Here is a 71274-nt window from a genome sequence, read left to right as displayed (position 1 = left end):
CAGTGGAGGAGATAGTAAGAAGAAGAAAAACGTTGAATTATTCAGTGAATTCCAACAGTCAACGTCTCCGATGCTAATTCCGCCCCCCACAACCACCGCCCATTAATCATTTCTGTTTGTTTTTCCGGATGAGGAAATTCATATCCAGCGTATTCCCATTAAACGGCTAAGCATGTGTGATTATCTCCACTCCTCTCCCAATTGGCTGGAGGGCTTGTGGGCTCGTCTGCTCGCCGCTCATCAGCTAATCGCACCACCGTAAATCACCCGACGCCTGGCAATGGTGCCCTCGATAGGGGGGGAAAAAAAAACCTGAATGACACTGGGGTGATTCACTTAAGCACGTGGAAGGTACAAATGTGGTCAGATATATATATTTTTTTCTTTTTTGAAATTGATTTTTCAAGACGATGATAGCATAACTTAGCTTTTAACCACTACAAATGACAACCTCTGTAATCGACACACTGACTCACACGTTTAAGCCACAGTAAGCTGCGATAGTATTTGTCAGTATTCACAGAGGTCGCTAAAAGGTTATCCGGATTGATTATCCCGTGGTGTGGTGATAATCGCGCCTTTGATCGCAAATTTGGTCTGATTATCAGTTAGCGTGCCTTTGCTTTAAAACCACACACACAACAGGATAATTACTCAGAATAATTTTTTACAGACATCCGATAACACTGATCAACAATTTTTTACAATTTTTTTTTTTAAATGAGAGATGCACCGAAACTTTTCTCGATTTTTTTTTTTTTGCACTGATTCTAAATCTTCCCTCGCTTTTTAATCTAGCACTGGGTTTGATAATAACAATCATAAAATGTATTACATTCAGTAATATTTATGAATTAGGTTCAACAACAGGTGGAATTTTTTTTTTCTGAAATTTTACAGCTATAAATTACAACACATGGGATTATCCATATTGCGCAATCTTTTAAAGGTCAAATTTGATGTGCCAGAAGTTTTTTTTTTTTTTTTTTTCAAATCAGCATCAAAAATGCGTTTATGACCATTTTTGATTAAAATTTGCTCTTGACCAGTGTAATCTTTGAAAAATTCTAAAATTCTGCTAAATTAGTGGTGGTTTGACGGCTAAAAATCCAACCTCTGTTATAAAAACATTGTATGAATCAGTAAAATCAAAGCTGAGCATAATCAAAGAACAAGAGACAACTTCTTTGCCCCTCATTACCACAAATAGAACTCAGGCCTTACCTGCACCTCATTCAGAGAACACAATTGATGCCTCTGTCAAATAAATACCACGCGTACCACAAAAACGTCACATTGTATTTAAAAAATGGCTCCGTTTTACAATTAATGATCTTGGCCGGTCAGTGGAGAAACTTAACAGGCCGCGCTGACTCAGCACCTGTGTTAAACTTTTAATTCAATTACAAAGCCAATGAAAAGGGCCCCCATCCCCTCTCCACGCCCTCCCCCCAAAAAAACTCATGTCGCATTAGCGCGTTTTTCATCCGAGGCGACAACGTAGCCTTTTTGTGTAAAGGTCGAGCTAGCCGAGGGCGCTAATTAGCACGCGGCGGCGTCTCTTCCCTAAATGCTGGCGGACTCTTAACGAGTTTAACAAGTCGGCGAACAACCGTGATGGACAGCGGCGAGTCGGATCTCCACTTGCAGCATTTTAAACGTTTGATTGACTGGTCCTTTTTTTTTTTTTTTTTACACATTTCATGGAGCCAGCGCCCAACCCGACATCTAAGCACAGTGTTTTATATCTGTAAGACACCATGTTCCTCACAATGATTGCATGTTAATAATGCCCTAAAATCATCGCGCGGCCCACGGGAACATGCGATCGTAGATTAATCACGCGCGTTTCATTTCCCCGAGCACCGCCGGCAACACTCTGGAAATCCGCCATCGACGTGCGTGATCGTCATTCGTCAGGCCATCGCTGAGCTTTCATTTTGTTTTGTTGCCGTCTTTTTAATATCTGACTCTTGTTTGCATATGTAATGCCATCTAAGCTCATTGTGCCGCTTCAGATTAATTTCGGGAGGGCCCGAGATGCCGCTCGAATTAGAAGTGAAGCAGATAAAGAGGCGGGGAAACAAAAGCAAAACACAACACAGAGGAGAGGGGAGTATTATCGCCAAAGTGTGAAAAGAGGGTGCAGGCGCCGCCATAGAGGGAGAAAAATAAGACGAGGCCAACATGGCGAGGCAGCAAAAGCAGCCCATTGTTTCACGCAAACCTCGGACACGCTCAGACTTTATGACGAAAATCTGATATTGGGGGGAGAATGAATGCCCAGTTTTCATTTTGTTTTCATTTTCACGGTTGATTGAAAGCAAGTCAGCAGCTGCGAGCAGCGCTGCCTTGCAACAAGTGAAATCATGCCAAAACAGCGCAACGGAGCTAGTCGAAGCAAGGAAGAGTAAAATCAGGTTTTCATTTCATTTTGTGTACATTTTATTCAAATTTAATGATGTGACGGAATGACGTTTATTTCATGTATTTCGAAATGCTAATTTGAATGTCTTTTCAGGATCTAACAATGCGTTTCGGTTCATGATTTCTTTGTTTTGATGTCATCTGTATTATGGAAGCAAATTAAAGCGAAAAAAACCCGTTTATTAAATTAATTGAATGCAGATTTTTTTATTGCATTATATTTCAATGTATTTTATTTCACAAATTTATCAATTTAATCCTTTGATAAATGGAGTGATTCGTTTAATTGTGTTTTTAATACAAAACTTGAATATTTTGTTTAATTGCATTATGGCATGATTTATTTCCTTAATTTAATTAATTCACAGATTTTTTTTTCAAATGTGTTTATTTCAGGTCATTTCTTGTTCATAATAAACTTTAGTGAAAAATTTATTCTTATATTTAAATTACATTTACGTGAGTAAGAGTAAATACTCGAAGGGGAAAAAAAAATAAAACTCAGATTGAGCAACTTCTGATTTAGTTTTTTTGGTCAAAGCGTGAACATCAAACTAACCGAAAAATCAATATGGCTCACTGAAAAAAATCCTAAATATCAACTCGAAAAAAATAACATCAATTAAGACCAATTCTGCTGCAAGAAACTGTCTGAAATGTTTACACTGATGAAGCAGCACAATTGGCTCACCAGCTACAGATGACATCGCCGTTCACTTGGAAAACATCGTTTGCGTGTGAGACTGCAGGGACTTTGTGGGTGGTCATGTGACCTGCCTTGCTCCGTTTGATTGGTCAAATAGAGTCAAAAATTGTTGAAGAGTTCCCTTAAAAAGTACTGCTTCCTCTGAACAAAAACACTCGAGTAATAATAAAACACGTGTTGTCTTAAAACTACATTACGATCCCATAAATTAACTTCCTGTCAGTAAGTGTCATGCAGTCAATGTAGTTAGCGCCACTGACTCGAATTAACCGGTTGCGTACCTGCATGTACATACATTCCGGCTTGAGTAATCGTTCCAGAGAAGACGTTAATAAGTGCGCACATGCAGTGAGAGCGTCGTACATCAGGTGACGAACAAGGTTAAGCGGTGAAGGAGAACATCCTTCTCCACGCGCCATTACGCGCCCACGGCGGCCTTGCGCGAGAAAACATGGCGGCCGATCAATTTGACACGTGTCGCGTGCGCGCTCGTTGTGTTTGTGTGTCGCCGCGTCGTTGATTAATGATGCGCCGGCGCTATTTTTAAACACGACGAGCAGTGGAATGAGCGCGGCGAGCCTCGGATGTGAAAAAAAATGAACGCACGTCACCGTAAACATGGCGGCTCATGACTTAGTAATGACGGCAAATTGAATCGGAAGGACGACGAGAAGATTACGCTTGGAGGGGAGGAATGTGCGTGCGTGTGTGTGCGCGCGCGCGCCCGTGCGCGAGTCTAGCCGATTTGCGCTAATGCATTTATAACCATTAGCCAGCAAAATCATCCATCACCGACAACCAATGCAAAATTAACAGCAGGAAGTGTATGCGTGAGTGTGTGTGTGTGTTGTAATGTGTTTTGGTGTGTGTGTGTGTGTGTTGTAATGTCTTTTGTTTCGTGTGTGTGCGTGTGTGTGTGTGTGCGCGTGTGTGTGTTGTAATGTGTTGTTAGTGTGTGTGTGTGTGTGTGTGTGTTTTGTGCGTGTGTGTATATAAGTGTATACGTGTGTGTGTTTTGTTGTATGTGTTTGTGCGTGTGTATATAAGTGTATACGTGTGTGTGTGTGTGTGTGTGTGTGTGTGTGTGTGTGTGTGTGTGTGTGTGTGTGTGTGTGTGTGTGTGTGTGTATGTTCACTTGAAACCCTACTTTGGAGCCCTAACCTCAGTTTGAAACCCTAACTCTGAAATGAAATCTTAATTTGAAATCCTAACCTTTGCTCGAAACCTTCATTTGAAACCCAAACCCATCGTGCGTAACCCGAAGCTGGACATTCACAGTTAATTTTGAAACCTTAACCCCAGCTTGAAACCTGACTGTACTTTCGAGTACTAACTTTTGGCCTCGTATGAAGCAAGTCGGTTTCAGCACGGCGCGGCTTGCAAAGCTATCTTCCAATGGAAGCACATTTCCACACGGTTGTTTACAAGTGGAAACGGGCCCTTCCTCAACAACACGTGTCGCTTTTCTTTTGGGTTTGTGTCTCGTCTTGGTTTGAAGTAGCAACTGGTTGGCGAGGCGAGGACGACGACGACAACAACAACAAAAATGCACAAATCAGCTCAAATCTCCCAGCAGCCCTGTAACTTGCTTAGACAGCCATGAGAAGAGCAGCCACAAAAGAGAAGGAAAAAGAAAAAAGAATGTTCTATGCTCTTCAAATGCTAATGTAGCCTCACAGCACATTTGTGTGTGTGTGTGTGTGTGTGTGTGTGTGTGTGTGTGTGTGTGTGTGTGTGTGTGTGTTCCCCCCGTTTTGCTGCCCTGTGATTGTAATTAGGGTTGCAAGATGTCCCCCTTTTCTTGTCAGGGTTAAAATGATTTGTCCACTGGCAAATGTGCTCATTTGCTGGCGTTGGAAGGCGTCCATCTGTGGATAATTAGACACTCACATTCCCATCGCAAGGAAAATCCGCGCATAATAGGACGCAAGAAGAGAAACTAAGAGGACAGATTACTCACTTTGCCCGTGTGTGTGTGTGTGTGTGTGTGTGTGTGTGTGTGTGTGTGTGTGTGTGTGTGTGCTCGCGCGTGTGGAGTGAGAGTTTAATCTACCTTCCATTCGTGGTTTAACCTCATGGATTGACTCGTCGTCGGGTCAAATAGATTATTTGTGATGTTTCAGGGTGAAAAAGTTCACATTTGTGACCCAATTAAAAGACCCCACAGTGTGCGCGCTTCCAAGGTGGGAAAGGTTTAGGAGCGAAAGCTAACTTGACGTTAATGAAGACGTCGTTCGGTGACATTTTAATGATGAGCAACTCGAAATTCAAACTTGGAGGCTGAATTCGAGTCTGAAACCTAAACTTGAAACCATAACCCTGACTTGAAACCCTCATTTGAAAAACATGACCCCCATTTAAAACTACACTTGCAACCCAAACGATGTCGCGAAATCCTAATTCGAAACCTAACAAGATCTTGAAACACCCATTTGAAATTCGAACTTTGAAACAGTAACCCTGACTTCAAACCCTAAATAGAAAACGCAACCCCTGACTTGAAACCTGACTCTGACTTGACATCTTGATTTGAAACCGAAACCTTTGTGTGTGCATGCCGCAGGTTTGACTCAACTGGGCGCCTCAAATGCTGCCTCATTCCGACTATTTTTTTGGGCCGTAAAAACATTGCCCCCCTGTGGAAACATTTATCCAGCTGATGACCTTGCGTGTGTGCGTGTGGTGTGTGCGCCATCCTCCGATAAGAGTCTTCTTTATTCAGATAAGCTCTCAAGCGCCACCAGGTGATTTCTGAGCACTCCACCCGGAATTGCGATTCCGGAAAAACATGTAGCTGAAAAACAGCCGTCATTACGCCGACCCTGTGGCAGCGGGCGGGAGAAAGGAAAAAAATAATAAAAAAAGAGGGGGCCAAATGACTTTCTTTGACTTCCTGTGTGGAGTGAAGCGCTCTTGACTGAAGCGTGCGTACGTGTCTCGGCATCCTAATCTACTCAAGATACATTTAGTTATCTGCAGCAAAAGCACGGCTTCATCCATTACTTTGGATTATTTCACATTTGCGTTATGTCTGATGGAGGGGAGGGGCTTCATTTTGCGCAAAGTTACAAGAAAGACGTGCCACAAAAGGTGTCCTCCAATGTAAAAGGAGTCGTCTTGATTGAAATTGAACCTTTACGCACTTTTCGGGGGTAAATATGACCTGTTTTGACATGTGAAAGTGCTTAAAAATACAGAGTGGAACGTTTTGTGATTATTCGATTCGAGAAGGACTGAAGAAAACCAAAACCAAAGCAAGAATTCCCATTGGAAATAATGTAAATCCAATTAATCTGTTACAGATAGCCCAAATACAACAAAAAAAATGCAAAACCTGGCTGCTCCCCTAACCCTCATTTTAGCAGCCATGTAAGTCAATTCATTGAATGCCCCCAAACATCACTCGAAGAGTGGAGTGCGTTTTAAACATCTGAAGATTTTTTTTTAAATGTAGTGTTGCAGAAGTACTTTTTTCTTTTGTAGTTGTGTCCTTCAAGAGCGTCAATAAACATACACACACACACACACACACGATGCATTTTGCTCATCACTGGATTGACTCAATTTGCCACTGATTTCTTCCCTCCCGCCACCTCCTCGGCCTCTCCAGATAATAAGGTGCCACACTAGGCTCATTACGGCATCAAAGGAGGTCTGCATGCAAACACCCGGATCGCCCCTTTGATTCCCGCTAACGCAACAAGACGAAGAAAAAGAGGACATTTTATTCTCCGTTTGCAGCCTCCGTCATCCATATTGTCATTCAAACTGACTCGTGGGGGGGAGATAACGAAGCAAAAATCACAGAACTAGTCGGAAAAAAAAAACAAATATAGGATGACAAGTACAAAAATATCATAAAAGGATATAGAAAATGCATTCAAATAAACAAATGAACAACTCCTTCAATATAAAACAATAGCAGATGGAAGACGGCAAACGACAGCCCCGAAGCTGCTGTTCACGACTATTTGAAACGCCTCGCGCCCCTGGTCTACAATCACACCACCTCGCACAATGGAAACAAGCACGACGACCGCGCCGCAAACAAGCCGCCGTCGAAGACGCTCAGATGTGCATGCAAGTGGAGCAGAGAGTGTCGCGAGGGGCAAGAGAGTAATGAAATGTCTGGAGGGGTACACAAGACACTGCCAGATAAGTGGACAAGACAAAGAAAGAGGAAGAGGACATGTTTAAGCAGAGCTGAGTGCTTTTCCATTGAGCAGATGAGCGAGCGACAACTTCCTACTTTTACTCGCTATGTTTATATCCGTACTTTTTCCAACACCCCGCTGATAACAAGGTGAAAAGACTGCAGTTTCAAGTGAAAGTTTCAAATTTGGGTTTAAAAGGCAGGCTCACAGTTTTAAATTAAGGTTGTTCAACAGGGTTAGGGTGTCAAGTGAAGTTTTAGGTGCTGGAGCCTATCCCAGCTGTCTTCGGGCAGTAGGCGGGGGACACCCTGAACCGGTCGCCAGCCAATCACAGGGCACACAGAGATAAACAATCGTCCGCACTCACACTCACACCTAGGGAAGATTTAGAGTGTTCAATCAGCCTCCCATGCATGTTTTTGGAATGTGGGAGGTACCCGGAGAAAACCCACGTACGCATGGGGAGAACATGCAAACTTGTTGTTCGATCGAACCCAGGTAAAGAACCACTGAGTTAGAGTGTTCAATCAGCCTGCCATGCATGTTTTTGGAATGTGGGAGGAAACCGGAGTACCCGGAGAAAAGCCACGCAGGCACGGGGAGAACACGTAAACTCCACACAGGAAGGCCAGAGACGGAATCGAACCCTGCAACCACTGCACTATGAGCCGGACGCGCTAACCAGTCAATCACCGAGCCCAAAACCTGAGTTCGATTCTTCAAAAATATTTCCTACTTTGTAATATCACCTGGACAAAAGAATCCAAGAACTTTTGTGTACGTCATCAAATTTCGGGGTGAAAGAGTGATCTTCTTGTTATTGCTGTCAAATGTCAAGACAGGTCAATTTAGAGCCAAACAACATTCAAGAAGTGAGCATTTTCGTTGTGTCATTCTGCTCTTTAAATGATCGGGCGGCGAGGATGCAAGAGGGACGGGCATCATTGGGGGGGGCGGGCCGTTCCATCCCAAGCTATTATTGCACCCGGGCGAGATTGATGGCACGCAGAGCGCTTCTGTCTTTTTCGCCGCGTCCCTTCCGCCTGCCTGCCGCATCCAAATTACAGTTGAGGTAAAGCAAAGGCAATGGGGTCAGCGTGTAATCTGCTTCGGCGTAATCACGCTCATGAATAAGAGAACGGCAGCGGTAGCGGCGGAGTAATCATAGTAGCGCTGATAGCTACTTGGATGGTGATCAATTATGAGCAACTGTTACAAAAGACACAACAAAGGCTATTTTGCAAAAGTAAGGACTAAATCGCACATGTGGGGGTCACAAATAAGTCTCAAATCGCCTTACTTAACCTTTAAATTTCCTAAAAGTTACTGAGGTGCAAATTGAGCAAGTGGAGTCATGTCATACAAACTTGTTTGGTCATCACATATTCAGCTGCCAATTTTGGTCCATTAGGGTTTCAAATTAGGGTTTCAGGCCAATGTTTGGGTGCAAATTTAGAGCACCAAGGCAAGGTTAGCTGAGTTTCAAGTCATGGTTCGGGTTTCGAATGAGGCCTCAGGTTTCAAAGATGAGTTTGGGTTTCGAATGAGGGTTCTGGTCGCCAGGTCATAGTGTGCAGTCAAGTGTAGACTCAAACAAAATGTCTCATGTCTCGTGCTCATGTTCCTTTTCTTTCATGTCTACTTTTATTTTGTAGTAACTGCGCTTGTTTAAAAAAAATTGACTTCCTGCCCTGATGTTTGTTTCCTGTATTTTTGCATCGTGTTTTGCAGATGAATACATAGTTTTTACCAGCTTTGCTGAAATTTGGAGTTGTTGCTTTTCTGGCATTGTTTCTTTCCCAGCTTTGCTGTCATTTTTTTTTTCCGCTTTTACTCCTAAATTAACTATTTACTTTCTTGCATAGCAGTGATTTTTGTTTGTACTTTAAAGATCGCTGTTCACGATTCACTAAATCTACTATTAATTTTTTTTTAACTTGTGAATCTTGCTTTTGGGGCCCTTATTGCGCTCCTTGTTATTTGCTTTGACTATTAATAAGCTGATCATCAAGTATAATAATCAGCAAAATGGAGGCGAAACGCAAAGTGTAACTGTGGAGCCGGCACAGGATTGAGCCTGTGAGGAAAAGTTCTCAAGGACTGCCTGAGCTCCAACAAGCTTCCTTCCCTCGCTCGCTCGCTCTCGGAGAAAAAAAATGTTCTCCAATAACCCGGAGCGCCATTAACTCAAGAAAAAAAACACAAGAAAAACACAACTAAATGGCTCCCCGGGGTGTCCTTCCTGCTCTTGATTTGTACAAGGCTGATGCATCAAAGCAAAATCATACAGACGTCGAAACAAGCAAGCAAATCAGTCACTTTGAAACGCACAAATATTCGCATCCAGCACCGGTGCGTCCGATTAACACGAGATCCAGCATGCATGTTCATCATGATGAGACGCAAGTAAATCAATGAAAGAAGCTATTCTGTCAACGATGCTGATCGTCAGCTATGTTGGGTCAAAAGTAGCCTTTTTTTTGTGGGATTTTGACCATGACAAGAATTCACTGCATCCGGCACGGTGCATCCAAGTGAAGCAAAATCCAGCACGCACGTCCATCAAGGCATGATGTGTGAAAATCACTCCAAACCTACAACGCGTTTATGGTCATCAAGTTTGGTTCAAATGAGCAAATTTTCTGGGTTTTGGGCATTTCAACCAAATTCAATGCATCCGGCTCCAGTGTGTCCATTTGACAAGAAATGTGTCGCACACGTTCATCGTAACAGGACGCACAAAAGTTAATACGGAAATTCTTCTGCAAACGTGGGCCAGTCAGCCATTTTGTTTTGAAGGCGCTGGATTGGGGCCATCCAGCAGGGGAACGTTGCTATGAGTCAAAGTCAAGCAAGCAGCTTGAAAGGTGGGTGAACCGAGCAAGAGGAGCGAGACTCTCCAGTTCGAAGTTGACGTGGAAATGAATACCATGAATAAAAATGCCATGCGGCGATCAAGATGTCAGACGCGCACATTAATTACAGTGGAATGGAAGCCATGGCCCATGTTGTTCACCCTGGCGCTGGTGTCACCGCTGAGGACGTCCACCTCCACGTCTGGTGGCTCCAGATGTGCGACAGGGGACCACGACGGGGGATAGGGAAGGGGGGGTTATTCAGCAGGTGAGAGTGGACGCTAATGGAATCCCGGGGCAGGAAATGAAGACTTTGGAAAGCGAGCGACAGCATGACTGACAGCTACATTAGAGCGGACGACGACTCCAGCTAAGAGGCAAGAGGAGATGAAACGAGATGAGGGATGGACACGCAAGACAGGTAGAAGAGAGAAGTCGTCGACAGCGGGAGATAGATGACTCGCTCAACTTCTCAACTTTCAATAAAAATTCTGGATCATATACCCTCCTGGTCACAAGATCAAGGTATAACATTCAACAACCTGACAAAAGTTGGCGCACCCTTATTAAATAGCGCCACAACCCAACCAAAGTAGAGGAAAAGTAGAAACTTATTAACTGCTTTATTAAATACGTTTTACTGACATCTGATCGTTCTGTTGGCGTTTCGTTGAGCGTAGCTCCATCTAGTGGATGCATTGTAGATCGCGTCTTATAACGCGGTGCGTCCAATATATGGAAAAAAATTACAAAATAGGCCACTCATTGAAGGTGAGCCTCATAATCCAGTGCGCCTTTTAGTATGGAAAGTACGGTACGCTGATCGATTCCTCTTCCAAACAGATCTGAGAGCCAGCACTATGATGAGGGCTCTGCCGCTGGTGAAGCCGCTTCAAGCGCCTCCATCTGGGCTGTGGTTATTCTCCCGTCGTAGAGCAAGCATGAGAAAAAAAAAAATTCTAAAGTGATGTGAACCGGCTGTCACAAGGTGGGCTCAACTCGCCTCCGGCTGTGCTCTGATGCAAAACTCTCCCGGGTGTGCCTCTGGAGGTTGTCGTTTGTAAAAAGTGGGTTTCTATAATGATTCAGAAAGGATTTTGCAAAACCGGGTCATTTTTTTTTTTTTTTTTAATAGAACAATTCTTGGGTTCATGTTATTGAGATGACTGCAAGGGAAGCATTGTTGTCAAATGCTAGAAGCCAAAGTGAGATCGTAACATTGGGAAATGTATCCAGTAACATATATTTATTTTAATTCTCCGACAATCTCCGATCGCACAACCCATATCAGCCCATGTTTTGAATTCCCAATGAGCCATGACCCCCACCCTCCCCACAGAAAAGTGATTTTTTTTTTCCCCCCGGTGTACCCTATTACTGCAGTGACACGGTGGCCCTGCAACAGATGGAAGGAACACGGCAGTCACTCGCAAATCTGTTGTCGTCCTGATTGGGCTTTGATTGTTTGATCTCCACACATGACAGCGGAAGCCAGAACATTTTCGACCGTAATCCCGCCTCTGAGAAAACAGCGCTTTGGTGCAATAATGTGGTCAGATTAATCGGCATCTTCTGAGCGTGATGGATTGTATTTGTAGCTTTTAACAGGATCCGGAAAGCCGGTGCGACAAAAATAATAATCCTGATGTTTATCACCTACAAGGAACATTTATCTTCATTCCCCGCTCCTTGTACTCCATTCTATTCATTTATACTTATGTCGGACATTTTTCATAAAAAGCCATTTTTTTTTTCCATTTGCCTGTTAATTAGGAGTTGTTTTACCTTCCTTCGCCGACTTCAAAAAAAAAAAAAAACAAGAATTTTCTCATTCCGCAGACGAGCGCTCCCCTCAGATGCGGCGACAAATTAGGAAAAGCGAGTGAACAAAATTGGACGCACTTGACCTGAATGCACGAGCGAAAAAAGAAAAAAAAAAAAGATCAGAATCCCAGTCACGTTCAGTCCAACACGACGAGACTACATCTTGATTCAAGCAAGACGAAAAGCGGGATGTTTTATTACGCCGCACTTGTTTGCCAAGCAAATACGGAAGCGGAGCCTTCATATGCATTTCAAAGGCGTGTTGATATGCAGAAGCTCGAGCAGGTAACTTGACACCACAGATGTGTCACTAAAGAGTTTAGGGGTCGGGGGAGTGGGGGCAGGAAAAAAAAATGCATGGAAAAGAGCAGCCGCGATCAGATCTACAAGTTGCTTGGCGGAGTGGGAGAATGAACAAGCCAAAGTGGGTGTTTTTGTTGACATTCTTTTTTTAAGGTTTCACATCCAGGTGATAATGTTTTTACAATTATTTTTTTTTCTCGCAAAGCTTCAGAAAGCATACTTTAAGATTTTTTTTTTCCATGTTTTGACAGGATGGATCGTAATTTTCATAACTTTCCACTTTGAGACACGGTTTGTATTCATTCTCGATACCCCTAATGTGAGCTATACACATATCATACCAATGATTGGGCCAGTTTGAGCATTATCACAATATTAAGAAAATCAAACTATTCGATTGAGCCATATTGAACCACCCCAAAAAAAAAAAAAAAAGGGGGCGGGGGAATCGAACCCTGCACCTCTGCAATGTGAGGCCAATGCGCTAATCCGTCGACCGCCGTGCCGCCGATAAATAAGAACTCACCAAAGAACGAAATGAATTCTTCTCAAATTTTTGGGTGAATGAAAAATGATGGGCTCGACTTACTTTGTGACAACACGGTGACCTTTTTCTGCATGCAGTTTTGCACACACTGCTGATCAAATATGAGCATGATTATCTTTGGAAAGGGGAGAATTTTCAGAGTCAAAATGCGTGTTTCCTTCTGATATGACTTTGATGTTTGTTGTTTTCAATTACCGCCGCTGCCATTTTTCTATCTTGGGCTCGTCTTGAAACTGTACTTCCTCTTTGGGAAGATTACACATGTCGTCTATTTGCCGTCTCCACCGAGCTTATTCCAAACGTAAACATCGTTTTATCAGCGCTCGCCTCCCCCTCCCCCGTCTTCCTCACGCTTTGGTAAATACGACTTTGCGGTGAGATGAGCAAGCGTTGTTCTCCCTAACCTCGGGGTTGTCAAATTCTCACTTTTATTTTACTTTGCACTTGTTCCCTCCTCGTGTTGAAAATATCATTTCTAGAGGAGGTTTTTTTCTTCTTCTTCGTCTTGTTCTTTGGCCACACGCTGCTCAGCTGACAGCTCGGGTCAAGCGGAGCGACCCGACTCGCATCGCTAATGCCGATCGGGGGGGAATTACAGTTAAATTATGCTTGCCGCGGGAGGGTTGGGGGGGTAGCAGATGTGGAACACTCACATCAAACTCCTCAAGGTCGTTTGAGGCATACACACTAAGTAGTAGTAAGTAGTTTGTTAGCCTCGTTTTCAGACACACAATTTGGGGCCTTTAGTTAGTGTGTGTGTGTGTGTGTGTGTGTGTGTGTGTGTGTGTGTGTGTGTGTGTGTGTGTGTGTGTTGTACGCAGGGGCGGAGCTACGTGATGGCCGGGGGTGGCCTCGCCACCCACGTCACTTACGGGCCACCCCCACATTTACTGTATGCAGTATTCTGAGACCCGTCGTCGTACTCAGTCACAATTCAATTTACATTCCGTCGAATCTTGTTCCAACATACCTCGAGGGACATATTGTCTTGTTCCTGCTTGTATAACGGCTGTGTTGGGCAACATTCTGCATGTAAAGAGTTTGATTCTTCTTTTTTTCTGTTCTTTTGTAATCAACATTGGACAAAAAGGTAAGTTGAACCAAATGCAGCCATTTCACCAAGTCCACTCACAAACTGATCTCATATCTAAAATGTTGCATGCATGTATTAAGCAACGGCAATGGATAACACAAAAAATATTGTACAAATAGTGTAACAGTGAACATATCCTTTTCTGTGTTTTCAAGAAACCATTTTTTTTTCAAAACTAACAAACCTATCTCCTAACAGATATCAATAATCACCCTCAAAGATCTGCATTGTTAAATTAACGTACCTTCTGTCAGCGTAAAATGCAGGATCACGGCAGATGACAATTTTCAAACAAAAGCTAGGCTGTGTTGAAAGACAGTACAGCAATTCTTGTTTGGTATTCAAATTCACAGCATCTCAAAGTAAATAAGCATACCACCATCAAGTGCTCAGTGGTGGAATTACACCTGATATAAATCAGAGTTACACAAGTAAGTGTTATGAGCTGAACAAAAAAAATAATCCATTTAATACCTGCACCGCACACCTGAAACCCCCAATGGAGGGGGCTTTACTGTACATGCTTTAATTTGACTAAACATTTTTAAACACTTTCGTAATTAATTTTAAAAAAATTACGTTTGTGTATTTGGGGGGGCCGCAAACTGTTGGATAGTTTCAAGTGTCGCAGCACATGGAATTAAACTGGTAGGTCAAGATGCCACTGTATTTACTGCATGTGTCTGCCTTTTATCATCTCATATTGATCCGCAGCAGTTAGCGAATCCATGACATTTGAACACAGTTCAGTGACACGACATGCTTAACAGAGGGGGCTTGATGACGTTATTGATCCACCCAGGCCAGCCTTGTCTCACACGCTGCCAAATCGTCATTTCTGCACACAGCCAAGACCGAAATAGATCAACAAAGAGACATGTGAAGCCCCCCCCCCTGAGGGGAAGACGGAACGACGCGGCGAAGACGATCACAACGCATCCGTGTCACAAACCAGTGCTTCCACAACTCTCTCGCTTGCTTGCTTTTTTTTTTTTCTGGAGTGTCTTCTTTAGTGCAGCTACTCCCCAGTCTGCCACCTTTTGTTTGCCTGTCATAACTGTCTCCTTTCATCAAACCGCATCACTGCCGCTTCCAAGTGTAGGAAAGAAAAAGTCGAGTCAAACATGTTTTGGGGGAAACATGGAGGCACTGCTCCAACTCAAATTGACGCCACCGAATCAAGAGAATGTTGTTATAAGTGTCAGAACTCGATTCCGACAATATAAGAAGGCCACAGGGTTGAAGGGGACAAGCATTCATTTTCAAGAGCGCCTGTCCTTGTTTGGGTTGCACGGAGCTGGAGCCGAACATGAGAGCTGTGAGTGTCCTCACAAAAATCTGATTTTAATCAATTTATTTTGTCGAATAAAAGCAAGCACAATGAAATCAGCCAAAATCTGTTTTTTTTTTTTGTAACCGTCTTCTGGAATTTGCTACCGTTTAAATGTTTTTTTTTTTAACTTGAAACAGAGTGTACGAAGATGACCTAAAAAGGAGCCACATGTTGCTTCACCAATTCCAACATACACCGTGTCTTCCTCGGTTTGAAGCGCTCACCCAAATCTTCATTTTAATCCATCGGGAGGCTCACCTTGTGAATGTAGGCGAATTCAAAAGCTCACCGGCGCAAGTAAATATAGACTCGTATAACCCAGAATCCTCATTAAAATATTCAAGGACGCTTATTATCATTAAGGGACGCCAGTAATCGCCTCCTCACCTGGAGCGCCTCCAGGGGGACGTCTGTGTTTGGAATCGCCTGGGCCAGGGATTTCTTTTGAAACCGGAGAGTACAATAGAATAGAATAGAATAAGTCTTGACTAGTCCCGAAACTGGGCAATCGAAAATAACGTGGCTGACATTAATCTGCTTGGTGTCATTCAGTAGCAATCTGTTGTTGTTGTTCTAAGCGAGCTAAGAAAATGACATTTCATTACATGCGTGGCAAATGTGACGATTTTGCATCTGCCTCGACGTCTCCAACCTAACGTCAAAATTCGATCTGCGGGGATCTTCTAGAATGAGACGTGTTGATATTATCTTGTCTTCCCAAATGATTTGTGAGGACCGGCGGTGACAACACAAAGCTGAATTTAGGCCGTAAGAAGATGACGGGATGATTCGTGTTGTTGCCGGCAAGGACGCAGCAACAACTTGGAAAACATGGCAAGGAGCTCCGAGCTTTGCGGGTTTATATTGTCGTGACATGTGCTTCAAAAAGTACAAACCCTACTTTGGAACCCTAACCTTTCTTCAAACTTTAAACCAGGCATGAAACCCTCATTCAAAACCTTGATATTTGCTTGGGACCTGAAGTTCAAACCTAAATTCCTTCTTTCAAACACCGACTTTTGCTTGAAACCCATTTGAAAGCCTCATGTTCTCTCAAAACAGTCATTTGAAACTCCAAACCTGTCTTGAAGCCCTAACCCTTTTTTCAAACCATAACTGAGAACTCTGCCAATCAAAAACAAGGCTCACAAGAATGCAAGGAGCTCCCTCTGGTATAATTGTGTCTTGATTTGGACCAAACACGTCCAGAAAGAGACCACGGCGCAAAAAGCCACACCGCCGTGCCCTTGGAAACTCCATTTTAGCACGCTCTTCAGATCATTCACTAAGAATTTACTCTGCACGGCTTCCACTTTTCACCAAATGCGGAAAAAATACTTGAGATTTGACTTTTTTTTCTCCACCAATTGCTCCCAGTGGAAGCTATTTTTCATCATCTTTTTCATCTCCCTGCCTCTAATACTCGGTGCTTCTCACATGTTAGTCATAATTACAAGAATCTGCATCTTGTGTATAATCTAATTTCATGTACACAGCAGGAGATTTCCTCCTCCCATCAACAACTGGGGGAATTCAACCCTCGTGATGCACTAAACCGCTCTCTAAAATCAAATGTTGTCTGGGTCGGAGGACATCATCTGTGTCTGATTATCTCCTTGGTTCCAATCAGCCAGCAGGGCACGTTCAATTACATTTGTTTGTCACCCGTAAAAGGCGGGAACTTGAAAACATGTCCTTGAGACACGAGGAATGGGGTCAAGTCTCAAGTAAGTGTTATGTTGGTAGCATTCAAAGTCTCAAGCAAGTTCCGGGGAATTTTCTTTTGGGTTCTTGAATCAAGAATTGCCTAAAATACATTTTCCAGACTCTGTTTTATTGTCCCATTGAGAGCCAACCGTTCATTGGCTGAATCAATTCCTGATTCACCCCCCGCCCCCACCCACCCTCCATGGAAAATTTCCACATTTAAAAATTCCCAGAATTTGGAGAGCCTATTTTTAAAGTCTCATTCTCAAAACAGTTAGCAAGTCATTTTGTCTTGGGCAAATCAGAGTCAAAGTCACGGGTTACCTAAAGTCAAGTCCTGTGATTAGTTTCATGAAGCCACCGTATCAAACTCTTAGCTAAAATTTTGCAGGTATAAAGCAAGAAGACCAATACGGTCACATCATGCTATTATCGAAACCGTACGCATATCGCCTCATCGTGACTCAAGTCAGGTCAAGCCTGCAGTCTTTAACTTCGAAGTCAACCCGAATCAGCTGGCGTCCGAATCACGACTCAAGTTTGCTCTTTCCACCCATCTTTGCTTTGTACCCCCAGAAGCTTTTTGTGTGTCACTTCTCTTTCCCCCCGTCCTGAAAGTCCGCCGTCAGCAGAGGAAAGTTAAAATGAACTTCTCGCAGATACGCATCTGCAGTGTCAGAGGGGCCGCCGCTGCCAAGGAACAAAATGGACCGATATTATCAGCACTATATTACAGATGTATTGAAGGACTCGGAGGAACTATTCTCGGCCACAATGGGGAGAATTAAAATCTGCGTATGGTATTATCGTCACGGATATTACAAGTTGGGTGACTCTGAGGGGCTCTCGAAATGTGATGCATAGTGTTTCTATTTTTGGGAACGTGTGACAAAAGAGATGTGACAGATGTGTTGTAGTTGTGTGTAGAAAATACACACTCAAGGGATGTTACCAGTGGTGAACAGTTTAAAAAAAAAAAAAAAAAAAAAAAACAGAACCTACATTTCAAGTTCTAATACTTGCTCCATGAAATTGAAGTTGTCTCTAAATGTCTCTTGGCTATATTGTTTCCATTATGTGTGTGTTCATTTTAATTTTTTTTCCCATCTAACTAGATATCAGCCTGTTCAAATCAATAGGTCAATCTTATCTGCTCAGGGCATTCACAATCAGGAGTGCAAGCCAATGTAGCTTCAGTTATATGAGCAACTGGATGGCATCTTCAGCCATGAATATTTCAAATTCAGTCAACCTTATTATTTTTCCATCCTCCGATTGGTCGGTCAGAGCACAACCTTTTCACTTCATCTGTCACATGAGTATTGAGGGTTTCCATTCTAGGGGTGTGATTATTAAGGGTTGGCGTAAATCAGGTAAATCCCCACTAAAGGTCCAGTTCCAAAAAAAGGATTATCCAGTCGAGTGGCGGTTGAAAAGAAATAGCATACTTTCACAGTGCTGCACTGACATCTAGTGGCCACAATTGGACTGACATGAGGAATCTTTGGGTACGAGCTCATTGGAAAAACACCAACGAGAAACTAAACAATGATTAGGATTATCGTCGTACGCTATCAACATTAGTGGGCATTAGTTACTACGGTAAGATTTAAGTCATGCTGTTCTAATCAACAGGAATTCGGATGGATCCTGAGTAACTTTAGTAAGTATGTTTTGGGAAAGTGATGGGCAATATGTCAATCAAATATTGTTCTACCATTCACTGTTTTACATGATTACCTCATATTGTTGGATTGCTAACTAGCTATATAGCAAGCTATATAAATAAATATAGCTCGATATTAGCTTGCGGCTTGTCCATGGCCATTTTTGATCACATATACTGTAGATAGTCGGTCATTCTTACACGCCAAAAAGAATTTCAACTAAGATCGATTCCGGTCATGGGTATAAAATATCCATTCACGTTTTAAAAAAATGTATCGCTTCAAATTTCTGTTTGTTTGCAAAATGTGCAGGTTATAAAACGATTTAAAAAAAAATACATTTTTATAAATTCTCAGTTTCACTTCAAAAAATAAAATTGCTAAAAGTATACTTTTTCAAAAGCCAGCAGAGGGTAATTCGGCATCTTCAATTAAAATGTAATTCTTCAGCAGAGGGTCTCTAAATGTCTTAAAACTGAACTGTTGTCCATCCACTCTATTGGAGTGCAGTGAGTGAAAGCTTCTTTCAGAAGACTTTTACGCAAAAGTGCTCCCTTGTCCAAAAACCGATTGCATTATGAAGTCATTTGGGTGAAAACATAAAAAGCTACGTTTTTCAAGAGCTGATTCTCGAATTCATCTAATTTCACCCAAATTGTATGAGTCAATCTAGTAAATAAAAGGGAATTGAAAAAAATAGATATTTTCCATAGGTTAAATCGGCCAAAAGTGTGCACCATTGCACCAAGAGCTCCAATTTGATGGAACAGCATATCAATGTTAGCGAGCTGAAGTTGGAAACTATAAAAATCAGACAAAAGTCCACACCACTCTTCAAATGTTATCACATTTGCATTCCCACATACAGTAACTAAAATGGTTGCAAAAAAGGTAAGCGAGGTAAAGACAAATATACAGCCCTGAGGGTTCATATAGTTTCATTCTCCACTCATGGGATGAATGAAGTATCCATCCATCATCTATCTAGTGAAATGAGCCAAATGTTATTTTTAAACACAGCACATGCTGTACACGGGCAACGAAGTGACTCTGAGTGGTTGTGCAATGTTCACTTTTCTGCCACAGTGCAAGTGTGTGTATGCGTACATACCTCCCATTCCTGCAATGAGAGCCCTCAGCTGTCCTCCTGTCGGCCTCCATGTCTGTCATCCATCCGTTGGTCTGTCTGTCTGTCTGTCTGTCTGTGTTGCCCAGTCCCTGTAGCCCACATTGTGTGTGGCATGTGTGCTGTTCTGTGGGATGAGATCAGCACAAACCACAAAATGAAGTCACATGCGCTAGAAATGTTCACCTCATTGAATTGGCACTCTCAATTTGAAACCCTACTCCTTGTTTGGAAACCTAACCATGGCTTGGAACCCTGATTTGCAACCCTAATTGGTAATCGCAACCATGTCTTCAAACCCTACTTTGTGAACGAACATCCAGTCCTCGGTTTGAAAGCAAAACTTGAGATTCTTCACACTAGCTTGAAACAAGAGTTTCAAAGCCTTATCCTCGCTTGAAACCATAGTTTGAAAGTCATATGATTGCTTGAAACCCTAACCCTCGTTTGAAATCGAAATCCTGTCTTGAAACTTAACCCTTTGTTTGAAAAGTGAACCCTTGCTTAAAACCCCAATCATATCTTCAAATCCTAACCATTAGCTTGCGGTCATACTTTAAAACCCTAAACCTGGTCTAAAACCTTATTTTGAAACCCTAACCTTGTCTTAAAAGTCCTAATTCAAAGCCCTAAACCTGTCTTGAAAATGAACTTTAAAAACTTAACTGTGGTTGGAAACCTTAATTTGAACCTGAGAACACACATGCACACACTTTCAGCTGTCTCCAAGCATGCTGAGAGGTGTGGATACTGTCCCGGTGGGTTCGGGGCAGGGCGGGGGGGTTGCAGGGAGTAGACAGACTCATGCCCTTAGAAACCAGAGCTGCCTTCCTGGCTTCTCATGACTCGCCCGCAAAGCCAGCAGAGGCCTCCTGCTGCTGCTCAACTTAAATCGCGTGGAGGCCGACGGGAGGCGATCGTTCCGCTTGCCCTCTTATCTCATCTTCGCTTTCTTTTGTGACTAACGTGGAGGAGATATGAGGCTGTCAAAGTTTGACACGCTGCTGGTTTGGATCCTCTGCGCAATGGCTGGTGAGTCCATGAGTGAACATGTAAAATGTCAGTCTGTTCTCCAAGCAGGGCGTGGAGCCATCACAGGCACTTAAAAGGAGTCTCATTTGTCAGGTCAAATGACAAAACCAACAGTGAAAGTACCATATGTTTGAGAGTTTTTTTTTTACACTTTAAACAACTCAGTCACAAGCCTGACGCATAAGTATATATTAAAAAGCCAATTCCGTTCGGAAGGATTTTTACCTCTTTTTTTGTGGCATTAGTTCATAATGCGCAGTATGGTCACGAAGCCCTCCCATATTGTTGTCACGTAGGGACAAGTAGCTTTGGATTTTTTTTTTTTTTTTGTGCCTGAATAAATTGGCATTTAGAAACTGCATTTTGTATTTCCTTGGGTAGTCTCCGCTTGATATTAAAATAGGTTTGATGAACTGAAACCTTTGTGTGTGTGATAAATATGCAAAGAGTACAGAAATCAGGAAGGTGGCAAATACTTTTTCACAGCACTGTACATCGTAAAAAATGACAATGAAATAGAATGTAAAGAAAAGAGTGCATCATGATTAAGTCAATGCTGGTGTGCGAGACATGGCCAGTAGGGGGCTGTATTATACAGTCATGCAGACACAATCACAAACTATTTCACAACTACTCTAAGTGACTACGTAAACTACAGAAATAGAACGTGGTTTTTTTGTAGAGGATAAAGATTGGCCTGTGACTTTGTCTATTTAAATATTTTGCTCCACTATTTGTGGTCAATTATCACTCACTTAAAGACCGCTCTATAGATGCTATGTTCACGAACCCGTCTCTGCAGTTCCCCGTTACGCATTAGCATTGAGCTAGTGGACTTAAACGTAAATACAATTTGTCATGGTCTTAGTTTGATGTTTGGCTTGACAGTGAACTCCAACCGGTAATGGCAATTAACAGCTTGAAGCTCTTTTTTGAAGAACTGTTCACTCTCTACCAAATTGTTGCTTGTTGAGCTCACTGACACCATAGCAGTCATATCTCGGTTTTTGCTCACGTTAAGGCAAAAATAAATAAACAAACAAACAAATTAATGAATTAATACCAGCCGAACCATTCCTCGTATCTAAAAAAATCATAAGTTATGGTCAAGTCACTGTATACAAAACTAAGGATATCATGACTACTGCTACGCCTACCACTAAGAAGAATTGGTCAAAATTCTCCTTTAGATATGCTAGCATGTGTTTCTTTCAGCAGGGTGGGGCTGAACCTGTTGTTTTCCGCACGAGTTCCCCCCCTTGTCGTCCTTGAGACTCGCGAAAAGCGACAGCTCCGCATTGTCAGCATTCTTACCCATGTTCGTGTTTGAGGCATTTCGTCGGGGCAGCAGGTGTCCTCCGCCTCACGCTGATTTACAAGGCGGAAAAATGCGGACGTTTCGTCATTTTAGACAAGGACGCAGGGACTTTCTCTCCCCTGCCAGTTTTAAAGCTGTGAAATTTAAAAGTCCTCAACACTAAAAAGTTCCCATAAAAGAAAGGGGACAGGCAAGTGTTTGACGTCACTCTCTCATATTTTTAACAGACATTAACGTGTGAAAACGGGTTTACAACTGTTAGTGAGAAAAACAGTATGACGCAGTTTGAACACGAATTGTCAGAGTGGTTCGAGTTGGAAGTTAAAGACTGTAAATTCTGATATTTATTTCTTAATACACGATACGATGTTGCTGAAAACGGACAAAGACTGAGAACTTTGTAGTCCTCAATTGTGGAGAACGTTAAAACGGATTTCACCATTTCAGTTTCCCAATTTTGCGCGTGTGCGAGTACGTGTGTGTGCATCCATCATGAGTCAGCCCTCCTCAGTATTAGGCTACTAAGAAGAGGTGGGGAGTCAGTGGGGTCAGGGATAAAGTGGGTGAGGGTGGAGTGAGGAGTAGTGTTGAAGTCGCTTTGGGGAGGTTAGGATAAGTGAGATTAGGGTTCAACTGGGTTTAGGGTTAAAAAAAATTCTGATCCGCTTTATCCTCACAAGGGTCGCAGGGCATGCCGGAGCCTATCCGCTCTGTCTTCGGGCAGTAGACGGGGGACACCCTGAACCGGTTGCCAGCCAATTGCAGAGCACACAGAGACGAACAACCATCCGTGCTCACACTCACACGTCGGGACAATTTAGAGTGTTCAATCAGCCTCTCGTGCATGTTTTTAGAATGTGGGAGGAAACCAAAGTACCCGGAGAAAACCCACGCAGGCAAGGGGAGAACATCCAAACTCCACACACGGAGGCCGGAGCTGGAATCGAACCCGGTACCTCTGCACTGTGAGGTCGATGCGCAAACCACTTGATCACCGGGCCGCCCCCAAGATTTTATTCGAATTCCAAATTGCACTTCTGTGGTTACCCTCCCTGTATCATGTCATCCCCAGGTATGAATCAAATGCCTTCAGCGATCAAGGCAAGCCCTTTTCCCTGCGAGCGTAATTAATAACATCCACATTTTCCGATCCAGCGCGTGCAGCCGGCTGTGTGACGAATGGAGGCTTGGTGTTTCCTGCCACCAACGAGTGGATAAAGACGCCATAAAAGTTGCTCAATCACCGGTCGGCCTTTATATTTTATCACCGGCCGGCCGCCCGCTCCAAACAATATTTACTAGCCGGCCATTACCAGCTCGTACATCAAATAGAGAGATTACGCCGTCTTGATCGTTCTCTGGTAACATCACCCTGCAGGCTCTCTTATGTAATCAATAACTCTTATGATCCAATATTTCATTATAAACGTGTGCTTAAATGTATAATGAATCATCTATTTCGCTATTGTCAATCGTGCAGATATTCTCCGAAGCCTGTCTGTTCGTGAATATGAAGGTTGTTTTATAAAATACTGCTGTGTTGTATTATAAGCACTGTCATGGTGTTGCCATACTGAGCGTATTGCAGTAGGAGCAATGAAAAAGATCTTCAGGAGAAAAGATGAGCAAAAAGATTCAGTGAAATAACCTGTAGGCAATCTCGACAGCGATTTCAAATCACGCGTTGGAATTGTCCAAGTAAGCAGGCTTTTTCAAGTCAGTGAAGGTATCACGTCATCACTTGGCATATGCCGATTACTGATTTAGCGGGTGTTTAAAAATTCAAGGTTTCAATAACCGCGAAAACTATCGATCGCCGGAAATTAGCTTTTTTTTTTTTCTTTTTCGAGGGGAATTTTTAAGCAGGTAGCATCTTGTTACAAAATGATTGGCTGCTTGGCAAGGTCACTAAATGAGCCTCCTCTTTGAAGTTAATGATGAGAGGCCAGCCGCTTGTTTTACTCCTTGTCAGCTAAGCAGAGAGGGGAGGGCTGAGCAGTTACGCACGCCCCACACAGGAGGAGCGAAGTTAACAAGGTAAACGTTCCTTCATGCACCAATTACTCTATAGGTTATTTTAAAATAAAATAGATGGTGTTTAATGGGAAAAAAATGCTGTTCCTATTTTACCCAAATGTGCAATAATATTTTTCATCGTGAAAATTCATATCACAAAATTGTTGTAGACTTTTTGGAGAAGGCTGGAACGGTTTCATTGCATTTTCATTCATTTCAGAGGGCAAAGATGATTTGATGCAACAAATTCAATTTGTATCTGAAGACACCACTTACTTGACGGGTCACATTTGTGACTGTTTATCAGTCTCATTGTTAGCTAGCATTTATGGATCATGGGGAATAACATCAAACTCAAATTAGACTGAGGGGAATTCACCATTTTGTAAGTGGAAAGAGCTGCAGTGTGTTGTATTGGAGTGATTTTTTTTTTTATTTGTCGGTATGGTTCTTAACACATGCTACATTGAGAATGATGTGGATAAGATGGACAGGACCGCACCATTTGCATTCTGGGGCAGATGTGCACTTTTCAATTTCTCCATTGTGAGACAAATAAAGGTTTTCTCATCTTATCTTATCCATCGTGACTCAAAAAAAAAGAAAAGAAATGAAATGATGTGCCATATTGGTCATTGTCTGTCCAATCGCGAGATTATGTTTCTGGTTTATGGAGAATGACACAAAATGCAGACTAAATGAACTGTACTCTACGATCTGCAATCTGGGCCAGCGGTGGAGAGTTCTATTACTACTCAAAAATATAAAATTATTATAATTATTTTTTTTTTAATGGAATGGTTTTCGCTTAATGCTGCTAACTAGCAAACAAACGGGTATCGTGTTAGATGGAGGGAGCAATTTGACAACACCTCAAATACCAGGAAGCGGAGCTAAGTGTCAGGAAAACCTCCATGTGCCGTTTTATTTGGGCTCAATCCGGAAACGTGAGTGGAGCCAGGCCGGCTGTTGACTGACAGCTGCAAGTGCATGATGGGTCACGCCCCCTTTTCTATTTCAGTGGGCAGCCACATCAAAAGCAGACACCATGACGGACCGAAGAACGAGTAGTGTATCTTCAACTTTGTGGAAAACATTCAAGAAGTAAAAGACGCAATGAACAGCACATGTGCAGATGTAAACCTTTGTGTGCGTGTGTCTGTGTGTGTGTTTTGCAGGCTTCATGAATGAGGACACACAGCAGTCGCCAATCCCAGAAATAACACACACACACACACACCCACACACAAATGTGTATACACATCAACACGTACACACAGGATACAAATTTGCTCCCGAAAAGCATCATGGGCAATCTTTGAGTTTTGTTGGCATACCAATTCTGGAATTTCCATTGTGGAGACTTTTTTTTTTTTTTTTGCAACCATTGTGGAAATAGCATTTTGTTTGTTGTTATCTCCATTTGTACACACTACACATTATGATCATGAACAATTGTTTACTTGCAACAAGGAGGATGACAATTACGAGCCGTTGCTTGGTTAATTTTTTATTTATTTTTTTTCCTAATGGAGCAATTAAGGTACTGTGATGCCCTCGAATGTGGGCAAGGAAAGAGATGCGTAGATATCCGCCGATGACAAATTAAAATATCATTCCATTAAATCACACTTCCCAGTTTATTCCTACATATTCACAAAATTCCCATGGAAAGTTTCCAATTTGCGATCGTTCCAAAATTCCTCATTTCAGTTTCCTGCAGAAATGAATGGGAAACTTTATGAAAGTGGAAATGAGCCACATGCTGCTTCATCACATCTAACTGCCGACATTCCAAATCAAGCGAATTGGCCGAGGCCTGCATATTTCCCATGCACATCACCTCTTAGCACTTGGATTAAGTTCTCTTCTCCATGGCCGTGATAAGGAATGCCAGCCGCTTGTTGATCCCAACTGGGATGCGCCTGTTCTTGCGTGTCTGTCAGATGATAATTCCCCACTCTTCCTGTATTCCGAGCCGTAGTGGTCTCGGATTGCGGGTGGGAAGCCGAGCGAGGGCAGCGAATGTTTATTTCATGACCCAACAGCTTCCCTGTTTCGCGGGTTCCGGTATTTGACAGGACTCGAATATTAGTCGGGTCACGTTTGGGCGCTATGAGTTGAGCCCGAAATAATGTGTGATGACAGTTCAAGGTGGCATCCATGTCCGGAAGGTTGTCTTGAACTCTCCCCTACGGAATGACACCACTTACCGACCAAGTCGTTAAATGACAACTAAGTTGATGCAAGCTAATCCTGAGAAGAAAAAAAAATACTGGATAAAGTCTGGAATTGACTTTCACGGCCATATCACACACGGAGGTTTGTGTCGTAGGTCGGGCGTGGTGCTCGGAGGATGAGACGCGTCTGGTGAATTATTTGTTCAACGGATACAACAAGGTGGTGCGCCCAGTCAACCATTTCAGTGAAGCGGTGGTGGTCACCGTGGGACTGCAACTCATTCAGCTCATCGAAGTGGTAAGCAAAGACACTTTTGACACACCGCAACCTTGAGAAAGTTTGGCTCAAACTTTGGAAAGTTCATTTTATTGTACTTCAGTCCTCGTCTCAGTGTGAATGCATTTTGGGTCTCATTTTGCGTCATATTCTTCATTTCTGCTAGCTAAGAGTATAATGCTACTGCTACACTATGACATAAATTCTTTCCATTTCTGCTGCATAAACTTTTTATCGAGTGGAACGCCTACGTCCAACTTGAAGCAATACTGATTGTACAGAAATCCGAATATTTCCTTTTATGTCCTCCAGGATGAAGTCAACCAGATTGTGACCAGTAATGTTCGTCTCAGACAAGTAAGCAAGCACATTTTTCCAAAAATAGTTGATGCTTGTGAAAATAATCACTTCATGGTAGCCATTCTTTCCCATATTTTCAATTTTGTTTCACAATGACAGTCATCACTTTTACTTACTAACATTTTTGATCAGGAAATGTAAATTATGGATTCATCCACGTAGCCATAAAAAAGGAATTCTGTTGCTACTCGCAAAGCTTTTGTGACAAACCTTTTTGCACTGTGGCGCACAGCAATGGACGGACGTGAACCTGAAATGGAACCCCGACGACTACGGTGGCATCAGGAAGATTCGAATCCCTTCCATGGATATTTGGAAGCCTGACTTGGTGCTTTACAACAAGTAAACATGCGATTCGCTAGTCCCATTTTTTTTTCCAGTGAAACCTATCATTTACCTTCCGATATTTGTGTTTTTACACGACATCACTTTCAGTGTGTCTTCAAGTGGGCTCGTGCGGGAATGTCGCCAGTCGACACGAAGTAAAAGAGCAAATACTGAAAAATACAGTAAACTGCTAGAGGGGCTGGTGGCCTTGCGAAGTATTGTGTCATTGCCTCTAGTCGTGGCTTGTGAATTTTTTACTTTTTTAACTAAAAAAGTTACATAGCACAGCTTTGATAACGACAATTCTAAAGATTTTCATGAAGGGTGTCGATTTTTGCAAACGGCGGCTAGGCTCTGTCGATATCCTTTCCCTCTACATATCCAAATTACATCCATCCAGATCTTACGCCGTGCCTCCTGTCATCGTTTTATAGTGCCGACGGCGATTTCGCTATCATCCACGAGACCAAAGTGCTACTGGAGTACACTGGCCAGATCACATGGAACCCGCCCGCCATCTTCAAGAGCTACTGCGAGATCATCGTCCTCCATTTTCCCTTCGACCTGCAGAACTGCAGCATGAAGCTCGGCACGTGGACGTACGACGGCCTGCTGGTTGTCATCAATCCGGTCAGTTCGTGCCGATGCACCGGTGATGACCGATAGGCTTGCAAAATTAACGCTATTTTCAAAGTTGGGATGGGAATTAACTGGCGTTTATGGTCATGAAACAAAAGTTTCCAAAGAACTTAAATACAGTTGGGTGACGTATAAAGTACTTTATCTTCATCCGGAAACAACCAAGCAGATTCTTCACCAAGAGACATCACAACTCCTCAGCAGTAAAGTTAGACGTGCTTCACTGAGGATAAGGAATATATGCCTATGAGTACAATTATACTTGTATTATTCAAGTCTTATGAAGTACACATTTGATTTGGTTTGTACATTGACTACATTAAAAAGTGAACAGGAGCATTCTTCTATGGTTGAAAATGAGCATACAACCTGAATAAACTGTGCACATGCAGGACAGCGATCGTCCGGACCTGAGTAACTTCATGGAGTCCGGAGAGTGGGTTCTGAAGGACTACCGGAGCTGGAAGCACTGGGTCTACTACACGTGCTGTCCCGACAAGCCCTACCTGGACATCACCTACCACTTCCTGATGCTGCGACTGCCGCTCTACTACATCGTCAACGTCATCATACCCTGTATGCTCTTCTCATTCCTCACCGGCCTGGTCTTCTATCTGCCCACAGACTCTGGTATGTGCAAATGTGGCAAGATTTTGAGAAAATCAGAATTCAACCCCCCAAAAAATGTCTTTAAACTTTAAACTTACGGCCTCGTATGATTCTCTCCAGGCGAGAAGATGACGCTGTCCATCTCCGTTTTGCTGTCTCTCACCGTGTTCCTGCTGGTCATCGTGGAGCTGATTCCGTCCACGTCCAGCGCGGTGCCACTCATCGGGAAGTACATGCTGTTCACCATGGTGTTCGTCATCGCCTCCATCATCATCACCGTCATCGTCATCAACACGCACCACCGCTCGCCCAGCACGCACACCATGCCAGCTTGGATACGCAAGGTAGGAGGATGTCGTTTGATGTGATCGTATTTCCTCAAATAATGGCTGCCGTACATTTGCGAGGCCTTCCTTAGTTCAGGTGGACATTTTTCCAGACCAGTACCAGTATTCACTCAAGTCAGGTTTAGGATTTAAAAACTAGGGTTAATGTTGTCAATATAGGATTCGGGATTGAAACCGGGGTTCGGGTTTCAAATTCAGGGTTTAATGTGGAAAAGTACTGTTTGAAGATGTCCACATTGATTCCTGTGCTGCATTGGGTCCTGCCAGGTATTCATCGAAACAATCCCCAACATGATGTTCTTCTCCACCATGAAGCGTCCTAGCCAGGAGATTCGGCAGAAGCGATTGTTTCCCACAGACATGGACATCTCCGACATCTCAGGTAGTTTTGTAAGGCTTCTGTAACGGACCGTATATTGACGTTTCAAACGGTTGTGCCGGAAAAAGTGATTTAACTCAAAGCTAATGTGGCTCAGGTAACCCCACGCCCACCAGCGTCCCCTACCAGTCACCCATCATCAAGAACCCTGACGTCCGGAGCGCCATAGAAGGCGTCAAATACATCGCAGAGACCATGAAGTCGGACGAGGAATCTAACAATGTAAGAACAGAAGACCTCCGCCATGGCCTGACAGTTGGTACGGTTTGCTGTGCTGTGGGTGCGGCGCCATCTGCTGCCTGTGGAGGGTCACTGCAAGTGGATGATAGTTTCAAGGCTTTTGTAATACTGTACACTCCACTCTACAAATAAAGGCCTTTTCTCGTATTTAAATATGAAAGTTCTTATTATTACGAAGGAGTGCCTTTATTAAAAACCACGTTTAATTATACTTCAAAAACACGCATTAAATGCAGGTTTTTGTGCTTTTAGTCAGCAATAAAAACATGAAAACAAAAGGCACACTCCAGCAAGGGCTGTGAACATACTCAACTGCGCAGTACTGTACCAGGCATTGAAAACATATAAGGTATTTATTTAAATTGTTACTCGTATTCGTAAAAGTTGTAGTATAAACACAAGTGTCCTTTCAAATAGACTCACACTTAGTGTGTGGTTTATGCTAAGGTACGCTAACAAAACACTGACCTCAATTGGACTCCAGAGGCAAGCTGAACTTCCTAAAATGAAGTATTTGCTATTTCTCACCAATCTTTGCCCTGGTTGCAGGCAGCTGAGGAGTGGAAGTTTGTGGCGATGGTTCTGGATCACATCCTCCTGTGCATCTTCATGGCAGTGTGCATCATCGGCACGCTCGCCGTATTCGCCGGCCGACTCGTTGAGCTCAACACGCTGTGAACGAGCACGCGCGTAGACCTCGTCTTCCTCCAGGTCTCACATCAAAGCGGACATTTTGAGTTGATTTAGAGGTTGTAGGATAGAGGTGCATATGTTTTTTGATGTCTTTTTATCGAAAAAAAAAAGTGGTGCTGTGTAGGCCAACGAAAAAAAACTTATCACGGTACATTAAATGGCCGCCGGGGTGGAGTTTGGACACCCCAGTGCTAAAGGCTAACGGCTAACGACGCGTCTTGCGATTCTCGCTGGTCATACTTGAAGCTGTTTTTTGTTGGGGGAGGGGGGTCATGATCATTGCCGTTTTGATTCCTGTCATGTCAAACACACAAAACAGCAATGTTGGGGTTTTTTTGGGGTTTTTTTTTTAAGGGGGGGGATTTCTTTTTGTTTGTTCTTCCAGACTATGAATTTGTTGTATTTTGTAGCAAGTGGATGACAGATTTTTCCTGTCTCGAAGTTGTATTGATTTGTTTTGATCAGTGACATTCAAGAAAGACATAAACCTATCAATATTTTTTTTCATGTGCTATACATGTTTGGAAATAATCAAAACAATATGATTACAGTCATTCATTTTTTTGTAGTTCCTGATTCATTCACTGATTGATGGATGCTAACCAGGTAACAATCAATGTCATACTGGAACAATAAAAAGGAATATATGGCGTGTCGATAAGGCAATTGTGGCTGCGTTGTTGCCGGGCGTTTTTCCAGCAACGTGATTGATTGTGCAGCCGCAAGTTGATTTGATGATCTCAGTCTGCCAGTGAAGTTCATATTGAGCTCACTTATGATTGTTTTTGTTTATATATGATTTTGTGTGTGTACATGAGCAAGATGGGAATAAACTTGTAATGACTGTTTTTTTTTTATTTCAATTATTACGTCAGCAGCCATGTTAAAGCTGAAAAACTTTTATTTTAGCAGCCAGTCTTGAAAACCTGACAAAAGTACCTTTTGAGTCCAGCAGAGCATCAAACAGACATTTGAGATAGGTTAAATTTTAACATTTTTCAAGTAGCAATCGCAGTAATTTAGCATTAAGTTGTTTAAGTGAACGTGCCAAAAATATGCTAAAGACATTGTTGATTGAAAGCAGCGATTCCCAACCACTGGGCCACAGTACATTCATGTCTACCAGAAATGATCAATGAGTTAAATAACAAAATCCATCTATCACAATGCATCCATCTCAGGGGGCGGCCATTTTGCCAGTTGCTGTCGAGTGAAGATGACATCACAGTTGCTCAGGGCTCAGGTAACGACCAATCACGGCTCACCTGTTTTCTGAAGGAGAGCCATGATCGGTCATTAAAATTATGTGCTTTTGGCTCAACAAAAAGTGAGGAACCACTGATTTAAAGCCTCCAAGCCAAACAATGTAAAACTGTACTTATCACAATTGAATAAGTCCAAAACAGTGGAACATTTTGTCTCAGGTGTGTTTATGGAACCAAACATGCCACTTGAATCACTTGAAAGTTCAAATAAAAGTGGTTATCAAAAGTAGCACGCTGGCGGGATGTAAACATGAAAAAAAGTAAAGAAATACAAGTTAAAGGATAAGTCAGTTCATTACACCGCTACATGGAAGCCAGAGAACCTAAAAGTAACAGTTGCATCCATCCAACTATTTAAGGTCAAATATATACTCGGAAAGTCAGTGCAAATGCAGTCAAGAAGACATTTGGCAAACACTTATAAAAAGGGACAAAGCGGCAGATAAAGTGGCAGTTCAAAGTCAGCTCTTGTGAAGTCCTGATCATTATCTATCAAAAATGATCAGCAGCAGTCGTAAAGCCAGCGAACTGACAAGCTACAAAAACAATGTCCGCCATTTCTAAAACAATGCAGGTGAAAAATATAAGAATCGAAAATCCTACATCTCCGGCTACTTGAGAATCAATTTCATGGCGACAGCCGAGTGAGCATGAGAGCATTGTTTTCGGAATTCCTACTTTGTATGTTTGAATGGGGTGATTGGGAATTCTGCCTTGCCACAAATTACCCAAAAAGGGATTGAGAACAATGTCAGCTTGGTCGAAATTACATTTGCAAACTAATCATTTCAGTTATGCTGTGGCAGCACATTTCTGATGCTGTTGCCAGTTCTCCCTGTCCTTTTCCTGATGTGTAGCTGATAGCGCAAGCTCGCAAATTATTGTGTACCACCCCACAAAAAGCAAATGACCCCCCCCACCCCAATTTTTAGGAAGCGGTTGCTGCCATGCCACTTTGTATGTCAGGTTAAACTACCACGAGTTGAGAGTCATTTGTCAAATGCTAACATGCTAAAGGGATGCTAAAGGCAGTTCACCATTTAAAATAAGGGCTGGGCAAAATTTCGTGCTCGAGGGCCATGTTTGATTTTTAACACAGACAGATTGGCCGGCACATTTGTAGAATAGTAAAATGCGTGTGTAAAACAGGAAAATTTGTTTTTCTATTCAACAATGAATTCATTCACTCCAATTTCTTATTTCTTGACGGATAACTACGTTTCATGTTATTTCATGATTTCGTCAATTCAAAAATGATTTGATTAGATACAATTTAAATGTTAAATTGTTTATTTGATGATATGCTTTATATGTGTTATCAAAATAATTAATTTGCCAATGATTTCATGAGATAAAGGAAAAAAACGTAACTTTTTTGATGGTGGAGGTGGGCTACTAAGTTCATGAAACATGTTATTAACATAGCCTTTGCATAACTTTTTACATTCCTGATGATGATAGGCATCAGGAATGTAATTTGCCTTCAAACAGCAACTCACGCATGAAAGACTTAATCATAAATAGGGGCACAAAAAAAAAAAGAAATATCATCCACCTGCCGTTTAGCATTTAGCTTCTACTGTCTGTGGCGGCGAGTGCAAACACCTTTTTCCTGCGCAGCTATGACAGATGAGGTGCATGAGCGGGGGAGTCTTTGTCTCTCTCTTCCTTGTCCTCCTTTTCCTCTTCCTGGACCAGCTCCTCAGATTCTTCCGCTTCGTCTGTCTCCTCCTCCACCCGGCTCTCGGCCTCTGTGATTTCTGCGTGAGCTCGGCGGCCTTCACCCGGCGGCTCCTGCTCGTCTAAGGAGAAACCGCCGCGGAGAGGTCCGTAAGCATACAAGGAGTGTGCGGGTATAGATAGATGCAGGATACCAAAAAGGTAATCGTCGAGAGGATTAAAACTGAAAATGATTTGCTGTTAGACTTGAGGAAGTGAAGTGGTGGATCAAAGGCAGATTAATACACAATTACCTACGTTAGTGATCCTGTATTTCTATAAATAGTGGCCCAGGGGAGTTTAAAAAATAAACTGTTACTTTGGAAGAGATGGAGGGAGTAATGTTTTTTTTTATCTTACGAAATCATGTCACTGCTATAATTCACTTTACACAGAGTGAAAGTGGAATTTAAAACGAAATAAATAAGGACAACTATGGGGAAAAAACGTTGCATCTCTTAAAAACGATTTTACAATTCAAATACATTTTGTCACACCGTTCATAACCTGATGAACGCATTTTTGGACACATGGTCACATACTCCCAAGGTTGTCTTCAATATTCATTGAGGATTGCTCAGATGAAAGACTGCACACGTGCTTCAGTCGGTGCTGCTGGTTTGGTTCGCAGCAAGTGTCCCAGAACTGAGATTTCATTTGCTACCCTTTTTTTTCCCATGATGGGTTAAAACGAGAGCTCTCTGTTTCAGGGAGGGGTTTAATATTTAAGGGGACCAACCGGGGCACTTTATCTCTATTTGTTGAAATACAGCAATTCAATCCCAGTGAATCATAAAACCCTCAGACTTTGTATCATTAAAGAGTTGATCCTCTTTCAGAAAATTTCAATTCCAGGAGGAGCAGGAAGCATCCAATACTTTTCCAACTACTAATTTTGACTTATCGTGTCCAATCGCTGTGGAGTTCTCATGTTACACTCCTGAGTAGCTCATCGTGTAACGGACATTAACTGGTGGGGGTGTACCTAATGAAGTGGCTTGTTGTATAGCCTTCAAACAAAAAGCCCAAAGTTGATCCCAAAAAATAAATAAAGACTCCTCTTAAGAATGAAATCCTATCTGAATGGGCACCAAACAATGACTCAACATAATTGGAGCACTCAGTGAGCTGTGCCATTAGCGCCACCATCTGGTTGTTCCATCACAGATCAAATCAGTTGAAGTGATGTTAGATAGAGGACGAGGAAGGACAGAAGGAGGAAGAAGTGGGGAATGGGGAGGAGGGACCTGGACTCTGCCGAGCTCGATTCTGAGGGTTCTGCTGGACAGGGAAACTGTGGACCAAACTCCACGGCGCCGGCGCCTTGGCTAGAGGCAAGATCACAGCGTTCAAACGCAGCACTCGGCGATGAAGGTCATATGCGCTTGTTACTGAAGCGTGCTCGGTATGAAGCAAAATGTGGGTTAGAAGATGGAGGGAGGTGAACACAATGCAGCAGGAGAGTGCGGCTTAGTCCTAAATTCGCACTTTTAACAAAGAGTGACTAAATTTCCACCAATCTGTGCACAACTTCTTTGTTACTACTGATAAATATTGTTTTAAAATATATTAATTAAATAGAACAGAAACGTTACATTGGGTATTATAAAACTAAGCTATGTTGTATTTGGCAAGAGATTTACACATTTGTTTAGAAAAATATGTTTAGAAAATGGAAAAAAAAGATCACTGAAATGTGTTTTTGTTTTGTTACTGTGAGTATGTGTGATTGTATTTCACCTCCAGAGGGGGGCGCGCTCTCCTCCGTGTCAGCGCCAGAGCGCGGTGTCGGTCCTGGAGACAGCACCTCGGTCCGCAGCTTCCTCTCGTAGCTGAACTCCGGAAGCCTGGGAGCCTGCGGACGCGTCTTCCGGGCGGGATTCAGGAAGTAGCAATACGCGCAGCGGAAGGCTAGCAAGACCGACGACCAAAACAACAAAACAGGAAGCTGGTTAAGTTAGCGAACTCAACCTCCACCCTTTTTTTTTAAACTTCGCTATCTAATGTCGACAGAGCACAGTGCTAAAGTTCCATACTTCTTTTTGCCATTATCTCCCCTTTCTTTAACTCTAAAAGTTACGCCTTACATTTTGATTGTGTTGTTCATACCGAGGTATTGAAACTCTTCTTTCAGGGCCATGCCATTGTGGGAGAAGCACTGCTGACAGATCAAAGCGTATCTGAGGGTGTGGAGAAGACGAGTTCATTCAAGTGAGCTGACAAGAACTAAACAGCACCACCACGCGGACAACGTGCAGGTTGCTTGGCGCTCCAGGTTCCCATTCTTTGCCAGTGCCATCAGTGAATTACAGATGAAATAAACTTTGAACAATATATTTTTTTAAACTTCCGATGATGCAGGTCAGGCGCCACCGTAAGTTAAAGGTGACCTGCTTTTTTAATTGCATTTTTTTCATGCTTTTTTTGTTAAAGTGAAATTGATAGGATGCTTTTTTTGCAATGGTAACACCAAATATATAATATTAATAACACTCACACAGATACACAAATCTTTTCTTTTATCCCTACATGTCCCCTCCATCGCTCGCCATCGACTTGGTACCAGTCCGCGGGCTACCAGACGATAGTGAACTTGCTGTAGCGTAAGTCATTCATTCATTCATCAATACCTGTTCTGTGGTCCGTCTCCCACCAAGTACTCAACCACTCTGTCCAAAGCGCCCCTCTCTCTGGGCAGAACGGGCCTCGCCAGGGGTGGACCCGGAGGGTGCAGGCCTGGACATCGATATTTACATCATCACGCACTTTATCTCTCCATTTTTGGCTTTGACAGTCATTTCAGTTTACCTAAACCCGGTATAGGGGAGGTGGGGCTTCGGGCTACTACCCCCTGGTGGACAGCGGCGGACAGGGCACCTCTCTCGGGTGGACCGCCTGGAGCTGAGAGAAGGACACATTCTGGAGGGAGAGCAACACTGGCTGAAGACACTGCTACACCTAAGTGGCATTGACCTTCCAGCGCTAACATACAACATGACAATACACATTCACTGCAAGCATTACAATGCACTTCAATTTGCATTTGATCAAATGGTCACGATTGAGGGACTGGAAGAAATCTTGGATGAAAACCTGCTCCAAAGGGCTCGATGAAAATAATTTAGTCACTGCTGAAATAAGGCTGGAACATAGCCAAATATGGGAATGTGAAGTGGTCTGAACGCTTTCCGAAACGTCAAGCTACACATACAATTAATGTGAACATGTGAATAGCTGCTTGCTGTTCACCCACCGACAGGTGTCGCCCCGGGGCCCGGCGTGGGTCGACCTCCAGGCGAGGGCGTCATCAGCACGGCAGCAGGGGTTCCCGGGGGTCTCCCGGCCACTCCACGTTGGCGAATGTCTGACGATATTTGGGGATAATCAAAAAGCTGATGCTTTCTAATCTTCCTTGAGGAAGTTTTGGGATTATCACGAGGATCCATTCGCTATTAAACCCAATATTATAGGGTTAGGTTATTGCTTTTAAACAATATCTGTACCCTAACATGTAAAATGTGCTGCTTCGTATTTGTGCAACACATGAGGCAGGTACCTTGTCCTGGCCTGGGAGTCATCTGAGGTCGCACTGGGGTTGACTCCAGCTCCTAAATAGTTAAAATCAGTGGGCACATATTCAAATGTAATTAAAATAAAAATGGGGGGGGGGGGCACCCACTGCTTTCTTCTTTCCGTCTGGATCAAAGCGTTCCAGGATGAGTTTGGCATTTTTGTATGTCTCCGTTTCCATCACTTCTTCTAACTGCAAACACAAAGTAAGAAAAGTTCAATTCCAGACAGGGACACAATTGTGCAAAACCTTTCTTCAAAAAGCCAGCCCAGAGAAACGTGGCAAAAGAGACAGGTCAACGAAAGCGTGAATCGGAACAGCTGACGGAAACGTACTATCTTTTTTTTGGTGACCTTCAATTCTTCCAGGATGTCACCTGAAAAAAAAAACAATGAGAACGAAATATGTATCAAAAGAGACATAGCACAGAAAATAGCAGTTTTAATTGTCTACTTACTGTTCCTCTCCGTACGTTTCGAGAAAAGAAAAATGAGCAATTTGCGGATGAACCACACCCTGGAGGAGAGATAAGACGCTCATTGCGGAGGACAAAGCGGACGACATTTCATGACGATGAACTTTGCGTTTACTCACAGCACCGGATACAGGAAGAAAGGCAGCGCCATGGCTAATCTGCGAAGCCATTGGTCAGGCAGGTAGAGGCAATAGACCACCAGAAAGGTCAGCAGGTAGAAGACTGACGAGTAGAGGAGAAGCCGGCCCACCCACAACTGCACACGAAAACACACCAGTGAGGTCATAGAAACAAAGAGCACCTCCACAGTTGAGCCTCGAAGTGTAGTGGACCTTTTGGAGTCGCTGGTTTTTGGCTCGAAATTCCTCCAGCTCTTTTATCTCCTACAAAGGGGGGGAGAGGGGGGTGGGGGGGGGGATTAATGGTCATTTTAAGACACCAACAGCAGAGTGCAGTGATTACCTAAACCCGGTATAGGGGAACTTGAGTTTTTTTTTTTTTTTGCTGTTTTAATGTCGCTTGGATAGGCTGTAATTGCTAAGTGAATTTCGTTGCTCTGTACTTGTGTCACGTGCATTGACAATCGATTGAATTCCAGTCTCGGTACAACTTAAAACTTTTATTTGCAAAATGCATTTAAAGTGAATCATGTGGTATGAAATGTATTTTAATGTACATTTTGTCATTACGGTGGTACTTGGAGGGCCAAGTATTTTGAGGTGATACTTGGAGTAAAAACTTTTGAGAACCAATGACATAGTGTGTTCGCATCAGAGTGGCTTTAAGAATAAACAACGCGATATTTGATTGATTGTCTCGACAAGTCTCAGGTGTTCATAAAGAAGACATGAGAGGAAAAGCAATCAGGAGCCATCACCTTGTCCAGGTTCTCCAGCTGCTCCACTGCGGTTGGTTTTGTCTGCAGGAAATGACACAGAAATACATCAAGGAGATAAGGAAGCTCATCAATCAAAAAGCAGTTTTCATGGACAAGTTCACCATTTTTTCAATGTTTTTGCTGTCACGGCTGCTCTTCCTTCTCTTGGAGACTTCTACTATTTCTAAACATAGAAATCACGAGGTGGTTCCAGAGAATTGTAACTCAAACTATGGTCCTGCGTGGCAACATGGCACAGAAATAGATTTTGATATCACTATTTAAGGCTTGTGAGGGGGAACATAGCGGAACCTAAAAAGTGGAACGTCCCCACTGAGGTTGTGCGATTCGTGGACACAATTTGCTGGAAAATATGATCCTGAGGTCTTTTTGCCATGTCTTTGCCACTAATCGGAGCATCAGAAAAGCAAATTAATTCGTCATTTCCATCACTGATCATGTTACCCACGTCTATTTTTTAATAAGCGTTCCTGTTGAAATGCAAATCAACTAATTCACCTCATATAAGATATTTTCAACTGCAAACTTCACACATTCAAGCTACAGTGGCTAAGAAGAAGTCTAAAATCATAATTCACACCATTCTCCCTATTTTCTCAACGACTCCGCAATGGCCAAAAGGACATGTAAGTGTTTGGTTACTAGAGGTGCCATCACAGAAAGCTTCACTTTTTGCCACCTGTAATAAGTATGTGTGAAGTTGTGGAAAATGGTCTGTGATTGAAACGCGTGCTTACCTTCCATCGTGAGATCACGGCCCCCATGGCGCCTCTTTGCTGATTCTTTTGGCTCACTGTGGAACAGAAGAAGCAGTGTTCAAGTAGCCCGTTCAGGGTAATTTCAACATGTAATCCTCCTAAAACGATGCTGTGCATACTGCTTATGTATTTAACCACCACCAATTGCCTGCATCGTTATTTAAGGAAAAGCTGATCACAATGGGCTCTGTTGTTGAGGTTTTAAGGAAAAATAAATCTTGGAATACTAGACTAGTCCAAATCTATGCACATATACAGTAACATGCAACACTCTGCTCCGTGCTAATTACAGCAAAGCAAATTAATCTTGATCAGTGATTAAAGTAAACAGATAGAGGTTTTCTTAACCACGCAACACTCATCGTATGCCAGCAGCCTGCAGGATAGTTAAACAAGTGCCCACATAGCACTGTCCTACCTCACCATTAACATAAATGACAATAGAAGCCCAATAATTGGATACGGGCTACTTGCCAGGATGATACCTACATTAAAAGAACCACAAAAAACATTTACTTGTTGACTTTAGGTACACTGCAGATCAAAACTCAGGTTTGCTAATTTAGCTGCTTAGCTTCTTCCGCAACAACAGTTGTCACGCAGGCGCAACAAGGACGAGATTTACAAGATACTTTTGCTATTATCCAAGGTACTTACATTCGGTGATGTTTGGGGGTTTCAACTATCCAGTCATTTCATGAAAGACGGTGTTACAAAACAAAGAGTAGACTTTTTACGTTTCGGTTTGTCTTTGACAGAGCGAACTGACAGAGGGATCTGAGCTGCGCGGAGAGATGACGACAGAGGAAGTGGCGGTTGAAGCTACAAAAAAATATATATTTGCGATGTAGTTTTTCTTCCCAAACAAATTTTCATTTTTGTCAAGATTATTTCCATATCTATTATTTTTTTAGATAGAGGTTAAACTTTACATGACAGAATGAATCTATTGCGTTAAACGACGCTGAAGAATGACGACAACAATAAGTGGGAGTGTTTTCTCCCGACCAACGAACGATCCTTTGCGTTGTAGTTTTGATCCCCCAACACGCTTTTCAACTCCCACTTACGCGTGTGTTCAAAATCAAACATTTAGGATGAGGGATAGTCGCAAGTACAGTCCTGTACTTAATTTATTCCTCGAGATAATAATTCTCACCGCTAGCTGGGGCTATTTGACCATTTCTTTCGACCCAGCACGTGTACATGGGCCACATTAATGGGTTTACACTGCATTCGAGATTCGTCATAATTTAACTGACGGTTTCCCCTTTTCATACTGTATACTGTCTAGAAGCGTATTTCACACACTAATGGAGGCGTTACAACACACGTTTCATTGTCTTTGGATGTCAAAATTCATAGCAGAACCACCTTCCATAAAGCATAATGGCACGTCCCTATCAGTTGCGTGCGCGCGTGCATGCGCGTGTGTGCGACTAAATTGTCGACAAAAGAAATTAACTGATGCCACGCACACGCACTATGGCTCATACGTGCACTGCATGGCGCGTGAATATGGCGGAAAATTATTACGCATGAATACGTGCATGCATTACGATGCATGTGGCCTTGAGCTTTTTAATGACGCATGCTTCCTGTGCGCGGTGAAGAGTTATGGACGTCATAAAAAGAAAAAGCCTCAAACACTCACACGCGTTTGTGTTGCATCAAATTCACCTCACCCAAACTTTTTTTTTTTTTACTCTAACACCCAAACACAGACACACATGCACAATTATCCTGCTTGACTGAGCTGTAATAAGGCAGCACACCTCAGCCAAGGCCATTCAATTATGATGCAAATCAGCACATATTTGCACCCTACTATTACGCATGTTAAAATATGCGCACAGATCCTCATTATTTCAGCAAAGACATTAAGGTACACGCCTGTGTAGCTCCTCTTTATAGCCCTTGTAGTGGGTGAATTAAGAGCAGCCCGCCGTGAAGACATATTTTACACCCGGCAACATGCACGGCCACTTTCAGCCTCATTTGCATGAACAAGACTCATTTGCATGAACCAGACGCAGAAATATGCTGGAATCTTGTCGGCATAGAGCAATCCTGATTTGAAAATAAATTAATATTGAAAAAAAATATGACTCCATGTCTCTTAGAAGTCTTCTTCAAGAGCATTTTTCTAATTGAAAAAAAAACAGATTGTGTGATTACTTATTTTTAGACAAATTAAAAGTCAAATTCAAATTTTTATTTGTTGTAATTTAATAAATAATGTGGAAGCAAATACATCACAAAAATAATGTTTCATACAATCATTTTCCTATCTAATTAATACATGTTTTATTATTAATGATTATTATTTATTACATTTTGCATTATTTTATAATTACAAAATAAAACGCAATTTTTAAAAATGCAAAAATTGCATTTTCAAGTTTAATGAATGGCTAACAGCCTTCTCCAAAATATTCACCTCCATCCATTATCTGATCTGCTTATCCTAACGTGGTTAGCGGGCGTGCTGGAGCCGATCCCAGCTGTCTTCGGGCATGATAGGGGCACACCCTGAACTGGCTGCCAGCCAATCGCAGAAATGTAAAATACTCTTACGTATATTAGATGTTTGAGGAGCACTACATAATTTGGTTCATATTCCTATAAACCCTCCAGTAGAATATTATTTCCAATTTCCAAATTCTAACATCTTATAACAGATAATTTATTATTTTTCGTTTTAGCAATGAATTAAATGAGGTGTTGTGAAATGACACAAACACAAGACTGTAGCTAATTGTGAAAAATTCCGGGGGGTAAAAAAAAAAACTTTTCAACATTGAATAATAATAAACATCACAATAGCTGTGTAAATTCTTGATTATAGCTGATTATCTCACAAAAACAAAAACATAATAGTAAAAGATCATTAGAAATGGTTAAAAAAATCCCACAAAAACAATCCTAGAGACTATAAATATGAAGTATTGACTACAGTGGTTTTTGAAAGCTGACAAACGTTGAACCGTTATTTCAAATGTACAAAAACACTTTAAAATGGAAAAAAAATGTAATTTTCGGTCGCACAACAGTAAAATGTGGCATACTAACGTAACAGCTTCCTCTTTTTCTCAAAAAAATGTTCAATGACAAATTACACATTTTTATCATGCATGTTCCACCATTGTAGCCGACACTTGAATTAAGCGAGTGCTGTATTTAATTCTTATTATTTATCCTTCAATGTGTGTTATGTTCGCACTTTCGTCTCAAAATAATCACACGCAATTTTATGCATTTTCTGAAAATCAGAATTTGTGTGTGTGTATGCGTGTGCGTGTGTCCGTTGAGGAGATAATTTACAGTCCACCATTTGTTTGCGTGCATCCCTTGTAAAAAGCGTCTGCTGCACATTTTGTGGCACTTTGGTTCAAAGTCACTTTGTGCGGACGTAGACGGGGGTGCGGGGGGTCGTTTATTGGACTTGGCGGTCTGAGTGTGTCAAAATAAACCCGTGGACGACAACAGACGCCACTGTGAGGACGACAGATGTCCATATACACACAAACACTCACGCGCAGCTTGCTGTTGTTGGGACTCCAACGTGCAAGGTGAGTGCGAAAAATAATGATAATAAAATACTGTAAACAGAAAATGGTGGAAAAAAGAAAAACAAATGTATTAATCTATTTCTTCATGAGGCGTGAATAGGCTACGTTTGTTATGTTCTTCTATTTTATTTGTTATTTTTACTAACACCGTTCTGAAAAAGGGACACAAAAAAATTCACCCGTCAGTGGTTTTGACCATTTTTAGGCAGACAAGCTGGAAATTACAATATCTGAATTAAAAATAAGATTTTTCTTTTCATTCAAATATATACTGAAAGGTATGGCACGACTTGAGAAACGGATCATTTTGCAGTGGTCTGTTCATATTTTCCGAAGTCATACATCTTGTTCTAATAGTGCAACGATGCCCTTTATTTTAGATGAGCAAGAAGATATCACATAATCAATAATAATGAACATGATGATGACAAAAACACTGAAAATCAATTTTAAGATTCAAGGTAATCTACTCCCGAAACCGAAGTAGGAAAAACAGAAATCAAGAATGAAACAATGAGATCTAAAACGATCACATACACATTAGATTATTTCAACCTTTAAGTGTTTTGTACATGTACATTGTGATGAACGATGACATCTATTGATTTTTTTGTTACTTTCTATTATCATTACCTTCTATTACATGTTCAACAATACAACCAATCTATCAAATCAACCTGTAACATTACATTAAAAAGGCACATAACACATATAGCTCCTGAATAATTATGAAATCACCAAATTCCACCAATGTACTAGCTCTAAAACGGGAAATTTTTTAGGCGGCTCGTATAGCTTATATGTGATGATTCGTTTCCTTTTCGCCGTCGTTGTTAGGTTGCGGCAAAACGATTTTAAAAAATTATTTAACATCGAATTTTGCCTCGTTTCCTTTCCTTTTTTTCCTCTCGAAACTACGCCGAATTTCAAGTCAATTGTGTCGTCCTGCGTTGCGACGTATTCAGACCGAGGCCTCACAAACGTCGATTTTTTTTTTCATATTTGCCGTGCAGGTCACGAGGACGATGAGCGTTTTAACAGTCGAGCCGAGAAAAGATTTCTCATCGATTTGGGCCCAGTCGCACTGCAGGGAAGCTCGCAAGAATGCACGCAAAGCATCATCATTTCAAGTTTTCTCAGATTTTCTTCCAAAATAAACAACGACAATAATTCTCCCGTCTTGTTGCGTACACTTTTTCCCAGGCATAGGACACACGATATTCAATACGAGAAAATCCAAAAGAAAAAAAAAAGTGCAACGCTCAGTTTTGATTGACAAGGTCAGATAAATAGAACATTGCGGCTGTACAACTGCACTGCATCATATTGACAACTGCTCCTAATATTTTAGCTATGCGTTAAAACAGAAGCCCAAGTCCCGTTATTTGTAGTTACTTACTTTTACAGTGTAGGGACATCCCAAAGCAAACAGTTAAGCGAGGCTGTCATAAATGTGTGTGCGTGTGTGTGTGCACGCCAGAGGGTTGTTAAATTTTAACAACAGCGTTACATGCCAAGGTAATGGGCCGTTTTAGTACTGTTGCATGTGTAATGACATCCAAAACAGGTGAAGTTGTTAAAACTAGTTGACCCTGGCCATGATGTCATATGGACTTGTGACATAACCCTGCTCGCCACACACAAATATGACGTCATTTAATTGATACAACAGGCTCGACTTTTGGGAAGGACATTAAAAATTTGCCAAAAGAAACCGAAATGTGAGTTTAACAAATTGTACAGTACTCTTGTGCTAATCTTCATTTTTGTCAATGAAAAGACGCATTTGACACCTGCTGAGATTTCCTGTCTGGGACACAGACACATACACACACACACACACACACACATACATATATATATCTATATATATATATATATACTGTATGTGTGTGTGTATATATATATATATATATATATATATATATATATATATATGGTTACTTAATTAGTTTGTTAGTTAGTTAACACATGACACAAAATAATGCACCAAAACACAAAATCTGTAAAACTTTGTAAGTACGGTTGCAAGCATGCATCATGCGTCCCCCAAGTGTAAAAAGAAGCCTACTGCTGTTTAATAGTAAAGCGTAAAACCAATAAAACAGTCAGTCCCTGTAAAGTGCAAATAAAAAGGTCTTGTAAATTTGACACACCAGAGAGAAGAGTTTTGTTAAGAAACCTGACAAATTTGAATGGTATTTTTTTTTCGAAGTATACAAAACAAAGCATTCAAATTGTTAAAAAATTGTCCTTGCTCCCAAATGCTGTGGGCGTGGCCATTCTATTTCATCTTTCTAATGCTTACAAATGACAACATGTTTGAGCCACAAAAGTACATCCGTCCATGCTGCCAATAGAGACATTAGCCATATTGTATCACAAGTGTAAAAAAAAAAAAATTTAAGCAACAACAATCTTAATTTTGATAAGAAAGGAAGACTTGTATGCTTAATGTGGGAGGGAGGGGTAACTTCCTGTGTTTATATTTCTTCTCTAAACAGCCCTTGCTTCTTTTTGTAAAACAAACAAAACAAAAAATAACGCCAAAGAAAAAGCTCAACACAGAGTTGATCCTTTGAACTGACCTCTTAATAGGTATACACTGGCAACTACCCAAAACTAACTTGGAGTACAAACGTGCGGGCACGTGGCGCGCCCGCACACGCACGCACACACGCACATATACACACATACAGACGAATGAGCCCCTGATGCCGGTTTCGCTGATCAACACGAAATTTGGCAGACATGTCTGTCTTTACAGGACTTGTGTTAATCATATAAAGTTAATCATTTTAAATCATGTTAATTTATCTCAAAGACCCTTCCCTGAAATTGAACAGGAAGTCGGCCATTTTGGTTTGAGGCAGCCATTTTGTGCAAATGCCAGAGTGTCTCTACAGTATTTTAGTGAACTCTTTACTATGAAATTTGCCTCAAAAATAATTCAATCAGAAGCAGGTATTACAGGTAATTGACAGATTAGGTGGCACTAAATTGATTTTTAGTCTATGGCAACAAATGTGGCATAGAGCATGGCGCAGGACTCAACGTGAAGAAAATTAAGTGCCCCCAAAAGTTAGGAAGACTCGGCCCCTGACATGACTTTCGCAATGTCCCACAAAATTGGAGGTACCACAAAAGTGGGTGTAAAATGTCATTCATTACAAGACCAGAGGTGGGTAGTGACACGATATTTATTCTCGTACTTTTCCTACTTTTGTACACACACCTCTGAATAAGATGCATAAAAAATTCTCAACTACCCATTCCTGAAACTGAACAGGAAGTTGGCCGTCCGTCACTTTTCCCTTTTTCGCATCCGAAACTGGAGAATTTTGCGTATTACATAGCATGGATGCCACAAAAACCTGCAAAAAAAAAAAAAAAGGATTAAGTGACAGCTGGAGGGTTTTCCCATCAGAGCGACTTGCATTCCAGCCAGGATGCTGTGTGACGTGGAAAATCCTCCTCAGACTCATGCAACTAATACGCGCCGTAAATCATTGAGAAAAGACAAAAGACGTACCTTTTCCCGCTGTCAAGTGACCAGTTCAACTAAGTCCGGGATTTATTGCTGTATTTGCCCCTCAGCTGCTTTATTAAAGGACTGACCCTTGTATGTAAGGCAGCACCACTGGTAGCAATTTAATGAGGTGCCACATGCCGCTAGCTGCTGTTAGCGCCATGCTAATCAGCAAGATGAGAAAATGCTACACTAGTGTGAATGTAATCACTTATCGGTGCTAAGCTAACTGTTTATTTTGTTGCTTTTATCTGCAGTTAACTTTTTTGTTGCGCTTTTATGTCTTTGTTTTATGTCGTATGGTCTTTTTATGTACTGAGGACCACAATGGAAATACGCCCTTGGGCTTCATTGTGTTTTTATCCTCGGTGATACTTGACTGCATGTCGAGAAGTGCTAATAAGATAAGATAAGATAAGAAAACCTTTATTAGTCTCGTGTGCCCTTTTTGGTATTATCAACCCCCACAGCCACCACACAAAAAAGTATTTACCGAGAAACAGACAGAAGAGAGGCAAGGGGGTCAACTTGTCAAGATGAGACAAAGAAAGGCCCGGAATGCTATTGGTTGAGGTGGAAGTTAATAGCTGATCAGGTGCTAAGGGCTAGCTTCTCACAGTGAACCCTCGCTAGACAGCATTTCGTGGGATCGTTTTTCAAAGCGTTTTTACTGTACTGTACTGTTACCTCTCACTAGATAGTGAGAGGTAACTTTTTGCGGCTCCACACCCACAGATTTTTTTTTTTTTTAATCGCACTGATAGCTACAATTATTTGCTGTGTTGCCAAACTATTGCAAAGTATAAGTGGCTTAAGGTAGAAATTACAAGGATATGGCAAAGTTGACATTGCTAGTTACTTTAATGTAGCTTTCTACCGCGAGTTAGAACAAATTGTAATTCTTCCAAAGTTGGTTACGATCAAGGGAGGACTGACAGCCTCTTTCAATCGCTTTCCTGAACAAACAGTAAGAAAATAAAATACTGTAAACACAAATACAACATGACCTGCTGATGGCCTGAACTGACACCGCCATTCAACAGCACAGTGGTCAATGATTTAACCAGTTAACAGAGAGCCAACTTTATATTCTCCTTTGCTGACTACCATGTCATTCAACAGGCCAGGTCCACCTTTGAAAGGCACACACATTCAATGTCACAGATACTACAGTGCAGCAAGCTCACGTCAAATCCGGGTCACGGATTCAATTGAAAAGTTCAGAGCTAACTTTTACCGTTCCTTTTAACATAAATGCTAACAATGTAACACCCAACAGTAACTACAAAGTACCAGATGACTGCATATTATCAGTTGAACTAGGGTACAGGAATCTTCAAAGTCAAGTGCTAACAGTTTTATTGCTCATTTTGTTGGTTAACTTCTTTTTACTCTTGTATGACAGTTGATACCTCAAAAAAGGACATCACTTTTGCAAGACTGACTAGTTGATTGTTTTCACATCCAAACATGAACAGTGGTTGGCTTATTATTATGGCCGAGAACTAGAACTGATTATTTACATTTTCTTTATTGTGAATATCAGTATATGACAATGGCAATGCTATAAACATATTTAAATGGGGAGATTTTGAGCATTATTATAATGCGCAAAGGTAGAATTTTGAACTCATATATTTTTTCAGGTGTAATTACGTATAAATCAACGCCGAGGCAACCACAAATGCACAGACATTTGGCGGCAGTGGTGATAAGGAAATCTTCTTTCGACCATAAAAAGCATGAGCAGAAGCAGAACCGGGACATCTCATCTCAGATTTACTGGACTTGAGCGAGGCGACTGCCAACCAAGCTCCGATTGGACGCTTTTCTTTTTGAGCCCAAGCTCCTGGTAGACTCGTTCGTTGACATTCAAAAGTAGATCTGCTTTGGACATTAACAATGCTGTCCTTCAAAGATTTAGGAAGTGCTGTTCATTCCCACAATCCAAAGGACCCAAAGGGCCCAAAGGTGGGTCATCCCAGATGTCAGCTGCCTCATTAATTGGAACACGATGTAGTTATCAACTAGATCACCATAAAGGTGTGATTTGGGCCAACAAAAAGCATTAGGGAATAATTCTTTTCCTATCTCGAGATGATATGATTGGTACACATTCAGTGAGACCCACTGTGACTTTTATGGAGCAACAGGATCCCCAGGAATGTTTTCCTTCTTTTTGCACCATAGAAGAAAAAGTCAAAATAAAGTCAAGTACACAGAGTCAGTCCATGCAGCCCGGTCATGATCCTAACAGCAAAAACAATCGGTGCCTTTGTTTAATTGTACCCTGCAGACCAAAAAATGTGGGCAGGCTCAAGGTCAAAGTCTTATGATTTTTCCAAACGTCTCCACTATCGCCTGCTTACCATGTGCAGCTGTAATTTTATATTCTATAGTTTTATGTGAAGAGAACATTTTTAACTGGAAATAAAAAAATGTATTTACCAAGCTATAATCATCCGCCTTCTGATTCGGGCTCGGTCGGCGCGGGTCTTTGGGGCCACAACACGGCGGCGGCGGCGGCAACTGCGGCGGCGGCGGCTCTGTCCGCGGGCTACCGGGGCCTCTGCGTCCCGGAACCCCGCTCGCATGAGCATCCTCCGCCGGAAAGGTGGGCTCTGTTCCAAGCTGGCCGTCCTCCCGTAACTCCGCCACATTTTTACCACACCTTCCCAGAGACCTGCACAGCGGCGGACCCAAGTCCGGGTTGTTTTCTGTACGGGGGAACCCGACAGGAACAGATTCTCTTCCCCCGGAAAAGAGGAACCGAGGCAAGCCGGTCAACGGCGTTGGATGTCGGAGCAGGAGCGGCGGAGGCGGAGGGGTCACCCGGGATATCGAGCGGGGACGGCGGGGAGAGCAACGAGATCATGCCGGGGTGCGAATCACCCGAGGACGGGAGGAAGGTCGAGTTCGACCCACCTTACTGCGAAGGTCGGTTCGGTCAAGGCCCGAGTGAGTGGACGGAACGCACATGTTATTGACTAAATATAGCCTTGGATTTTTTTTTTCCAAAGTGTATTCTTACTCTATAAATAGCTCGCGCTTGAGTAAAAATAATGACATGACTTAAACTCATAAATGAAGTTTAAGGGCCACCAGAGCAATTAACGCCCTTAATAACGTCCAAGGTTATAGTTTGTGAGGTTTGTAATGTTTACTTTGGGGGAAATGTAAAACAGTCCCCACGCCTCATAAAACGTGAAAAACATGATTTTAGCATAACAAAGGCCAGTATATTTCAAATATTTCATGAAGAGGTGAAAATAAAAATTCAGTAAACTATAAGGTAGACACTAAAGCTCACAAAAATAAATGATTCTAAAACGATGAAAGACCAAACAAAAGTGTGACTGCTTTTAATATTGTTTTTGAATGCTGTAAAATAAAACCATTTTAAATATAAATCAAACAATTCAAGACCAAACGTGACTAGCCTACTCTGCTTTATGTAAAATGCGTTAATGAACAGTCAACTGGTGTATTTAAATAATACAAATAAGTGTATACCAAAATATTTCAAGACGAAACTTAAGTCGGCTGCTATATTTTAGGCAGTCTAATTGACTTAAACGGTCCATAATTATTTCAATACATTATAAAGTCAATATTACATTTTTCAAAATGTTTTCCATAAAAGATTGAATACCAAAAGAGAATACTATTTGTTTTTTTTTTTTAAGAAACGTGGTTTACCAAAACAATCAAAATACGTTGCGACGAAATGATAAGGTCTGAATTATGTTTTCAAGTAAAATAAAAAGGAGAAATCAACATTTCAATATGATATTTTGAATTGTAATTTTTAAAAATAAGAGCAAAACTGCATTTTAAGTTCATTAATATCAATGCGCCCAGCATATTCTGCACTTCCTTTCAAAATTGCAACGTTTCCTCTGCTTTCAAATGTGACCAAAATGTCCGATATTCTCTTTTGTTGAACTGTGACAAATGCGTTCTTGTGTCGCAGCTGCAGCGAGGACGAGTAAGAAGCGTTGCCCTTACTCCAAGCAGCAGATCAGAGAGCTGGAGAAAGAATTCCTCTTCAACATCTACGTCAACAAGCAGCGACGTGCTCAACTCTCTCGTCTCCTGCACCTCACTGACCGGTACGTGTTTGTGTGCGCGTGTGTGCGTATGTCACCTTGCGCATCCCCGCCCCCCCCCCCCAAAAAAAAAATCAAAGTAAACTTGTAAGAACATTCTTCTAGGTGGAGGAATGATTTGATTATATTAATGTGATGTTTTTTTGCTTTGCATCTCGTTTGGATCATTAAACATGCCCCGGGTCAATTTGACCCAGGAACATTATTGCTGTTCCTGAGAAAGGAACGGAACAGGAGTGAGTGTCAGGTGTAGCAAAAGATTCATTCAGTTTTTAATGTTCAAGCTCTTTTTTTCCACTTCTGTTGAATGAAAAAAAACTCTCATAATTCAGCAAAAAAAAAAAAAAAAAAAAACAAAAAAGACAAAACTACACATCAACAGCAACAACAACAACAAAAAAATGTACTCTTGATTATAACTTTTATGTTAAGATCTCAATTTGGACTGCTGGCTTTCAGGTCCATTTGATTTCAATTTTTTTTCCCCACCGGGTGGCGCTATGTTTTCCCATTCAAAGCTTATATTGCTGTTCCTGAGAAAGGAACGGAACAGGAGTGTCAGATGTAGCAAAAGATTCATTCAGTTTTTAATGTTCAAGCTATTTTTTTCCACTTCTGTTGAATGAAAAAAACTCATAAATGAACAAAAAAAAACAAAAAACAAAAAAGGCCAAACTACACATCAACAGCAACAACAACAACAAAATGTACTCTTGATTATAACTTTTATGTTAAGATCTCAATTTGGACTGCTGGCTTTCAGGTCCATTTGATTTCAATTTTTTTTCCCCACCGGGTGGCGCTATGTTTTCCCATTCAAAGCTTACAGCACAATTCCACACCTTTTACTGTTTCCAGCTTACCAAGGTCACATGACCAAACCGAGAAAATAGGTGAGCCTGACGATCGTTGCCTGAGGCCTTCGGCACTGTGATGTCATTTGGCCGTCCCCCTGAGATGGATCAAAATAGGAGGACTTCTCTGCTTCATTCATATCCTACAAACACAATATTTGAAACTTTTGACCCGACCTCCCCTTTAAGGGTTAAAATATTGCCGCATGACTACTTTACACACCAATGTTAATAGTCCATTCCTATTTGTAATGGATATTCACTCTATGATGTTTACGATGATGGCGAGTGACATCATGGCTCTAAATCCGACCACATGCTGTCATTTGTTTGGCCAGCGAAGAACCTGCCCCCCAATATTACATTAAATCAGATGTCTTTTTTGGTGGCCCCAACCCGGCGCGGCCGGCGGCAACTGCGGCGGCGGCGGCTCTGGCCGCGGGCTACCGGGGCCTCTGCGTCCCGGAACCCCGCTCGCATGAGCATCCTCCGCCGGAAAGGTGGGCTCTGTTCCAAGCTGGCCGTCCTCCCGTAACTCCGCCACATTTTTACCACACCTTCCCAGAGACCTGCACAGCGGCGGACCCAAGTCCGGGTTGTTTTCTGTACGGGGGAACCCGACAGGAACAGATTCTCTTCCCCCGGAAAAGAGGAACCGAGGCAAGCCGGTCAACGGCGTTGGATGTCGGAGCAGGAGCGGCGGAGGCGGAGGGGTCACCCGGGATATCGAGCGGGGACGGCGGGGAGAGCAACGAGATCATGCCGGGGTGCGAATCACCCGAGGACGGGAGGAAGGTCGAGTTCGACCCACCTTACTGCGAAGGTCGGTTCGGTCAAGGCCCGAGTGAGTGGACGGAACGCACATGTTATTGACTAAATATAGCCTTGGATTTTTTTTTTCCAAAGTGTATTCTTACTCTATAAATAGCTCGCGCTTGAGTAAAAATAATGACATGACTTAAACTCATAAATGAAGTTTAAGGGCCACCAGAGCAATTAACGCCCTTAATAACGTCCAAGGTTATAGTTTGTGAGGTTTGTAATGTTTACTTTGGGGGAAATGTAAAACAGTCCCCACGCCTCATAAAACGTGAAAAACATGATTTTAGCATAACAAAGGCCAGTATATTTCAAATATTTCATGAAGAGGTGAAAATAAAAATTCAGTAAACTATAAGGTAGACACTAAAGCTCACAAAAATAAATGATTCTAAAACGATGAAAGACCAAACAAAAGTGTGACTGCTTTTAATATTGTTTTTGAATGCTGTAAAATAAAACCATTTTAAATATAAATCAAACAATTCAAGACCAAACGTGACTAGCCTACTCTGCTTTATGTAAAATGAGTTAATGAACAGTCAACTGGTATTTAAATAATACAAATAAGTGTATACCAAAATATTTCAAGACGAAACTTAAGTCGGCTGCTATATTTTAGGCAGTCTAATTGACTTAAACGGTCCATAATTATTTCAATACATTATAAAGTCAATATTACATTTTTCAAAATGTTTTCCATAAAAGATTGAATACCAAAAGAGAATACTATTTGTTTTTTTTAAAGAAACGTGGTTTACCAAAACAATCAAAATACGTTGCGACGAAATAAGGTCTGAATTATATTTTCAAGTAAAATAAAAAGGAGAAATCAACATTTCAATATGATATTTTGAATTGTAATTTTTAAAAATAAGAGCAAAACTGCATTTTAAGTTCATTAATATCAATGCGCCCAGCATATTCTGCACTTCCTTTCAAAATTGCAACGTTTCCTCTGCTTTCAAATGTGACCAAAATGTCCGATATTCTCTTTTGTTGAACTGTGACAAATGCGTTCTTGTGTCGCAGCTGCAGCGAGGACGAGTAAGAAGCGTTGCCCTTACTCCAAGCAGCAGATCAGAGAGCTGGAGAAAGAATTCCTCTTCAACATCTACGTCAACAAGCAGCGACGTGCTCAACTCTCTCGTCTCCTGCACCTCACTGACCGGTACGTGTTTGTGTGCGCGTGTGTGCGTATGTCACCTTGCGCAATACATAAAAATAACAACACGTGTATGGAAAGCAGCAGTCTCCTCTCTTGCTGAGTTGAAGCTTCTTCGATGACACCTCAAGTTTCCATGCAGGCTCCTTCCTGTTCCTGCAGAGGGAAGAACGTTTCACATGTTTTTTTATTTGTATGCAAAGCAGTTACATAGCAACAGTGGCTTCAACTACTTGGCTGTGGCAGCCATCTATCTCTATTCGAATGAATTTTTTGATAAGAAAGAATCATTTTGTTATGTCTTGGCTGAAATTGAATCATTAAGTTGAACCCCGCCCCCCCCCCCCAAAAAAAAAATCAAAGTAAACTTGTAAGAACATTCTTCTAGGTGGAGGAATGATTTGATTATATTAATGTGATGTTTTTTTGCTTTGCATCTCGTTTGGATCATTAAACATGCCCCGGGTCAATTTGACCCAGGAACATTATTGCTGTTCCTGAGAAAGGAACGGAACAGGAGTGAGTGTCAGGTGTAGCAAAAGATTCATTCAGTTTTTAATGTTCAAGCTATTTTTTTCCACTTCTGTTGAATGAAAAAAACTCATAAATGAACAAAAAAAAACAAAAAACAAAAAAGGCCAAACTACACATCAACAGCAACAACAACAACAAAATGTACTCTTGATTATAACTTTTATGTTAAGATCTCAATTTGGACTGCTGGCTTTCAGGTCCATTTGATTTCAATTTTTTTTTCCACCGGGTGGTGCTATGTTTTCCCATTCAAAGCATGCAGCACAATTCCACACCTTTTACTGTTTCCAGCTTACCAAGGTCACATGACCAAACCGAGAAAATAGGTGAGCCTGACGATCGTTGCCTGAGGCCTTTGGCACTGTGATGTCATTTGGCCGCCCCCCTGAGATGGATCAAAATAGGAGGACTTTTCTGCTTCATTCATATCCTACAAACACAATATTTTCAACTTTTGACCTGACCTCCCCTTTAAGGGTTAAAATATTGCCGCATGACTACTTTACACACCAATGTTAATAGCCCATTCCGATTTGTAATGGATATTCACTCTATGATGTTTACGATGATAGCGAGTGACATCATGGCTCTAAATCCGACCACATGCTGTCATTTGTTTGGCCAGCGAAGAACCTGCCCCCCAATATTACATTAAATCAGATGTCTTTTTTTAGGATCCTTCATATTTTTGGGGGATTTATGATATTTTTGGAAATCAACTGAATGTGTCCTGTTGTTGTTGTGCAGACAGGTGAAGATCTGGTTCCAGAACAGACGAATGAAGGAGAAGAAGCTGGGTAGAATGCAGTACTACTGCAATGGACTTCAACCTCTCATGGATGCGTGAATTGTCGACGTTTAGATGAAGAATATCGAAGCAAATTTGAAATGGGGATTATTCATAATCGAAATGCTTTCCCATTAAAACGGTGACGCTCAAAGCGTCATATGCATAAGAATCACAGATTTTTAAAAAAGACATTAAAAACAAAAACACACGCACAGCATAAAATGCAATTTCACATTGGAGTGAATGAAATCTCGGCTGACTGTCAAATGGAGGAAGATCCAAATTAAAAGTCCTTGTCAAGTGAAAATGAACCGCTTGTAAATTTGATTAGCCAAAATAGAAGGGTGTCGTGAACAACCAAGCCAAACTTAAAATGATTAGAAACAATCATTAAGTGTATAAAATGAGGATTGGAAATCGTATTATATATACAAAACAGTTCTCGCCGCTCTGAAATCCACCACATGAACTGAAAACATGCCACCCTGAGCTTTCAACTGTCAAACAAATACTAATCTGGAAATGGATGCCACTTTGTCTAGCATCATTCTTCTGCCTATGCATGACTGGATGTTTGAAAATACATCTGCTGAAAACCTCCAGTGGCTGGAATATATCCCACTAGGTTGTCTTGTGGGGGTTTTCCCCACACCGCAACAACGAGGCACTCCACAGCGGACACGCCAGCACAAAGCCCGCATCGAGGCGGTAAATTTGGACTTGGGGAAAAAAATAAATAAATCTGTGTTCTCACTTTTCAGCCTTTCTCTCTGTGGCATGTGCACGCAAAGCCAACAATTTTATTTATTTATTTTTTACATCAGCTGATATTTCCGATGACAGAGTGGACATGCTTCGCTTGACAACATCCAACTGTGCACATAATAGGATGACAATTACAAAACATTCATTCATTATCTACCTCTTATTCGCACTGGAGTCACGAGTGTAAATATTTTTTTCTTCAGAAGTTTAATTGAAGGGGAAGTTACCTCATAATGACAGGGCGGACAGCAATTTCAGCGACGTGACATGATTTTGGCACGTCTCTCACACTGCATAAGCACACAAATATGGTGTGAGGTGGGGCGGGGGACTAAAGAAGGGAAAAGAAACAAACTCTCTGGCCAAAGACGAGATTCGGCTCTTTCTTTTGGTGTTGCTTCGCTATATTGTAACAGATCTTCCACCAACTGGCAATATGTGGAAAACGGCTGTGAGTGAACGAGCTAATAAATTAATTACATCAAAGGATTTACTGTTAGGCGAATGTAGTGGTCCAAAAGGTCACGCTGCCAAATGCTGTTTCTTTTTTATACCTGAAACTCTCATTTTCATGCTTCATCGTGACTTAAGCATTGTTGTTTTTTTTTAACACAACTACAAGTGTTACTAAATTCACTTTGTTGCTAGGTTACGGCACATTTGTGTACCGTCCATGTGTGAAGGGTAATCCAAGACACAAACTCATCCCGTGTGTGTGTGTGTGTGTGTGTGTGTGTGTGTGTGTGTGTGTGTGCGCGCGCGTACGTGTGTCTCAGACGAGTCCAAGTCTGAAACTTGAACCGCACACATCAGCACCTCCCAGTCCCGCAATTTCCACCAGCACAGCCACTTTTATTGGGGGGGTAATACACTCTTCACATTCATTCCACAGCCTGTCTGCCTATGTGTGTAGGTGTGTGTGTGTGTCTGTGTGTGTGTCTGTGTGTGACGTGAACACACACAGACACAGACAGGCACATGAAAGAGGAGATTGTGTTTTAAATGAGCGGCAATAAAGTGCGGCAGCAGCCTGTTCAGCTGTGTGGGCCAACACTCATGCACTTCCACTTTATTGTGCATTACTGCCTCATTGTCATTTGATCAACCTTTAAAGTCCAGCGGAAAAAAAGAAAAAAAAAAGGAATCTAGTGTGCTTTGCCACCTGAAGTGTATGAAAAGTTTTGGGTTTTTTTTTTTGTTATTGTGCAGCATTTATTCAGTTTCCTTGTGATTTAGCGTAACCCTTTCATGCACCAATAATGATAACCTGTAACCTGATAACATGATAAGCTGTCCACTGGAGTAACCGCTGTGCCTGAAAGGGTTGAATTCCATGTGCTAGTACACCCTTTCTCCTCACTAGTAACACAATGCAGTAGTGGAATGACTGTCTAACTAGTAATTTTTTTTCCCCATGACTAGTGCCTCTTGAAAGGCAGTTTAGCATTTTTCAATATACTTCGTATCAAGCTTGAGGTCCACGTGCTAGTACGCTCCTCACGAAAGAAATTTCAAAACACTTGTGGAATGACTGTATGTCTTAAGTAAGGTCTTTTTTCACTACTAGTGTCTCTGGAAACCAACTGAAGCCTTGATTTAATATCCATCTCAAATTCAATGTACTAGTCCACTCTTTGACCTCACTAAGAGTCGTAAAGAGAATTCAGTGCACAAGTAAAACAACATATAAGCAATTTCTGTACACGATTTAGGACAACTACATATTAATAGTCAGGTAAAACCGTACTCAGTGACAATTGCGTGCTTCTAGTACTATTAGTAAGAATATAATATGCTACTAGTTAATGGAAAGCCTTTTGTTTGATTCCGCATTTTGATCGCCATTGTAAGGTCCATGTACTAGCGCACACGAGTAAGACAAATAAGTTCAATAGTAGGATGACCAAAATGACTGCGTCTTATTAGAATGTTTTTTTTTTGTTTTTTTTTACACGACTAGTACCTCTAAAAAGTGTTTGAGCATTTATCTGACAGTACTGTATATCCTTGATATCCAGCTTGAGGTCAGTGTACTAGTCGACTCCTTGTCCTCACGAGTAAAGACAATTCAGGGCACTAGTATAACAACAAGCATGACATTTCTGCACACCGGCAGGAGAATTTTGGCATTCTTTAATTATTGGTGCGTGAAAGGGTTAACAACGGTGTGCTACTAGTTCTACTACATATTTTTACACAGTTTGAGTTCTACTAGTTAACATCTAACGCCTCACATGTTGTATGAATAGCGTGGAGACGAGTCAACTGGTGGACAGTTTTGCCTCTCGAGTGTGCAGAAATGCCATCCGGTAGTAAAAGGCATAAAGTGAGGTTTTGGTGCTCCCTCGTCATTCTACGTGTGTGTGTGCTAACTTGTCCAGCTTGCTAGTTTATGGACCTTAAGATGGATAGCAAGGAGATCGCAGAAATGCTCACATGGTTTCACCATAAAGTTGTTTGAGCGTTTATTCAAGAGTTGAGATAGCTACGGAAAGAAGAAATAAAGCAGAGTTGAGATCACACGAAATGTGCTGAATTTGTCTTACTCGTGAGGTCATTGAGTCGACGAGTCGACGGACCTGGAGCTGGATTGCAGGGATATGGAACAAATGCTGAAGGCGCTCTCCATAGAAGTGGAGGCCATCCACTTGCCAAGTGAGATAACGTTGACATTTCCATAGGCGATAGCAATATGCGATGAGAACACATCACGTTGGATTCTGATTGATTCCTCGGTGTCATTTTGACGACCCAAGTCTATGCAATGTGGGAACACAATTAACATCTTGCCGGAAATGCAATTATGCAAATCAGGTCGATGCCAGGTATGAGCTCTTTTATGTGTAGAATGTGCACTGCGGTGATGTGGGAGGTTTTATGGAAAGAGAGGAGCGGAATAAAAGCATTACTGGAAGGAGAAATACTCGAAAGACCAATACAGTAGCTTTACTGTTTTAAATGAACAGTTCGCATACAATTGCTTTTTAATTTTTATATTTGATAACCTATTATTTCATCAAACAGTGTTGCCTTGACTTAAGAGTTTAATTAATTCAGTGGCTTTACTGAAATCATTTGTATTTCCAGTCAAATCCCGGCATTCAAATTAATGGAAAATTCCGGTGCCCAAAAAAAAAAACACCAGCAAAAATTTTTGAAATTCTTTTTTAAATAACAAAAATAGTCCTCTACCGTAGGCCTTGAACGATATCCCCCCCTCCCCCCCAAAAAGGCAATGCTCAATGATTGATTGCCTTTCACGTTTTAAATTTTGTACAATGCATTTGTATTTAATTGAGTGATCCTTTCACATACCACTAGAGGGAGCCCACCTACCTCTACTGGTACTATTACCACACTTTGATAATCATTGTTAGTAAATCCAAAGGGATTTCCAACAAAACTTTTAACACTTCCTCTGTGGTAATATAGGTGTAAGCTTCAGACGGCTAGAAGTCAGCGCCCCCTTGAGGCAGGCACAAACCTCCGAGGGCTGCATCATGCAAGCCACAGCCACTACTAACTAGGAGCTAAGAGCTAAATGACATTTTAGGAGCTGATTCATGCCTTTCTCTCTTTAATCCCAGACCTACTGGCGGGGGTTTATTCTAGGCCGATAAAGCAGCGAGGACATTTTAGGAGGTGAAATATGGCCGCTCTCAAGTGTTGGCTGCATGCAAGCTGCTAACTGTTTTTATTTTTCCCTCTCCCCCCGACCCCGACGTCTGCAGATGGAAAACTTCATGTGGTAGCCTGATTGGTGAAATGTAGCTGCAGTAGTGTTCAATTCCAGGGGGATCCCGCTCACACTGAAATGTTTATTTTTAAGCACCAATGCATAATAAATACGCTTATTGAATGAGGTTCCATGGAGGTTAGCTGAGGACAAATGAAGGCCTCATTGAAAGAGCTTTAATTCATCCAGCCAACAGGTGGCGCTGTGACAATGTATGTGCTGTGAAGAGGAGAAATATGACTTAGCAATTTATAATATACGTGTTGAGAAAATTACTTTTTAAGACCTTGAATAGCAATTATTGCTCTACACTACCAAGCTGAATGTGCAAAAATGCAGTCGATACATAACTGCAAGCCTTTACCTTAATATTCAGGAAAACAAGCAAATTTATAAAACTTTTGTAGAAATTCTAGTCGCACGACTGTCTTTATATGCAATGATATGCAAACGAATTTTCATATTCATGCACCTCTATGAATTGCTGCATATGGAGCATGAATATTTATTGTAAATTAAAACAAGAGATGTAATCGTGCATGTCTTAGTCCATATTTTATTCATGGCTATAAAACATCTGATACACAAAAGATGTTATGGGAAATTTTACAATATTTTGTGTCACAAAGTGCAAAGATTGTTTTAAGAAATAAGAAAATAAGAAATAAGAAAGAAAGAAAGAAATAAAGCCTTTTAAGAAATATAATATGCATCCATTGTGAATAGTTAGTTTTTGTAAATTGCATTTTTAGGTTTTATTTTTAGAAGAAAACAGCTCTGCATAGAAAAAGCTCTGCATAAAAAAAAGCTTTTTTTTGCTTGTATTGCACGTGAAAAAGTGCATGTGTAGCAATTAAGTTGTATTTTCAGATTGATGTAAAAGTGAACGAGTGGTCACTCGGAGTGGTGCTCGTTCATTCATTCATATTTCTCCTCATAAAAAGACAGAATGAAAGCAATGAAAGTATCACACACACACACACACACACACACACACACACACACACACAAAACCTCGTTACCGTGCTTGTAAACGTCTCTGCTATTTCATTCACCCTGTAAAAGTAGTTTTAGTGTGTATCTGTGTGTACGTGAATATGTATGTGCGCGCGCGCACGTGTGTGTGTGTGTGTGCGTGTGTGTGTGCGTGTGTGCGCGCGTGTGCACGTCCATCTGGCATAGCACAGGCCTCCTATCACATTTGCGAGCACAAAAGAATGATTTGATTTATTTGCTCTGCTGGGTAAATACAGTGTGACCATGTGATCCGCGCCATAACCAATAGGCGGCTGAGGAGAAGGTAAGGGCAGGAAAAAAATTACTACCATTTTAGGGGAGGATGGAAGCCACTATACTGACCCATCTAAGGTTTTACAGTCGCCTTTAAGTGTCTTTTTTATTGAAATAATAAAATAAACATGTCGCTAACAAATTATTATTCCATGATGGGGCTGCAGACTGAGGAGCCGTACGGCGCACATTTCCTCCCGGCAGGCTTGCAGGCGTCGACGGCCGGCTGCGCAAAGCCATCCCGCGGCGCGGAGGAGGAGGAGGGGACCCCGGGCTCGCACATTCCGGATTTTGCCCACTTCCCCAACAAGCAAAGCGGCTTGAATGGCTTCTCGCCGTGGACGAACCCCCCCTCGGCGTCGTCGCCCCCTTCCCCGCCGCTTCAGGCCGCTCCTGGCGCGTCCATCACGGGGCTTTTCCACCCGCACCACCTCCTCGGCCACCACCACCAGCAGCCGCCGCCGCCGCCACACCTCCAGCCCCAGCAGCCCTCTTACTACGCCGAGCACCTCGCCCCGGCCTCGGAGGGCCGCTTCGTCCGCTGCTGGGAGGGCCCCGGCCCCACCGCGGAGGGCAACTTCGCCGCGTGCCTGCCACAAGCGCAGGGCTGCCCCTCGAACCAGAGCCCGAGGTTCGAGGCGGTGAAGCCCGACAGCTCGCCGCCTCGGTCGCGCGACAGCCCGGGAGACTCTAGCTTCGCCAGCCCGGGAGAAGTGGTGCTCGAGCGGCTGGGAACCCCCGAGGAGCTCCGCAAGAAGCCGGAGCCCAAAAAGGAGGACGAAGAGGAGGACCAGGAAGGCACGAAGAAAGGACAACCGGTGCAGCCTGACCCAGGTAAATAAACGTGCAAGTCCAGAACCTTATGCCTGAGAGAAGTGTGTGCATGTGTGCGGATGTAAGCGTCTGTGTGCTCGTGTGTGTGTGCAGGAATGAGGCCATATGTAAGGAAGTGTGTGTGAGAGACTTTTATTGGCCTATAAATGTCCTCTGGGCCTCAACGACAATGTATTAAACTTTATTGTCCATTAAAATAATTAGAGCGACTTTTGCTGTTATTTAGCACGTTCCACGCCATCCCCGCAGCACAGGTGCGTTTATAACGCCGCAGCATTAACACGTATGCACTCGTCGGACACTTGATTAGGGACCCCTGCACGACCCCCAGAAGCAAGCAGAATCGGGCAGACAACCACAAGTTGTCATGCTTCGTTTTTATGGCGTCTAACTGCTGTGATAGCTGTTCCTTATATTGCGGTGACGTGGTTTAACCACTCGTGGCAGAAGAGAAACAGCCCCCCCAATACTGCAGTTGTACACGACGGTCTATAAACGTAAAATAAATATCAAAATGGAGCATTGCTATATTTAAAAGGCAGAATGTGTGTGTATCTCTGTCAGTGTTCCGCGTGTGTATTTTACGTTTCGATATTTTGACGATAAAATCGGAACAGGAATATGTCATGGAGTCGTGAGGTAAATACACCTTCCCTCACAAATCATGAGCGTGGTACCGAAAAATAATAATTATAATGACTAAAATTTTGGGAAAGGCCAAGTCTGCTAAAATATAACTTCCTATAGATAACAACAAAAAAAAACACGGGTGTGGGTTAAATCATAAAATGCAACTAGTCAGCATCGGTAGCCATATAAATTAATCCAATTAACTCAAGGACGGAAATAACACAAATAGTGCCGATTTCAATGTCAAGCAAAGTATTTTTGTGCATGTCTGGGTACAAAACAAGTGAAAATAGTACACGTGACCCTTTTCAGGAAATGGCAGTGCGAAATTCACGAAAACAAAATCTGAATTTGAGCAACGATGTCACAATGCCGCCGTTTGTGTGGAGAAAAGGAGTGAAAAGTGGAGCGGCTCATTTGAATAATATATAATAGATTAAGTTATGAGAAAAAAAATAGAGCAACTTACAACTTGTGCCACGGTGTGCGTTAGTGTTGGTGTGTGTGTGTGTGTGTGTGTGTGTGTGTGCGTGCGAGTGTGCGCGTGCAAAAAGACTGAAAAGTCATGCTGGAAAATGAGAATTTTCCAGGTCAAGAACAAAAAAAAAAAAGTAAAGCAATTTAGTTGTTTTGCTATTCCAGTGCCTTAACAATGTTCTTTTGAGTAAGTGATAGGTCAAGTCACTGAGAAATTTCCAGGTCATCCAACTGCTTAAAGTGGTGCAGAGAATAAAAAAGATGAGATGAATTGAAGGAATTTGGGTGTTATGCCATTTTGACGCCATGTAGTGTTCCACTGCTGCTCGGTCCGTCAATATTTTCTAGGTCAAGTACTAAAACTAATATAATAAATAAATAGAAATACATCCATTGAAATGAAAAAAAAAAGAAGAATCTGAATATGTTACACTCATAAAATTTCACAGTGCATGCAGAGCGGTGTGAAAAGAGCAAAAAGTCAAATCAGAATTTTCCAGGTCATCTCAGTGCTTTAAAAAAATACTAATCATAAAAATAAATAAACAAAATCTGTCACTATAAAATATTTTGTTGGGTGTGTCACTATTTTTAAAGGTGCATAAAAGGCTAAAAGAATGAAAATTCAAGCTGGTCAGAGAGAAATTTTCTCGGATTATCCTAGTGCTCAATAAATACAGAAATAAAATGTTTCAAAATCAATCGAAGTCGTTTCCACAAGCCATGTTGCATGTATAAAATACGCCTGTGCATATACAAGGTGGGGAAAAGAGAGTGAAAAGTCAAGTCATTGAGAATTTTCAAGCTCATCCCAATGCTGCGTGGAAATGTCGCGAAAAAGCAAACTGAATGAAAGCAATCTTGCTGTTTTGCTTTGACAGACTCGATTATGATATATATCCTACACTGTGCAAAAAGAGTCAAACGTCAGGCAGGGCAGAGTGAATTTTCCAGGTCATCTTGGTGCTAAATAAAAAAACATTTTAAAAAAATCAAGAGGCTTTAAAATAGCTGCGAGCTGCTAAATGGCAGAGTGTGAAACACGAGCCTCATATATACTTGTTGCTCGGCGCTCCTGAACGTTCAAGACCGGCCATATTTTTGAACCCCAGAAGGGAGGCCAATAAAACGCACAGATCAGGATATCTCGATTTTTTCCCCCCCTTTTTTTTTTAATGACCGAGGCCCGAGTCCTTACAGAATCGGACTTGTCGGGATTTATAACTGCACTTCTTACAAAACCTGACAAGATGTTTTGGATTGGGGAAGCAGTGAGGGTGAATGGCAATATAAAAAAAAAGAATACATAAAAAACAATCATGGCCAGATCTCCAATGAGCCCAAAAGCCATCCAGTCATAAAAGGTCTTCCCGGGGCTCGTTTTGGGGAAAACCTCATTTTAGGCGTGTCGGTGAATAGAATGGGATGGCATCAGGGAGGCAAGGATGGAAAATAAGCTAGTGGGTGTCTCAAAATTCTTCGGGCGCTTCTCATCAAACTTCAATGTGCAAGGTGGAATAAATTCGATTACCGATATTACACTCCAAACCATAAAAAAAAAAAAATGTGGGAAAATATTTCGCCTATGCTTGTTACTGTCGCGCTTATCTCCATGACTGACATGCACTTATGTGTTCTTGAATAAGAAAAATAGCGCTTGACACTGTTGCATTTTATAATAACAGACAGTAAATTCATAATTAAATCGAATGGAAAGAATGAAACAGTTTGTGGATCTTGTGTGGATGCTTTAAGAGTGTGCAACGCCTTTTGGTCTGTGCCACCAGAGGGCAGACTAATATTTACATACATATACTGTATGGCGGTTATAACTGCTCAGGAAGCTGCAGAAATTTTAGTTGATGTTCACATGATAAAGAATATACGCCTGAAACAATTGTTATGTTGTCTGTCTACGTGGGTTGCTGCACCGTCGTTTATATGCGTTTTCATTGATTGAAGGTCATAACACCATGATATTGATGCTAGTTTTGGTCACTTGACCACTGCATTTCACATTGTTTTTTTAGCATTAAGAAAGTGCACTTTTGTTAGGCAAAGTTAGGGGCTTGGCGAAATTCTCTTTGATTTATGTTTAGTTTTACTGCAAACGTCAATAAACTGCGTGGAGAATTGTTGTCTGTCTGCCAAACTGCTACTTGCTCTGAAGCAAATTGAGTTTACTGCCACTATTAAGCACACTGTTAAAAAACACATCTTTTGGGGGGCCCCAAAGAGTCATTTCAGTGGGAAAAACTGAGAAATATAAAATTGCTGACATTTAAGATCAGATAAGAAAACCTTTATTTGTCTCACAATTTATGGCAACGATGTTGTTCAAGCAAGGGTTCAATCAAAAGGACAAGCGTTCTAAAACTTATTTCTTTGCAGAATTTTTTTGTTTGCATGCACAGGCCTCATTGGCATGTTCAACATACAGCTCATTTGACAATAAAGTTGTATTCATTTCAATTCATTCCATTCAGTTCATGTGAGAATTCAGTAGGACTTCCTACAAAAAAAAATGCACTGCAATAGTAACAAAATGACAATGTTTTGGATGGGTAGCATGGAAATGGGTATAAACAAAAGTTTTGATCATCACCTAACCTAACCACTTTGAAATGTTGGCAGAAATGGCGCAAAAATATTCTCAAGTAGCACGTTGGCCATTTTTATGGAATGTGTCATCGTTGGCCTGAACATTTTTTGTTGAGTAGGGTCACTAGACTAGCTCATGCCCATCCATGTTCCAAAAACCTTTAGTCCAATTTTCAACTAGATTCTTTTTTTTTTATTATTTTGTAAAGCCTTGTAAATGGGCAACAATATTCCCAAAGTGCTCCGAAAACTTGATTGACAAAATTTGACATTTTCCTACATGCCATGTCGCGCACTTTTTGTAAAACATATCGTAGCAGACATTTCCATTTTCACTCAAACACCAAAGTACTTGGAAAACATTTTCATGTAAAAATTGCTGCATGTCGGCCATTTTGATGGATTCCACCGAAACAAATGTGTCATCGCACATGTCACAAGTACTGAGCAATGAATTTCACTCAACGGTTGCAACCTGTCTCAGAGACATAAAAACAACGACCAACAGTGGGAGCGGCATCCCAGTTTCTCAGATTAAACAAAAGAAAGAAGGAAGGAGGGGAAAAAATAGCCCCAGACTATGCTCCTTTTAAAGAAGTAGGACCGTATGGATTTCGCAGATAACAACGTTTTATTTTGGGGTGGATGTACGACAAATGTTTATCTTTTTTTTTTCTTTTTTGCCCCCCACCCCACTGTAGAGAACCCATCAGCCAGCTGGATCCATGCCAAGTCCACCCGCAAGAAGCGCTGCCCTTACACCAAGCACCAGACCTTGGAGCTGGAGAAAGAGTTCCTCTACAACATGTACCTGACCCGGGACCGGCGCCTGGAGGTGGCCAGACTCTTGAATCTGACCGAGCGCCAAGTGAAAATCTGGTTCCAGAACCGACGCATGAAGATGAAGAAACTGATGATCCGGGAAAGGAGGAGCATCAATGAATAGGATGGGAAGGGATGTGGGGCGGTGGGGGGTTATAACATAAGCTTCTGTACACCTTCTTTAGGAAAAGGAAAAAAAAAAAAAGAAAAAACATTGGGGGGAAGCTTCTCAAACTTCCAAGTGCGAGCTGAATGGGCGTCACGGGACTTTTAAGTCACAAAAACCTTGTGAAGTAAGACAAAAACGTCCACACTGTGACACACTTATGTCGACGTGAAAGCAAAACTATATTTTTTGCTTCTGTCCCGCTTGTCGACATGTTCTCGTGAGAATTTAGTAGGATTTTGTACAACAAAAAAAATTGTGCAAAAATTATGTGCTAAATTTGGAGCAAAGTGACATTTTTTGGGGGGAGGGGTAACTTTGACATGCTCATCAAAGAATGTCATGAAAATAATGTATGCTGATCACTTTGGAATTGTTCTCAAGTATTGTGGTCAAATATTTCCGCGCAAAATGTCAGCCAATTTTAGGTGAGTGCTTAACACACTTTTTGTACCAAATGTTCATTTGATTCTTGCAAGAAGAAGTCCGATGTTCTCTGAAAATTCGGCCAACAATGTTTCACGTTTTTGTGGGAAAAACGTCAGGATGTAATATAGTCACGCTACCAAATTATGTCCGAATTTTATTTGACCAAACTATTTTTTTTTCCCTCTCTCCCTCTATTGCAAAAAATGTTGTCAGATTTTGAACAAAATATTAGTTGCAAGTCGTCATTATTTGGAGGGGTAACTTGAAACATTTGACCATACGCATTAACTACTTTGAAAATGTGGTGTGCTCCGAAACTGGAGTGACATTTCACGTTTTTGTGTCAGATTTTGTGCAATTTTTAGGATTTAGGAAATTATATGCCTTAAGTACTGAAATCATGGCAAATTATATCAGTCTGATTTTTACGCAAAATCATAGCGAACTCAAACTATGAGGCACTAAAATCTGCAGACTGTACCAAAGGTCAGAGTAGTTTTTGGTTCGATCCCCCAGTCAGGAGAATTTTGTCAAAAAAATTTGCTACTTTTCTTGAGGGGATTCGCTATCATGTTGCTGGAAATACACATATAGCCATTTTTGTGGAAAGTACAGTGGCGGATGTTAGTATTTTCATTAATTTCGTTCCTGACAGTCTCACTAATTTTTGTACAAATTCCAACTAAATTATTTTGAGAACACATTGTCTTTTTACGTCAGAATTTTGTGATGTGTTGTCATGACTGCTAAAAAAAAAAAAATCTGGCAAAATTTCAAATTTTTGTGGCAAAATGTCAGCCATTTTGGTGGAATGTACCCGCGAAGTTGCATTGCGGCTGAGTTTTACTTGCAGTCATGCTCTTGTCCGTTTATAAATAGCGTTCAATTTTCTTTCACAATATCCATCCATAACATGTGGTTTTAAATGTTAGGAAATATGGCCAAAGTGCACAGAAATTGGGGGGCTGGCTATTAATTATTTATTTACATTTGTGAACATAATTTAGTGGTTAACATTTTCTCAAATTTATGAATACATTCTCAAATGAAAATTTGTAGGTAAGGTGGTTGTAATTAGTAGATGGCAGGAAATATGAAATCAAATTATTGTAAAATATATAAGTGTTTGCTCAGCATGTCAGCCAAATTCATGGAATGTATCGTAACAGGCTTTGCAATTTTTGCAGAGCTGTGTCGCAATGGTGCAGAAAGGAAAAAAAAAAAGCAAAAACTTTTTGTGTAATGTCCTACTAAATTTTCATCATGACATGCTGCACGCCCGTTCCGCTCCCATGTTTTTTTTAATGTTTGTGAAGTATTGTAATTACTAGAAAACTTTGTCAAATATTAGGAAATGCTCGAGCACCGTGATGGAGATCATCGCTTCTTGCACAGATTACTCGTCTAGGTCTTAACATACAATTTCCAACCAAAATTCTCAATATGACGTGTCACACCCCAACAATTTTGTAGCATTGTGTTTAGTTGAAAACTTTGACAGCGCGTTGTGTAAAATGTTAGGAAATACTACTTAATTTCTGCTTGTACACACTCTTGTAACTCATCTCAGACTTCTTTGGACAACTTTCTACGAAATTGCCCTCTGGCGCACTCCGCAACTGATCTCATGACTTGTAATGACCCGACATGTACAGTAAAGATGATTTATGTAAACCTATAAAACCTCACAGAAAGAGTAACCAAAACATGCTTTGACCACACAAAAACAGGACTGAGAAGATGCTAAATTGTGTGAAATTTAAATGATGGCTAACAAATTCTTAGATGAAAGGTGGAATCTGTAAGTATTGACCATCTTAAACGAAATTAGGTGATATTTGCATGTTTGGTTAGTGTTTGGTTTCGGCACGAGAAGGCGCATTCACAAGGTTTCTACAGGTATATTTGCCATCTTTTGTTACTCAAAATGTGCTTCAGCAGTCATCATTGTTTTTAGTCTTTGTTAAACTCTGTTGAATGTGACATATGCCATAGTTGCTACAATAGACAGTCACGGCGCTTTGTTTTTTTTTTACAACATGGCTTGTATCAGAAGTGAAATTGTTGTCCCCGCCGTAATTTAATAACAACCACGTGACATGCATACATAATGTGTCGAAACAATGCGACGGTCAGCATGTGACTCCAACATACATAAAGAAGCAGCAGTTTTGTCTTCTTTGCGCAAGCTAACCGGTTCTGTGTTGTTTTTCTGAACACAATTTTACAAATGAGCCCAAAAAGACACAATTCTCTGGGATGTCGATATAAATGTGAATAGACAACCGAGATAGAAACCTCAGTGCATTTGGCTAGAAATAGCCCGTAGCGACAGCTAGTGTGTGACTCGAACATACTGCTGCTGTGTTGTTTTTGTACAACAAAAGGTACGATTTTATTTTAATAAAGACCAAAAAAGACACAATTCTCTCGGACACCGACATAAATAAAGCGAATAAAGCGAACGAAATGGAAACCACCTCACTGCATTTGGTTAGCTTTAGCATGTAGTGACAGTTAGCATGTGACTCCAATATACATAATGAGGCACCGGTCTTATGTCCGTCACGCAGGCTAATAGCTGCTGTGTTGTTTTTGTACACACAAAAGGTACGATTTTATAAATGAATCATTTTCTCCAGAACCTGGACACAAATGGGAATAAGCAAACGAGATGGAAACCACCTCACTGCGTTTGGTTAGCATTAGCATGTAGCAGACTGCATTTTCCTAGAAAACTGCACATGCGCAGATTTAAATTAAATGAGATGAAACTCGTTTACTTAGTTGTTTACAGACTAAGATTTCGACAACTAACCATTCACACGCACAATATATAATCCTTTCATAACTTTGCTGCTGTAAATTGGGAATTTCTCCATTGTGAGGCGAATAAAGGTTTTCTTATTCTTATTCTTATTTTAAAGTAAGCTGGGTTTTACATTTTTGAGTCACATGATGCACTTGTCGACTTATACATGTTTTCATTGTGCTTGTGGCAGGAGCTACACAGAGGCGAGAAATTTGCCAAATGATTGACATCAGTGCAAAATTTAGTCTTCAGTGATGCAGATGCAAGAACTGTGAGACACATGTGCTAACCACTAGTCCATTCTAAGCTAATCAATATGAAATGTTAGTCTTTAATTCTTATGTTGAGATTGTTATGGTTATTTATTATGAATTACAGAAAAACATAATTTTCACATGTCCGGCTGAAATCTTTTCTAAAGGCCAAACCACTAGCAAACCAAACCATTGTTTGACAAGCAAACTGTTTGTTTCGAAACGAGCGCTTGTGGTTCCAATGAGCGAAGTTTTTCTGCCCATTGACAGCGAAAATGTTGTGACTATTTTTTTTTTTTTTATATAAACTGCATGTGTAATCCAACAGACTTGTGTTGTTGTCGTCATTGTATATTTGTTGTTGTTCACGTGGGCAAACGCACTGTGGTTGCTAGGTGTCAGATCACAACAACAACAACAACACTGATGTGAATGTTGCTGCTTCTTGTTTTCTACTTGCGGACACACAACTCAATACAACCGACAGTGTGTGTGTTCCGTGGGATGTCCGTCACACAACTGGAGCCCAGATATCATGTCTGCTCTCCTACTTTTTTTTTTTTTAAAGTAAATAAACTGCGTTACAAACCTCAGTGATGCATATGCATTATTAGTCATCCCCCCACCCACCCACCCACCTCCGAGATCAATGACCCTGACAGGCATCATGAAATTACATTTTGGGACCTTTATTTCCCTTGCTCAGTGAGCATTAATAATAGGATTGCCTTTTACCCGTGGGTTTTTTTTTCCAATCTACCCAAAACTAGAAAACACAGACACTTTGCCCCCCTGCCCCCCCCCCTTGCTCTTGTTTTGTCAAAATATGTTGTGCAGGCCCCGAAGTCCACACGGCAAGCCTCCCGTTTATGGCCGCCATATAAAGTGCATCCTCCTGCAGGGTCATAAAGCAACAGCATGCATTTGGAGAATAAACGTGACTTTCTCCCCCTGCCCCCACTACTACTCTGCCATCCTACACACATACACACCACACACACACACGCATAGAAAAGACGTGGCTTTTTTTTTTTTTTTTTTAAAGAGGGAGAGCGCGAGAGAGAGAGAAAAAAAGAAGCCATAAAGCAATTAAGACCAGACAGTCTCGGTGACTATATGGTTTTATTGGACATCCTTTCCCTGCCTCGACTGCACCTCGAAATGTTAAAGTCATTGTCTGAGCTGGGGGGCTGGTGCGGGGGAGCCGACGGCCTCGAACCTCGGTGCAAAAGCGCCAGACCACAAAAGGAGCCAGGAAGCCAAGCACAGCAATCGAAAAGAAAGGACCCGAAGAAAGAAAGAAAGAATTCCGTATTTGTTTACTCAAGCACAAAAGTGCCGCCGCGAGCTCGACAATGAACTGAAAACGAGAGGATACGAATTGAAGAGAAAACTCGTCGACACGTCAATTCACGTTACTTTATTTGAATGCGTCGCTGTACGTCGAATTGGCGTCGTGATTGCTTTTACGTTTTTGTTTTGACGTACATTTTTCGCACCGCCCTAAATATTTTAGCTGCACGTGCAGGCTACCTTGCAATTTTTCGACACGTGTAAGCCTTTAATTGCACTTTCCTCTTTATTTGTATTATTTGTTTTCCTATTTGAGAGCTTTTATATGCACATTAAAGGTTTTTTGTTTTATTTTCCGCATTTTCAGGCGCAACTGTAATCTTGCCATTTTATTTCATTTTCATTCCATTGTCTATATTTTTCCGTATAAGTGCATCTTGCATCTGTATTTATTTTCTAATTTCTTTCGCGAGTTTTTATTTGCACATTTCGGGTTTTTATTGTTGCTGTTTACGTTTTCATTTCCCGTTGCCTCTTATTCCACGTTTATGTTTAAATAATCTACTGTTCAAAAGGTATACTTTTTATTTTAGAAGATAATTATTCCATTTGAAACAAGAACATTATTTAAACACATCAACTATCTATCTTTCTATATCTAGTCGTAATTGTGTCATCGTAGCTTCCCGTATTAAAGGCATAATAGCCAAAATAAGAAATACATGAGAAATAATTGAATCGCTATGGAACCGGTGAATCGCTGTCCTCTTTTTTTGAATGCTGAAAATCTGTGCAGATAACACCTAAAATAAAAAATCAAAAGTACAAAAGTAGTCCCCTCTCCCTTTTAGTTGAAACAGAAGGATGACTTAAAATTTTAGGCGGTCTCGTAAAAGTATATAAGAACACACACACACACACACACACACACGAGTGTGCATGAATAT

At 41.5% G+C, this 71274-nt stretch overlaps 4 protein-coding genes and 1 long non-coding RNA gene across 11 annotated transcripts; 4 read left to right on the top strand and 1 right to left on the bottom strand.

Moving 5' to 3' along the window:
- Positions 1 to 20551: 20551 nt before the first annotated feature.
- LOC109512534 (acetylcholine receptor subunit alpha-like) lies at positions 20552 to 30491 on the top strand. The gene is made up of 10 exons (XM_019864357.1): positions 20552 to 20775; positions 26445 to 26587; positions 26879 to 26923; positions 27159 to 27268; positions 27688 to 27883; positions 28285 to 28522; positions 28622 to 28845; positions 29116 to 29230; positions 29325 to 29449; positions 30017 to 30491. Exons 1-10 carry the CDS (start codon positions 20721 to 20723, stop codon positions 30143 to 30145), a joined length of 1380 nt encoding a protein of 459 aa, XP_019719916.1. The 5' UTR covers positions 20552 to 20720; the 3' UTR covers positions 30146 to 30491.
- A 2103-nt stretch (positions 30492 to 32594) lies between these two features.
- Positions 32595 to 48519, bottom strand: lnpk (lunapark, ER junction formation factor). 7 transcript variants are annotated; one of them, XM_019863979.1, is made up of 16 exons: positions 48396 to 48519; positions 38826 to 38881; positions 38068 to 38109; positions 37523 to 37573; positions 37310 to 37446; positions 37173 to 37231; positions 37051 to 37091; positions 36824 to 36907; positions 36701 to 36752; positions 36398 to 36508; positions 35953 to 36063; positions 35775 to 35880; positions 35254 to 35324; positions 34885 to 35055; positions 34392 to 34472; positions 32595 to 33227 (listed from the first exon to the last, which is right to left on the bottom strand). In XM_019863979.1, exons 2-16 carry the CDS (start codon positions 38850 to 38852, stop codon positions 33046 to 33048), a joined length of 1326 nt encoding a protein of 441 aa, XP_019719538.1. In that variant the 5' UTR covers positions 38853 to 38881; positions 48396 to 48519; the 3' UTR covers positions 32595 to 33045. The 7 variants fall into 7 exon arrangements, with proteins under 7 accessions (XP_019719538.1, XP_019719533.1, XP_019719534.1 ...); XM_019863974.1 differs by lacking the exon at positions 48396 to 48519 and adding an exon at positions 43818 to 44240; XM_019863975.1 differs by lacking the exon at positions 48396 to 48519 and adding an exon at positions 43818 to 44239 and having other exon boundaries at positions 35953 to 36045.
- On the top strand, positions 42217 to 43599 carry LOC109512352 (uncharacterized). Its single transcript, XR_002167503.1, has 2 exons — positions 42217 to 42418; positions 43432 to 43599. It is a non-coding gene; the product is annotated as an uncharacterized LOC109512352 (long non-coding RNA).
- On the top strand, positions 48386 to 54640 carry LOC109512342 (uncharacterized). The gene is made up of 5 exons (XM_019863964.1): positions 48386 to 48884; positions 49921 to 50065; positions 51249 to 51733; positions 52762 to 52900; positions 54176 to 54640. The coding sequence occupies exons 1-5, from the start codon at positions 48386 to 48388 to the stop codon at positions 54273 to 54275; spliced, it is 1368 nt and encodes a 455-aa protein (XP_019719523.1). The 3' UTR covers positions 54276 to 54640.
- Positions 54641 to 59912: 5272 nt separating this feature from the next.
- LOC109512347 (homeobox protein Hox-D9b-like) lies at positions 59913 to 69627 on the top strand. Its single transcript, XM_019863981.1, has 2 exons — positions 59913 to 60843; positions 65253 to 69627. Exons 1-2 carry the CDS (start codon positions 60138 to 60140, stop codon positions 65495 to 65497), a joined length of 951 nt encoding a protein of 316 aa, XP_019719540.1. The 5' UTR covers positions 59913 to 60137; the 3' UTR covers positions 65498 to 69627.
- Positions 69628 to 71274: the final 1647 nt, after the last annotated feature.

This window comes from Hippocampus comes, unplaced genomic scaffold, assembly GCF_001891065.2.
Source record: "Hippocampus comes isolate QL1 unplaced genomic scaffold, H_comes_QL1_v1.1 scaffold57, whole genome shotgun sequence".
Lineage (NCBI taxonomy): Eukaryota > Metazoa > Chordata > Actinopteri > Syngnathiformes > Syngnathidae > Hippocampus > Hippocampus comes.
The sequence above is the reverse complement of the archived record's forward strand: the minus strand, read 5'-3'. Positions and strand labels throughout refer to the sequence as shown.

Bases quoted from the DNA above. Each gene is read 5' to 3' on its own strand.
- LOC109512342 (XM_019863964.1), top strand. From the start codon at position 48,386: ATGTATTTACCAAGCTATAATCATCCGCCTTCTGATTCGGGCTCGGTC. The intron at 48,885-49,920 runs GTCGGTTCGGTC...CTTGTGTCGCAG, and splicing joins CGACCCACCTTACTGCGAAG to CTGCAGCGAGGACGAGTAAG. The intron at 52,901-54,175 runs GTACGTGTTTGT...GTTGTTGTGCAG, and splicing joins CTCCTGCACCTCACTGACCG to ACAGGTGAAGATCTGGTTCC.
- LOC109512534 (XM_019864357.1), top strand. From the start codon at position 20,721: ATGAGGCTGTCAAAGTTTGACACGCTGCTGGTTTGGATCCTCTGCGCA. The intron at 26,924-27,158 runs GTAAGCAAGCAC...TGTGGCGCACAG, and splicing joins GTAATGTTCGTCTCAGACAA to CAATGGACGGACGTGAACCT. The intron at 27,269-27,687 runs GTAAACATGCGA...ATCGTTTTATAG, and splicing joins GACTTGGTGCTTTACAACAA to TGCCGACGGCGATTTCGCTA.
- lnpk (XM_019863974.1), bottom strand. The intron at 35,881-35,952 runs GTAAACTGAAAT...ATCGATGTCCAG, and splicing joins CTCCCCTATACCGGGTTTAG to GCCTGCACCCTCCGGGTCCA. The intron at 34,473-34,884 runs GTGAAATACAAT...TCTTGCCTCTAG, and splicing joins GAGCGCGCCCCCCTCTGGAG to CCAAGGCGCCGGCGCCGTGG.
- LOC109512347 (XM_019863981.1), top strand. From the start codon at position 60,138: ATGTCGCTAACAAATTATTATTCCATGATGGGGCTGCAGACTGAGGAG. The intron at 60,844-65,252 runs GTAAATAAACGT...ACCCCACTGTAG, and splicing joins ACCGGTGCAGCCTGACCCAG to AGAACCCATCAGCCAGCTGG.